Raw genomic sequence first — 61,430 nt, 5'->3', positions numbered from 1 at the left:
AATGGGTGAAAAAGTTGAAGGAAGAAATTTCCTCTCTCTAGTACCGCTTGCTAGAGAGTAGGAGGACCTATCTATAAATATGCATTTTCTATTTTTTCCCTAAGATTTAGTGTACTAAAAAGGGGTAATATCATAAAAATTCACGAACTTTACATGTTTTCTCATTTTAATCATGCACTTTAAATTTTTTCATTTTCATGCACGAACTACCACTTTTTCTCAAATTCATGCACGGTGGTGAGATGTCACGGCTCCATTGGTGTAATTCGCTGAGGTGGATGTCATTTTACATCAATGAATGAGTTTGGAAAAAAGTGGTAGTTCGTGTATGAAAATGAGAAAATTTAAAATTCGTGATTAAAATGAGAAAACGTGTAAAGTTCGTGATATTTTTTGACATTAATCCTATTAAAAATAATATACGGTCGTATTAGCTTTTTCTCCCATAATAAAAATTATTAATATGTATGTAAATGTTATTCTAAAGTACATATCTGTTGTTAATTTGTATTATTATTTTTATTTTAATCAAAATTTTCAACTTGATTCTGAGAATTCTTTATAAATTCAAGTAAAAAATGATTTTTTTTCATTTATGTATCTTGAAGGGTTATTGTTACTATATGTTTTTATTTTTATGTATTTTTCAATTTAAATATAATCTAAAAATTTCATTATATATCTCAATCTTTTAGTTTATAACATATATAGTCTAATTGCTCCATAGACATTGTTTTTATCATTCACACGGGAAAATACGATATTATTTAACGGAAATAAGACATAAAATATCAATCGAGTTATAAAGTAAAAAATTTAATTATGTTATAATGCAAGATGAGATGGCGTTTAAATGAAAAAAAATGTTATAGGTGGATATATAAAAAATAATAAGCCTATTTTTAAATTTATTGGCATTTAAATTGTGTATCTTTATTTGGAAACTTAGAAATTTATAATTAAATGTTGAGTAAACAAATTAAAAGGCCCAGATCATGCCACCTCGAACATAAGTTTTACTTCTTCAGATGATTTGAATAATCGCCAATTTCGAACCTTCGGACTTGGTTTGTGATGTGAACTCTCGTCAGCTGAGATTCTGTCAAATGCTGCTCAGGACCGCCTCCCATACTTTATTCATCTATCATCTACCGTACACCTCACCATCCAGATAAAGCCACGTGTCATCTCCGATATTTTAATAAATCAAACGACCCATCTCAACTGCCGTTTCATCCGCCTAACACATGGGTCATTCAAGATTACACATTAAACTGTAGTCCCTACAACAGGGAATCAGAATTTAACCTTTTTCCAAAAATAAAAAACCCTTTTAATATTAATTAAAAAAATTAACAAAATAACGGCAAAGAAAAGTAGGAAAAGACAAAAGAACAAAGGGTCAACGCACCCCCTGAACTTGTGACACGGGGTCATCTAGCCCAATTTATACTTTTTTGAGCAACTAACCCCAAAACTCTTCATTTTTGGGTCAAATAACCCAATAATTTATATTTTTATTTTAAAAAACAGATTTAGGATAATTATATCGCAACAATTAGGGAAGTATTTAATTATTTTTTTGCATCTCTCACCTCCGATTTGTATTTTACGCGTTTTAAAAATATAATTATGGGTTACTTGACCCGAAAATGAAGAGTTTTGGGGTTAGTTGCTCAAAAAACTATAAATTGGGTTAGATGACTCCGTGACACAAGTTTAGGGGGTGCGTTGACCCTTTGTTCAAAGACAAAACCAAAAAGAACTTGTCTACAGTTTAGGAAAATAAACAAAAATAAATGGAAATAGACAGAGAGTTAAGACTTGTCTACTATACGACACACAGATTAAACCCAAACCTTCCGATTCAGCAAATCCAACGGTGGAGAATAACCGGGTTTTTTTTTACCCGTTTATCTGCAAATTTAACTCCATAAAATTTGTCAAGTTATTTGGGGTTTTTGTCTCTGTCTCTGACTCAGTACCTTCTTTTAATTCCCTTAGTTTAACGTTTTCTTCACTTAGATCTCTTCTTGTCTCCGTTTCCTCATTTTTTTGGTTTTTTTTTATTCCGATGATTATCAGATCTTTTCCGTTAAACACCAGCTTAACGGTGTTAAGATTTTTTAAGCTTTGACTGACGTTGGAGGAGGAGTTAGGCGGAGGAGGAGAGTTGATCGGAGACGGCGGAGGATCAGTGTTAAAAAGATGGGGCAGTGTTATGGTAAGACTAGTCCAACTAACGATAATGACGGTACACCGACCACTACTATAGTTACTACAGCAGCCGATCGCAACCAGACTCCGTTACGTCCGTTTACTCCACGTAACGGAGTTAAGAATACGCCTGCTAGGTCCTCTAATCCTAGCCCCTGGCCGAGCCCCTATCCTCACGGTGTTTCTGCTAGTCCGTTACCTGGAGGAGTGTCGCCGTCTCCGGCGAGAGGTTCTACTCCTAGGAGATTCTTTCGGCGGCCTTTTCCTCCGCCGTCGCCTGCTAAGCATATTGCTGCTTCTTTGGCGAAGCGGCTTGGCGGCGGCGGAAAACCGAAGGAGGGGCCGATTCCTGAGCATGGCGGCGCGGAGGCGGAGCAGGTTCAGCAGCAGTCGTTGGATAAGAGCTTTGGTTATGGCAAGAATTTTGGAGCTAAGTATGAGCTGGGGAAGGAGGTTGGGAGAGGGCATTTTGGTCATACTTGCTCTGCTAGGGTTAAGAAAGGAGAGCTGAGAGATCAATCTGTTGCTGTTAAGATTATATCCAAAGCCAAGGTATACAGTGCTGCAATTATATAACATTTCATTTAATTCTTTTGATCTGTGAGGATTTTAAAACTTCATTTGATAGTGTTGACTGATGATAGAGGTCAAGTATATGATTTTTGGTTGATTAATTTGTTTGTTATCTGTTTGTGAATTGATTGTTGATTGAAATCGGACTGACACGTGCCTCTGGAAATTACTCGAATATAATGTGTTAAATCAAAATAACAGAACGACTACAGACAGATTAATGATCGAAATTACTACATTAGGTATCTTGGAGTTATTTCTTTTTAATTTAGTGATTTATGTGCAAGTTAATTCTCCCTAGATAGTGGCATTGTTGCAAAGGTATTGGTTGAATTGTTGCTTGCAAATTTATGTCGTGTAGCGCTGGTGGCTTGATTACCATTGTTTGGTTGATATGGAAAAACATTGATGATAATGATTGTGAAGGTATGGTTTCTACAAATGGCATGCTACTCAGTATGAAAAACGGCTGCCTGCCATGTGTTGCAAGAGGTATATTATAGCTGCCATTTTGTGTGAGTCAAGTTTAACTTGTATCAGTTTAGAAGAAAACATGTTGATGAGAATATTACTAGAAGATCAGAAAGAATATTAGACGCGGTTGTCTTATTTGGAAATGGTAAACGTCTTATTTGGAAATGTTATCAATTCATTGGTTATTGATTCATGCAATAATGAAAATACTAATTACACGACAGTTTTGTAGAATCAAATTATTAGGGGTAGTTAACAAGGTACATGTGCTGGTATTGTGGCGATGTATGATTTGTAGCTACTTTGTTATGTCAGATACATATACGTGACTTTAGCAACGTGTATTCTCTTGCTTTTTTAGTCTTGACTCGATTCTGTTTCTGCGGTAATTGATACTCTAAGCCTCTAACCAATGAGAATAGCTGCTGCTATGTTTTAAAATTTTAATTGGGATGACTGTCCATACGTTTTTTTTCCTAAATATTGTATTACTCCCGTCCTACTACCAGCTGTCTTCGCCACTGCCAGCGTAAAGATAACCCGTTCAATGTGGATTATTAGGAAAAGAAAAAGATTTGGTATAGAATAGTAGCATTTGCATTGCTATGTTTCCTAAGTGTATGTATAGTTCAGAGTATCACTGAATAATCAGGTACCAATTTTTTTAGTAATAGTTCTAAAGCACCATCAGATTCAGGAGGAAGTTGTTCCTGATACAAGTTCTGTATTGTTGGGATTAAGAATAATGAATGCCCAAAACTAATGAGAAAAATTAAACTTTGTAAAAGTCTGTCAAATGCTGTTTTCTGTTTTCGTACCAGTTTCACTGATTGAGGGGATATCCATTTATTTGTTGCATGACGGATTAAAGGTGTAAATTCTGTTAGATTTTGTAGTTATAAATTTATAATACAGGCAAATAAGGTAGTAGTTTAGTTACCGATATGCAATATTTCAAATGCATCCCCCGGGCAGTTTCATCTTATCCTACAGTTTGCAAGAAAACTAGGTGCTGCTGTCTGCTTTATGTGTTGAAAAGGGCCATCACTGATTTTTCTTTATCAAAATAATTAATAATTTATCCATCAATTGTCTGTGCCCTCTGCTGATGCAGTTATAATTTTTTTTCATGCACTGCTCAAATTAATGACCAGCCATTTCTTATGATCAGTTTGCTCTGTTTATTGTGTAAATTTTTCATAGTGATGAGTTCTATGTGGCAGATGACAACAGCAATTTCAATCGAAGATGTCCGTAGGGAGGTAAAAATTTTGAAAGCACTCTCAGGACATAAGCATCTTGTCAAATATATTGATGCATGCGAGGATGCCAATAACATTTACATTGTCATGGAGTATGTCTTCTTTTTTATTTTCCCTTTCTTTTCCAAGTTCACTGCGAATAAAAGTTCAGCATTGTTATTCTGCAATTTGCAATAATTTTCCTCTTCTCAATCCGGCAATGTATTTAGATAGTAATTTTAAGAAGTTTTAACTTTTTATTCTATTTCTATACTATTGCATGAACCTTTAATGAACTTTGACCTTTTTATGATTCAAAATTTTGTTTGCTTAACAGATTGTGCGAGGGTGGCGAGCTTTTAGATAGAATTTTGGCAAGGTAATAATTTACTTCTTGACTTTCCTCATTCCCATCTTTTTATTTCTGATGGACATCATCCATTATCTTTTCCATTTGGCTTATGAAAAACCGATCCATTCTATGGATTATGAAAGATTATACTGATGCACAATATTTTCTCTTGCTGCAGAGGAGGAAGGTACACAGAGGAAGATGCAAAAGCTATAGTTGTTCAAATCCTATCTGTGGTGTCATTTTGTCATCTTCAAGGCGTTGTACACCGTGATTTAAAGCCAGAGGTTTCTTCTTGAACTTGATGCATTTTTTTTCTTTCTAATGGTGGGCCTGTGGGTCTTGGTCATGAGTGCTTTTACATTCTAATACTGTTCATGATTGGTACTCTTGTATTTTTTGTATTACAGAATTTCCTTTTCTCCTCTGCGGGTGACGATGCTGATATGAAGCTTATTGACTTTGGACTTTCAGATTTTATCCGCCCAGGTAATTTTGATGAGTTTTTCATAAAATGTGGTTGGTTTATGACTGAATATTACCCTTGCCTTAGTACTGGCTGCATTGATTTATCTTTTGCATAAATGCTGCAAATAATATCTTGTCCATCACATTGTTCCATACCTTTCAGTTATATTTTGAACATTCTGTAAAGCATGGATTATGGGAGCATCTCCACATTGTTCTTTTAAATTAGTATAAATAGGGACAAAAAAATGACGCTTTCAGTCAGAAGTGGCCATCTAAATTAATGAGTTCCAGTTGATGTAAATCACTGTACAGATAAATTGAAAGCATGAATAAAACCAAAGTTCAGATGCATTGATATACTGAGTTTTCAATTTTTATGTTAGTTGTTACATGAAATCTTTTTGTTTTTCTGTGTGATGTTTGCAGATGAAAGACTTAATGATATAGTTGGAAGTGCATACTATGTTGCACCTGAAGTCCTACATAGATCTTACAGTCTGGAAGCAGATATATGGAGCATTGGAGTAATTTCCTATATTTTATTGTGTGGAAGCCGGCCTTTCTGGGCACGGACAGAATCAGGAATTTTTCGCGCAGTGCTGAGATCTGACCCCAACTTTGAAGATTTACCATGGCCTGTTGTTACTCCAGAGGCCAAGGATTTTGTGAAGAGACTCCTGAACAAGGATTATAGGAAAAGAATGACTGCTGTCCAAGCCTTATGTAAGTTGGTAATCCTTACTTTTGTAATGAGAAAACAGTAACAATGTCGATGATCTATAGCTAATTCAAATCTCCTATAACTTCAAGCCATTTATACCATATTTTTCATTCTTTGATTCCTTTCGTTAATGCATCTTCATGACTGCAGCTCACCCGTGGTTACGAGATGATAGTCGCCCTATACCTTTAGATATTCTGATCTTTAAGCTAGTGAAAGCATACCTGCATGCCACACCTTTCAAACGTGCAGCATTGAAGGTATTCTTATTTCGTATCAGCTATTTTTGAATTGGGAACTTCTAATATTTTGTTTAATATCTTCCATATAGTAAATAACTTTTTCTAATTACTGGCGATACCCAAATTGTTGCATAACTAGAGTTTCTCTTACTATTAATTAACTATGTAGCTGTTAATAAAAGTTTTGATTAGTGTTGTAGTTCAAATGTAGTCACTTCTCAGCTCGTGATTCTTTTTACGTGCTTATGATTGCAGCCTCTCGCAAAGGCATTGACTGAAGATGAGCTTGTATACCTTAGAGCTCAATTCAGGATGTTGGAGCCAAATAATGATGGGAGTGTCTCTCTTGATAATTTCAAAATGGTTATTTCGCTGCTTATTTACACTGGTTTACTATTATCTCACAGCAGAGATTATGACTTAAATTAAACAAGATATACAATCCTTTTCAGGCTCTTGTACGTCATGCAACTGATGCCATGAAGGAGTCAAGGGTTCCTGAAATTCTTAATGCGGTATGTTTGTTATATCCTCTCTTGTAGAATCATGTATTGTTTGGATGTTTGATTTTGCATACCGATTTGCTACAGCTTTGTTGCTTTAATACCGAATGCTTTTAGCCTTTGCAACTTAAAAAATTCTTAAACTTAGAAATCTCTTGCTTTTACGAGATTATTAGCTCTTATGCTTGTAATTTTTTAGAAATACATGTTACCATTCTATACGTTTATACTATTTTCACCAACTGCTATGAAAGCACTAAATTTTTTCTCATTTTGTTTTACTACTTAATGTTATGTTTTTCGGACAGATGGAGGCCCTAGCTTATAGGAAGATGTACTTCGATGAATTCTGTGCAGCTGCAATCAGTACATACCAATTAGAGGCACTTGAAGGGTGGGAACAAATTGCAGCCACCGCGTTTGAGCATTTTGAAAGAGAGGGTAACAGAGCCATCTCAGTTGAAGAATTGGCTAGAGTATGTAATATGTTGCTGAATTATGTTAAGAGTTGCTTATCGTGTGAATTTTATTTTAACTCTACAATTACCGCAGGAATTGAATATTGGCCCTTCCGGATACTCAGTCATCAAAGATTGGATCAGAAACTCAGATGGAAAGCTTAGTTTACTTGGATATACAAAATTTTTACATGGCGTGACTGTTCGTAGCTCAAATACCAGACATCATTAGGTTTCTTAGCTTTTGACACAGTTTTTTCTCTTATGATTTTTTTTAATATTTTTTTCCAAAGTCATGGCATTTCGGGGGAAGGGGTTGTTTTTTCGTTTTTATTTTATTTTTATTTCATGGGTTGGGATACAAAAAGATATGTGCATAAGTGAATATGTTAGTTAAGTCAGGTATGAGATTCTTCAGGCGAAACGGGCCTATTCCCGACTGTTTCAAAGTTTTGATTCCGAGGTTGCTTCATTTTATCTGGCAAGGGAATGATTTATCTACGAAGGGTAATTGTGAAGTTACAATTAGTTAAAATTTGGGTGGTTGCGATTATTTTCGAATTGCAGTTCAACTTTTAGTGACTTGGCTGATTGAGCTTCAAGTATTTGGTGATATCTGTTGCTGGAATAGTTCGAGATAATGCGTCGAGTTGCTGATTTAGGAATTAGGATAATGCATTATGATCTCTGGATTTCAACAAGTTACTGAGATACTGTCCAAATTAGTGACAAGGCTCCCATCGATCATCTATAAGCCTGGTCGACTTCTCTTTCATTTTGATTAAACGTTTTTAATGGAGTTGAGTCTTCCAGGTTGAATGTGTGATTCCACCTAAAACTTGTATTGGCTCGTCTTGCAATATGAAAAATTTCTATTGCAATTTGCATGTTTGTGGCTTCAATTCGACTCGTAGATCTAAGTGCTTACAGGCTACATATTTTATCAAATACAGATGATACAACCGGCGGCCTTCACGTTTATATAGAGCTGCCTAACAGGAAAATGAAGGATTAATTCACCTCCTGAACTTGACATAGAATAGAAGTCATTTTAGTAAAAAACGGACAAAAAAATTCACACCTTTATCATTTTAGGTCAATTTGCCCCGCGTTTCATTTTTAGTCGAGCGTGTTTCTACATTCTTAAGTAAATACTAAATTGTTAACAAAATCTGATTGGTATGTTATCAATTTCCATGGCATTAGTGCATTACAAAAACTTTATAATGGGGGTGGAAACTTCGATTTAGGTAATATTTTGTATTTCTTCTTTGTTTTTACTTTCATGGGTTGATTTTCAAGACATTCAAAGTATAACCCCAAAGATTTGGAGGTTTCGAAACATTATGGCGATTAATGTTAAAAAAACGAGAGTTACTAGTCATCAACAATATATTTACTTCTACTTCGATAAAATGGTAAAGTACAGCAGTTTCTCTCCAAAATATATAATTTATCTTCGAAGGAACCATGGAATCGCTTGACAGCCGGTTTCTTTAACCTCAAGAAATTTTAATTGCCGCTCCTTTGTTCGATGACATATCAAATGTTGGTCCTTATAGCCTGAATCGTACAAATCTAAACCTCTTACAAACAAATGGTTATTTATTTGCTAATTTTCTTATGGATTTGTTGATCCTAAGGAGGATGAATCAAGGGATCAGATGGTGGAAATCGCAAAACTTACAGCGTCTGTATTACATGTAAATTTAAATGAGCCAAATGCCAAATTGAGGGTTTTATTTGTCAAAATTTGAGGGGCAAACTGATCCTTTATACAAGCTTTTTATTTTGCTTTGGTACCCTATCGCAGTGATGTGAAATTGAATCTTGATGATTGTATTTAACAAAAATATGGTGTACAATTTTTGTCTTAGAAGTAAAGAAAAGGAAGATTTAGGATATGTATGCGTGGAGTAAATAGCACGTCACCTATTTTTTGTTTAGTCAAAAGAATTATTGGAGTTGACGACCATTTTTCTAAGGCTTAATTACTCAAAAACCCCCCACCTTTCACTTTGTTTTCGTTTATACCCTGACCTAGGAAAAATGTCATAAATACTACTGACCTTGTCATTGTGTTTCGCCCGTACCCCAAATTTCAAAAAAAAGATGATTTCTTAAAAACAACTAAATTTAAGGGTTATTTTATACCTTTTTCTATTAAAAAATGTACAAACTAATACTTCATCTTTAAAAACGTTCAAATAAGTCCTAAAATTAATTAATTTTTTAATTTAAATAAAATAAATAAATAAAATAACATAGTTTTATTAAGTCCTATTTATTACCGTACTCCTATTTTAAAAAACCGCTAATATTATTTTTTTCATTTTTTTTTTATTTTTACGAAAATAAGCTCCTTCCTCCATGGAGGAAGGAGCTGCTCCTTCCTCCATGTGAGGAAGGAGCTCGCACTGCTCCTTCCTCACATGGAGGAAGGAGCAGATCTGCTTCTTCCTCCATGTGAGGAAGGAGCAGATCTGCTCCTTCCTCACATGGAGGAAGGAGCAGCGTGCTCCTTCCTCATGGAGGAAGGAGCTGCGAGCTCCTTCCTCCATGAGGAAGGAGCTGCGAGCTCCTTCCTCCATGAGGAAGGAGCAGCGTCCTCCTTCCTCATGGAGGAAGGAGCTGCGAGCTCCTTCCTCCATGGAAGGAAGGAGAAGCTCCTCCTCCCATGGAGGAGGAGCTATTTTTTTTAATTTTTTTTTTAAAAAAAATTAAAAATAGATTTTAAAATTAAAGTACGGTATTATGTTGAAATTAATTAGTCTGATGTAAAAAAATTTACGGTTTTTTATTTTTAACAAATTATTGATAATTAATATGAATTAAATTATTATTATTAGTTGAATTTTTTAAAGAAGAAGGTGTTTTTGTATAATTAATAACATTGACGTGTAATTAGAATATATGCTAAAAATGAAGGATTATTTTAAACTCTTTTTCAAATGAAAAGAGATCAATTTAATACCTCGAGGGTACGGGCGAAACATAATGACAAGGTCAGTAGTATTTATGACATTTTTCCTAGGTCAGGGTATAAACGAAAACAAAGTGAAAGGTGGGGGGTTTTTGAGTAATTAGGCCTTTTTCTAAATATGTGGTCGAACCAACTCTCCAACTATAATACTCATAATTTCGAGTTTCTAATAAGTGGATGGACGGTTTCAAGGCTTATTCCTTTTCTTTTGGCTTATTCTCAAAGTCAAACAAATGATCACACTTTTTTGGAATATTTCCAATTCTATAATTGGTTTTCTCTAATTCTATTTTATATAGTTTTCATAATTTAAATTACTTTAAAATAATATATAATTGTTGACTTGATGGTCATGATTGATATATAAATTGTATATAACGATAATTTATTTTATTGAATAATAATGATTGATATATAAATTGTATATAGTGATTAAGTTAGGTACTATACACATATTAATTAAATCAATTTAAACTAGCATAATACATGTACAATGAGATATTGAGAGTTAAAAGATGTTTTTGTCAAAATTTTATTAAATGAACTATGAAAAATACAAAGATGAATGATTTCTCAAATATTACAATAACTTAAATTTATGCAAATTTTGATAATAATTTGTTAATTTATTGGTTATTTGAGAAACTAATATGATGTTTGATGGATGTCTCGTGACCGATTGACTTCTAAACTTCTAATTTGATCGCATTGATCGATGTTGTGCCCCCATAGCTTAATGGGGTGTACGATATTGGAGATGAGGTCGTCGATTGTCAACTAGCTTCTAAGTTCTTCTTTGATGGCTTGTGAGAGTATTGATGTGTTCCCAGTGAAACCATGCTGATCTTGACTACAAATGGTACCTTTTCGGTTGTTTCTGACATAGTGGCCAAACTACGAGTTGCATCCCTTCGGTCGATTTTGTTATACCGACTGAAACGACTGATTTTGAGATTTTACGAGATGATGACCTTCTAGAGAGAAAGTTGCTTAAATATCCACTAGCTTGTCTAACTATCTATGTTGTATACACTGGATCATATGGGACTTAATAGGACCGTTTGCTAATCCATCTGGCCATTTGTATTATTTCGTTTGGTCCGCTGAGATCCTTTTATTTTCCATTCTAATAGTGCGAATTCAACAATTATATAGTGTGACTGGAAAGTGCATAAAAACATTTTTGAATTGCATAATTTATTGATAAATTTTTTCGTCCCATTCTCTCATGGATTATATTTTGAAGATTTATTGTCCTTTGTATCAAATATTAATTTTTTAATTCTACTCACTAGTGCTCCCCCTCCCCAATTATCAAAAAAACAGTTATAATTTATAAAATGTCATGCAAAAATAATTCACTATAATAAATCTGTGGTTAACTCTCTAATTTTAATACCAACAACTTATAGCTAACATGATATAACTGCCGGACAATATTAAGGTCGTGTGCTCCGTTACCATCCCACCACAAAAAAAAGAATATAAAAGAACTATTAATTTTCTTTTTTTAATAATTATATCAACTTATTAACTGGACATTATCTTTCCAAAGGTTAAATTGAAGATTTAAATAGTTGTTTGGGATCATAAAAGAACGTTTATATTTTTATGAGCATATTAATCATGTCAATGTTTGTTTGTTTGTTTGTTTTTTTGTCAAATAGAAAAGATATATATATATTTTTCTGAAAAATTCAATGCCACGCAATAGTAATATATACTAATTTATTGCAGCGTCATCCTTGTGTTGTGATGTTCCTGTCCAATCCCCATCATCAAATGACTCTAAATTACTTAATTGTTTTTATATCAAGTACTAATATATGGCACGGGCAGGCTCTTAAAAATAAATATATATCAACAACCCAGTAACGATATTAATTTAGTATCGAAATAATGCACGTGTACTGCCCTCTTCATTATTCTTCCAATTTCACTCTTTTTTTGGGTTATCGAATATTGTGTGTTATTGAAAAAATTAAAAAAATTAAATCTATAGATAGACAAAGTTGAAATTTATGATATACATATGGTTAAGATTTTAGAAAATTCGATTGTTATCATAGAGTAATTTTTTAATTTTTTTTTATCTTATATATATTTGATGGCTTTTTATGGTTATTTCGTTGTAGTCTATTTTATCTATTGTATTATTCATCCAATAATTTTAAATGGATAAAATATAGAATTTATAAAACGAAGTTACCATAGACTTAACTTGATGGCAGAATTATTTTATTTATCTTGGAAAAATTTGGCTTTTTCAACTATGGCGAAGGCACCGAAAATTAAGGCGTAAATAATAAATATTCATATATAATTTCATTTCATTTGTAAAAGAAAATCACTAATTTAATGCAAGTGCAAATTTCTTTTTGGATGAGATAAAATTTTATTTTAACATAATTTTTGGGTTTATAAATTTTAATTTTATTTTATACACTAGTGTATTTGGGTGGCCCATCTGGTGGCTAAAAAGCCCTATTAGATGACTGCTTGACAGTATCATCATTACTCTTTGAACGGTTGACTCATTGTAATAAGAAATCGTCCATATATATATAGTTACTGACTTACACTTCAGCTAGTGATGTTTGCCTATGAAAAAAAAAATTCATAAATTTTTAAAAGGCCAAAGACGTGTCTTTCTTGTCAAAAAAATGAAATTTCAGTCCCTCCAGATTATATTAATTAATTATTTTACAGATTTGATTGCAGTAATAATATATACACACGAAATGTCCACGTCAAAATCTGAATGAACATTAAAGTTGCCTCATGCGTCTATCAAATTCTTTTGTTCCTTTTTTTTCTTTCTTTTTATATTAAAAATGGAAAATTTAACCTCAATAAATCATTTTTAATCGATAATGAAATTTAAATAATTAAGAAATTAGACATTTATAAAACGTACACGTGAAGAAAATTAAAATCTTTTAAATGGTTAATGGTATAAATATAGGAGCCGAGTGGGTTCATATAAGTAATTACAAAAGATTTACATCATAATGTCAAATATATATAATTACTAATACAGGTTGGAATGACATGATAAACAACTTAATTTAGCCTTTTGTGTAATCTTTGCATGGAAAATCCCCTAAATATTCTCAGCTATTTTCCCATGTTATATATCCTTTTTTTAGTTTCAAAAATAGTATTTAAATTAACGTTCAGGTTGTGTATAATTAACATATAGTCTTTGATCATTAATTTTGATTTAGTTTTGAGTTAGGAGAGAGGTGAAAAGAATGGCCATGAATTCATTTCTAGGGTTTTCTTTCATGTTCATTCTTTTCACTTCTGTCCACGGGTTCTCAAGAAATTACCCGTTCTCAAATTTTAATCAATCTTTCGTTCCGATATTTGGAGACGATCATATTAGTTCTATAGATGATCAAGGCAAATCTGTTCAACTTTCGCTCGATCAAACTACGGGTTGTGGTTTTACGTCTCGTAATTCTTATTATCATGCATATTATAGTGCCTCTATTAAGCTACCATCAAATTATAGTGCTGGAGTTGTGGTAACATTTTACACATCAAATAGTAAATACTATGTGAATAACCATGACGAGTTAGATTTTGAATTCTTGGGGAATATTCGAAGCCAAGATTGGGTTATTCAAACCAATGTTTATGGCAATGGAAGCATGAATAGGGGACGCGAAGAACGATTTAGTCTCGGGTTTGATCCAACTCAAGATTTTCATACTTATAGTATACTTTGGGTAAGCAATTCGATTATTTTTTATATCGATGATATTCCTATTAGAGAAACTCGAAGAGTTGATGCAATGGGCGGGGATTTTCCTTCTAAACCTATGTCTTTGTATGCTACAATTTGGGATGGTTCAGCTTGGGCCACAGGTGGTGGCAAGTACAAGATTGATTACAAATATGCCCCTTACATCGCCAAGTATAAGGATTTCGTTTTACACGGATGCTCCGCCAACCCGACCCAACTACCGCCAAAATGTGACGATAGTAGCTCGGATATGAATGCAACATTTGATGGTTTAACAAATAGAGAGAGGTTGGTAATGAAGAGTTTTAGGTTGAAACATTTAACCTATTCTTATTGCCGGGATCCCGCTAGATACCCGACTCCGTTGCCCGAGTGTGTATTTGATCGGCAGGTAGCAAGAAAAAGAAATTAATTATCTAGCTAATTCATGAATAATTAAACATGGATCCAATCCAGGCAATTTTCCTTAATTAATGATAATTACGCAGACCAATTTTTATCTATTCAAAATTCACAACAATGTAGTTGATTTTGTTGATTTATTCTATGAATTTGTCTTTGTTATTTTTTGTTATAAATAATAGTATATGCTTTTATATTTTAAAGTGCTTCGTTGAAAGCATGGTTGCTATTCTTGCTACATTTGTTGGGTATTAGTTATTTCTGAAAGTCATTCATAATATTTCATTTCAGCCATCATATACTATACACTAAACTGAAACAAATCAAAAGTATAATTGGACGTTAATTTTCTTGCAACGGTAAGCTTTCATCTGATTTATGCTTGGACGTTCAGTGTGATTGTCGAGTGTTTATCTCGTACATTGGTTGTGTTATGTGATATTTACAAAAAAATAATAAATTCGTGATAAGAATTTTTAATTATTATTTACTTTTTAATTATCAAAATTTTACACGACTAACGCACAATTAGTTTATTATACGAATGACATGGCGCAACGGTTATATTATATAATTTTCGGTGATTGTCATGTATGCAACGTAGATAATAATTGACCTGAAATCAAATAATTTTTTTATTGTATGAAACTTAAGGGTTAATCAATGAATTAAAACAAATCAAATAATATAACTAAAAATGAAATATTTTAGAACTTCAGCGACTCTCAAAATTACTTACCCATATTGGTTTAGTTTTGTTAATTGGATTTATTCTGAAGCTGAGTGGGATAAATGAGCTTCACAACTGCAAACTCTTAGTCAAATCAACTTTTTTTTCCCATTTTTTTGAGGGTTTTCATTCGCATTTAGTAAACTAATACCTATTTATTTGCAAGTTATGTTCAACCAATATTTAGGTAAATCAATCCTAATTTCATTTGTTATTGATTGGGATGGAAAATACTTATTACCTAACTCAATACATCAAATGGTTAAACGATTGATTTTTTTGAAGGTAAAAATATAATATATCATATCACTCATTTATAAGTGTTACTCGTTTAGTTTGTCAATACGCTACGAATTTCCTCTCATGTGTAATTTATTGTCGACATTTGCTCACAATCTCTTTTATTATACTCATAAGATCTAATGAATATAAAGTTGGGAAGTTTAGGAGAATACCAAAAAAACTAAAATATTTGTAAATTTACCTTAAAAACTGAAAGTTTATAAGCGTACCTAAAAAAAAAATTTATTTTTTTACTCCGCAATTTATTTTTTTACTCTGCAGTTTCAAACGGTTTCAAATAGAGTTTCAAACGGTTTATAACGGTTTCATAAAAATACAGTTTCAAACGGTTTCAAATACATTTTAAAAAAAACACAATTTGAAACTGTTTTATAAAAACGTTTCAAATAGAGTTTCTAATAGAGTTTCAAACGGTTTCAAATAGAGTTTCTAATAGAGTTTCAAACGGTTTATAACGGTTTCATAAAAATAGAGTTTCAAACGGTTTCAAATACAATTTCTAATAGAGTTTCAAATGGTTTATAACAGAGTATTTTTAAAAAAACTTTGACATCTTTGAAACCGTTTATAATACAGTTTCAAACAGTTTAAAAAAAACGGAGTATTTTTATAAATATTTTGAAAAACGGAGTATTTTCTACAAATTTCTCTATAAAGTTTTAATCACGAATATTTTTCAATAGATCTTACCAAAAACTTTTGTTTCAATAATTTTATTCTAATTTTAAAAATTGACATTAATAAAATCCTTTTTAATAGCGAATTCAAATTTGTTGTTTTTATAAAAGTTGCAAGTCTTTAAGTTATCCTTTTAGAGCCGTTACAATCATTTAAATCTCATGTCAGAAAAAAAAACGTTATGCTATAAATAGTTAAACTGGGTGTCGAGTAGATATTAGCACATATAGCTAGTAGATAATATTATGCTTCTACATAAGAAGAAACTTCTAGGGCGATTTTGTCCCTTTTTAATGACAAATTCAAAATTGTCGTCTTCATAAAAAATTGTAGGTCTTTGAGTTAGCTATCCAATCACTTAAATTTTTTTTATTTTGGTAAATGATATATATTAGCAATGCCACAAGGAGTGATAGGCAAAAACAAGAGCTACAAGAAAACCCGCTGAATCAAGACTAGAAAAAAAAATTAAACTCCTAAAGACATCATTACCACTATACAAAAAAGAAGGGTTGTGGTATTTATAATGAACTATACCCTTAGAAATACAAATGAAAACTAGATCTTGTAATCTGAATTTGTATTCTTGAAGACTTTATTGTTTCTGACTTTTCAAAATTCTCATATACTAAAAAACCAAATAATACCCACAACTTCCTGTATTTAACTTTATCAAGTAAAATCCATTCAAAAAAGAAAAGTTTCAATGTCCGAAGGATCCCACAACCCGAAGACGACAAAGAAAGTAACACCAAAAGACCCAAGCATCCATACAATGTAAAACAATATGGCAATACCTGTTTCTATCTCGCTGCACATAACACAATATTGCTGATGAAGAGAAAGCAAACCTCGCTGAAAAAAAAAACAAGTTCAAAGTAATACGCTCCTTGTGAAAAAGCTAAAAGAAAAATGTCACGACCCAAAATAATGAGCCGCAACCGGCGCTAGAGAACGGAAGTGGTAGCTCCGTAACCCGTAGCAAGCCTCAAACCACTATTAATTTTTCGCAAATAATAAACAAATAACAATAAATAACGGAAGCAAACATACATAACATATAATTACATATTTACACTAACTATTAAAACCTCGCGGGCTCTAGTTACCGTACCCTGTATGAACTGGCCTCGCGGTATTGTATACAAAATTTAGTGTAATAAAACATACCACCGGCATCTGGGGCCGTGGATAAAATATAATACATGTAGCCTATCAAAACATATAAACATGACAGCAAGTAATATGTACATCCAAAATGTAGTGCTGTCTAGGCTACGACTCTGTCACACGGGACCACTACTGTAGCATTCACAGAAGTCAGAACTATACAACACAGCTGACTTCTAAACTTCAAAATTGGCTTCTAGCTAAGTCCACACACTAAGCACCTGAAAACATCAAAGGTGAGGGGTCAATATTTGGAAAAATACTGAGTGAGTTTGCATTTACTAACGGTATTATTATAAAAACATAGCATCGCATTTCAAGGAAACAATAATATAAAATACATAAAAACAGGTATTTAATCCGTACGAAACTAATATCCTAGCATGCGACATAACTTTCGAATAATCAAATCATACTGATTTAAATAGTCCGACCCGGGAGTGCTCACACACTGCCTCGTCGATCGCGACCTATCTCTTAATCCCAAAGTGTGAGTCCAACTCACTAGATACGAGGACTCCAGACTACACCGTAGCCGAGTGCTCACTCGTATCAAATTCATTGTTCAACTTCGAAATTCATATTCATATTCATATTCAAATTGTGCACGTATATATCAAATCATTTCTCATATGCAAACACACTAGACTGACTCGATACTGGTGATCACACAGCTTATTGACACCCAATAGGTAGCTAGTTTCTTCGGATCGCATACTAGTCCTCGTATATATAATTGATAGAAATATCTAACATTTAATCAAACCATATAACATGCGATGCGTATAAACAGTATAAATATCTATATCAAATAACTTTAATATATAATACACGAAAGTAAAGTGCAACTCACAGTGACCGCTATCCACTCTATAATATAGTCAATGTGGTGGTATGCTCGTACTAGTCTCCGTCTAATGCCCTGATTGCTTGCTCGTACGTCTGATACATATAGTTTAGGTTTAATAGTTAGATATTAATCTCGTGTTTTTTATACGTATATTACTTTAAATTCTAGGGTTATATTTCATTCTTAGTGTTATTCGTGATCTCGATATTTCTTTATCTTATTCACGATATATCGAACCCTGGTTCTCGTATTCGAGAAACGTATACTATCTTTAGAGTTTTCCATTATCGTTGCTCACGGAAAACGTCGAGCCAAAACTTCACTTTTTAAATTATCGGGGTCCTTAATCGTTTTTAAAGTCTAATATTCGAAAATACTAAATTCCCGTTCAATTAGGGCAAAAAGCCCATTTTGGTCCCTGTGAACCCACTGTGCGGGCGTACACGAACACTGTGCGTCCGCACAGTGTAGTGTGCGTCCGCACACTTCGGTGTGCGATCGCACACCGAGTGCAGCCCCTAGAAAATCGATTTCCGGGGATTTCCGTCCATTCCGACATGCTAAACACTTTCCTACTTAAAACCCGTCCCTCCGTTTTCATTGAAACGCTATAAAAACTTCAAAAACGTTGAATTCGATCCTAATATCCTATATGACTTAAAAAAGCCCTTTTATATCCATTTTTAACCAAAATTCTCAAAGATTTACCTTGAAACGAAGCTCGGGATCAGTAGAGGATAGAATTCCGGAGAGTTTGGCGCGAAAATCACTCGAAACGGACGTCGGACGGAGAAACGGCGACGTAACGATCGTAATCGGCGATAATTTCTCCACTTCTCTGGATCTTTCTTTTTCCTTCATATTCATATTTTCCCTCCTTATATATTTCGGCTAAAAGTGCCACTTTGATCCTTGTTCTTTTTGTTTATTATCATTTATCCTTTAAACTTTTGTTTTGTACGATTTAGTTCATAACTAAATCAATTAACACTTTAATTATGACTTATACGTATTATTTATCTCCAATATAAATAATACAAAAAATCGATATTAATACTGTCCCGTAAAAATCTAAAATTTCCATTTTCGACACAAAGTGGCTAAATTACCACTTTAGTCCTTGTACTTTATTTTGGGCTTTTCTTGACATTTTCCTTTTTAATTCCAATTCTAGCTTTAGAATTGAAATATAACCGTAATTTCCGCATAATTAATTCCCGAAACCGACCTACTTGAAATTTATTTACTTTACTTTTATCAGAAATCTTTCCGATTTCGCCACTCTGGCGAGTCCAAATTGGACACGTGGTCCAATTAAATAATTAAACATTATGGGGTATTACAAAAAATTAAAGTCTTGGCGGGATTTGTTTTTTCCATAATCCGAGCAAGAACCTATTTTCTGCACCTGAACTGAGATTCTTCAATATGCAGAAGTTCGTCGGAGAGAAGCTGTTAACATTTCTGCTCCAGAAAACACAGCCAGGCATGCTGTGAACAAGCTGAGTTCAACTAAAATTGGCTTTGATGTTATCCCAAATTACAGCCTTTCCAATTTCGAGTCTCCGCTTCCAAAAACTGCGCTGAAAAACACCATTCAGGTCTGCTACATATTGAATTAAAATCTCTTGATCAAGGATAAATTAAAGAGCTGAGATGAGAGGCAGATAAAGGTAAACCCTGGCCTTCCAACCAAATATCCTTCCAAAAGAAACTACTCTGTCCATTACCCACCTTAAACTGAACTTTTCTGCAAAAATAGGTTTCAAATCTCAGCATTATTAAAAAAAATCTTGCGAATACCCCGCCACATCGCCGGGAGACTACCATTTTTTGCATAGGTAAGGTCGTGCCAAGAGCTTAACAAAGAGCTCTCCCTAGTCACTAAAAACCAAAGTGAACTCTTATCGCAAGAGGCCAATTTCCACACCCATTTAAACATTAGACTTTGATTTTTTAGGTGCAGTGACAGAATGTTTAAACCACCGAGCACGTAGAAAGACAATTTGTGTCCCATGAAACTTTACAAATCCCCCTCCTCGAAGTTGAACCCGGCCATAAGAACATGCGCATATAGCTCTCCATTGAGGCAATAATAGACGAAGCATTGAAAATTGCGAAAAGAATAAACTGGTAAACTTGCTAGAACAGACTTATCGAAATCAAGCGACCCGCTGGCAAAAGGAGATTACCTTTCCAATTTACTAAATGATGCAAAAACTTTCGCCTCAGCTGAGCAAAATTAGCTAAATTAAACGTTTTATCTGATAACGGCAAAAGAGACCATCGAGCTGGTGCTCAAGGTTTTTTTCATGTTCTTATATAATAAGAATAGTTAAAGAGGCATCCAATAGTCACTTAAATTCGATGTTAGAAAAAACAGTATTACCATAAATAGTCAGGCTGACTTTCAATGAGATAGATACATAATCTATTGATTAGGGATATTAAGAATTTTCACTAAGTAGATTTAAATATAATAAATTTGAATTGAAAAAAATCACAAAAATTGAAACTGTGTTTATTTAATTAATCAGATAAAATAATTATTTATAAATTAGTAAAAAAAAAATTTTAGATTAACTTCAAAATAATTATATAATTAAATAAATATTTACTAAAATTTAGTATAAATAATTATTGAATAATATCATATTCATATCTTTTTAGAATACCATGCTCCTTTTTTATATGACATTTTATAAAATTATTTTATTTTTACTCTGTTTTATTTATTTCACCATTGGATGAAAGTGATTGTAATTCATCTATTGGAGATAAGTGGACAGAGAAACCATAAAAAAAAACCTTTTTCCTATAGAGTTTGGAAGTCAATCGATGAAGTATTATAATAAAATATGTGATTTGGTGAGAAATCACAATGCCTCTTCATAGGCAATAACTTTAAGGGCGATTTCTTCCATTTTTAAAAACTAATTCGAATTTGTTGTATGCAAAAAAGTTGTAGGTATTTGCGTTATCTTTCTAGAACTGTTTAGAGCACTTAAATTAATGTTAGAAAAAATAATTATGCTATTGTAGACACCTATTTTCCAGACAGGTAAAAAGTAATAAGGGTCTGAAACATCTAATGATGATTTTCAGAGAAATTCGTCCGAGTGACGAGCTTGTGATATGTTTGTTTGTATTCAAACTGGTTAAATCAGTGCGCCGTTTGCAAACTTGAAGGAGTGAAATGTAATTAGCCGCAAGTAGCCTATAAATATCCAAAGAGATTGTGATCTAAGTCTACTAAATTGGACTAATTACAATATCTTAGAAGTTTATTGTCCAATTTGCAAGTTTGATTGATTAAATTGATCAATACCCAAACCCTTACGTTCTCAGAAGCCATTTTTAATACTTCTGGGCACCAGAATAAGCTTTTAACCCTTTTTTAGCATGCATAATTATGTAATACCCCAAATGATTAAATTGTCTAATTGGACCACGTGTCGATATCGGAAGAATTTCTGAGAAATTAAGATAAATATAAAATTTTAGCAGGACGGTTTCGAAAGGATTGTTGCGAGAGATTTAATATTATATTTCAGTTCTAAAGTTGGAATTAGAATTAGAAAGGAAAAATGTCAAGAAAAGTCCAAAACTAGAGTTCAGTAGGCCTGTGCATCGGTCGGTTTCGGTCGGTTCGGTGAACCGAACCGAAAAAACCGAAACCGAAAATAGGCTAAAATCAAAAACCGAATCGGTTCCGAAATAGACCAAAAACCGAAATTGAACCGAACCGAAAAATTCGGTTCGGTTCGGTTCGGTCCGGTTAAAAACCGATTTTTTTAATTAATTTTTTTTTCCAGTTTTTTAATATAAAAAATTAAAAAAACATTGATTAATAATAATTTTATATATGTTGTTTGTATATTTTATCTATTATAATAAATTTATTAACTTATATATTACATATTATTAAAGAATAAATACTAAAAAAGTATAAATAAACATATAAATTTTAAATTTTTCAAAATAAAAATAAAAATAATTTGTTATTCGGTTTTTCGGTCGGTTCGGTTTGTAAAAACCTAAAACCAAATTGAAAACCGAATATCAAATTTTTAGGTTGACAAAAACCAAATTAAACCGTTTTAACCAAAAAACCGAACCAATCTTGAAACTTCGGTTCGGTTTGGTTCGGTTTTTCGGTTCAATTCGGTTTTTGCACACCCCTAGAGTTCAGGGACTATAGTGGTAATTTAACTAGTTAAGTCCCGAAAATGGAAATTATTTCGCCAAGGTCCGCAAAATGTTTTGTAGTATTTGTGGTAAACGTTTCAGATCAATCGGAGATCTTTTATTTGGACGCGGATGCATTTTGGTCTAAAGTGTAATTTTTGAAAAGTTTAAGAACTAAAGTGCAAATTAGCCAATTAAGCCTCGAGAATGGCAATTAGGAGATTTTTGACGGAAAATAATAATTTTAAAATCGTATTATTTATTTGGATACAAATAATACGTACGTAATTGAGTTGAAGTAAATAATTAAACGTTAAGTTAAAATAGAAAGTTTAAAAGAGAAATGGTTTAAAGTTAAAGAAATGAAGGATAAAAGTGGCTAATTAGCCAAATATATATATATATATATATATATATATATATATATGTCTGTCATTTGGATGAAAGGGAATCATCGAGAGAAAGAGCAGAAGAAGCATTAGGAAGGTAAAAGAAAAATTGGAGGATTTGAGCGATTAACTTCGATTCGATGCGGTTTCTTCGTTTCTCGATGGAATCGAGTGATTCTCGCGCCAATTTCTCGGGAATTCAATTCTCTATCGACCCTGAGCATCAAATTGAGGTAATATTGTTGTTTTGATTTCTGAAATTGAGAAATATGGGCTGTTAAGGTATTAACATTGAGATTGAATCGTAATCACGTTTTTATTGTCGTTTTTGATGAAGTTTGAATTGGGATTAGTGTTAAATGATGTAGAGGCATGTTGAAATGAATTAGAGCTATCAGAAAAAGGCGAAGTGCCCGAAAAAAGGTCTTTCCGGGGACTAAAATCGGTTTGCGGACGCACACCTATGTGTGCGAGCACACCAGCTGGTGTGCGAACGCACACAGGACCGCACGAATGCACGAGACCTTTCGTGCGCTTGCACAGCCAGCAATTGTACCTGATCGGGAATTTTGCCCCGCTAAGACCTAGTTTTCTGACTTTATGAATGTCAGACACTAAAATGGGAATACGGACCCCGAAAACGAGAAATTTGGATATCGAACATAACGTGTTCGATTAGGATTTCAAGGTATAAGGAACATATAGTTGGATATCGATAAAAAGGAATCCGATTAAGAGATTATCAAGGTTAAGAGTCGTATTTAGAATATGATCGCGCTAACCTAAGTTTATAACTTAGGATTTTAGTACTAATCTTACGTTTATGGATTAAACGTACAGGTAGTTCGACTAAGTAACCGACGTACCAAAAACCTACCAGGCCGCCGAGCTGGAAAAGCTACGAGATTGAATGACGTGTGGAACCTACGTGAATGATTGACGATAATGCAGTTTTGGGATAGCGAGTTCTATGAGTTGCATTTTACTTCCGCTTATTGTTTATAAAAGTTATTTTCATATATTATGATTTTATACATCGCATTTATATGATTTGATTATTTGAATGATTGTTTTGAGTTGAAACTCTAGTATGAGATCCGAAGAAACTAGCTAACTATTGGGGGTCAATAGGCTGTGTGATCACCAGTATCGAGTCAGTCTAGTGTGTTTGCATATGAGAAATAATTTGATATATACATGTATGATACGAATATGAATATGAATATGAATTTCGAGGTTGGACAATGAATTTGATACGAGTGAGCACTCGGTTACGGTGTAACCTGGAGTCCCCATATCTAGTGAGTTGGACTCACACTTTGGGATTAAGCGATTGGTCGCGATCGACGTGGTAGAGTGTAAACACTCCCGGGTCGGACCATTTGGATCAGTATGATTTGAATATTAGTAAGTCGTGTCACATTTTAGGATATTAGTTTCGAATGGATCAAGTACTTGCTTATATGTATTTTCATATTATTACTTGATTTGTAATGCGATGTTATGTTTTTACAAAACTGTTAGTAACTTGTAAACTCACTCAGTATTTTTCAAAATATTGATTCCCTCACAGTGTTTTCTTTCAGGTGATCAGAGTCAGATCAGACAGACCACCTCCTTTGTGTTGGAAGTCTTCTGACTTACACAAAGTACAAGTCCTTAGAACTGCATTAGTAAATAGATGTCAGTATAAGGTTAATAATCTGATTTCAAACGGTATTTTGTATTGTAAACTCTGAAATAATTTTATATATAAGTTGTTTAAAAAGATGACATGTTATCTGTTTGAATTTTGTACCAATATTGCCTTGAGAGGAATTGGTTATGAGTATGACTAGAAACAAGGCGGTGCTGGATATGACTAGGATTTTTTCGTGAACGTGTTCCGGAAAAGAATACGATATTTTGATATTTGAATTATATTACTTAAAGGAGATTTCTATAAAACGTAGTATATATAATAATATATTTTAATCGCGAAATATTTATAGTGGTTTAGGCTTACTACGGGTTCCGGAGCTACCACTCCCGTTCCCTAGCGCCGGTCTCGATTCAATAATTTGGGTCGTGACAATTTAATACGAATTTAATTAGATAAATACCTAAAATAGATGTCAAACCTAATCCTAACTCTAGACAGGCTTCTAAGCCAATCACCTTACTAATTTATAGACATGTCACTCAACTATAACACTCATTAACATACTCATAACCTAACTTAGACTCTACATAGCACTAACCCTAATCTAACCTCTATAAATAGGACGCTTAATCAGTTTAGCAAAAGGTCGGCAAATTGATCGCCCCAAGAAAGAACATGGCCTTATAAAATTATAGTGTTGGTCGAACCATACATCACACACATACACACCATTTGATCAAACAAGTTAGAGACACTTCGACCAGTCAATAATGCACTGCTGCACATTGATCCTAAACTAGATTCCACATCTTGATCGCTAGAAAATGATCCAAGGACTTAGAACAGTACATGTCTCACATGCCAGTCCAGATCGAGTCATATACGCCTCTTACTTGTTTACCGCTTTCAGACAGGTTTACGTTTCCAGTACGATATCTAGTGAACTGTATGATTGTTGAGATGAGAGAACCGAATATGTCATGCAAATATTTAAAGTGTTTGATAAGTTAAAGTGCAAGAGTTTTGGTAGTGTTCACGAAGTCGGTCTTTTGGTCCGATGTAGGGTGGTCTCACCCATAAGCGAGTGAGATCTACCGATTCAGTAAAAATTACATTTCCTAGCTTATCTAGACACGACTCCATTATTAGAAATCTTTCCAGAATCAAAGTCTGCCATAAGCCTTGGAAAACGGCCCCCAAACCCTGCTCTGTTCACAGCTATAAATAGTCAGAGTGGCTATCGAGTAAATGTTAGTAGACATGACTAGTAGATAGATATTATGTCTCTATATAAGCAGAAACTTTTAGAGAAATTTTGTCTTTTATAAAGGACAAATTTGAATTTGTTGTTTTTATAAAAGTTGTAGGTTTTTAAGTTAACTTCCCATATCCGTTTGAATCACTTAAATCTTATGTTAGAAAAAAATAATAATACCATAAATAGTCAGATTAGCTGTTTAATAAATTTCAGTAAACATAACTAGTGGATAAATAATATGCATATGCACAAACAATAACATTAAGGGCGATTTCATCTCTTTAAAAGGAAGAATTCAAATCCGTTGTCTTCATAAACATTGTAGGTTTTTGAGTTAGATATTTAAAACCGTATGAATCACTTAAATCTGATGTCAAAACAAAAAATTATACGATATATAGCTAGGCTAGTTGTGGAGTAGATATTAGTAGACATCAAAAGTTAGTAGATACTACGCCTCTGAATAAGCGGTGACTTTAAGGGCGATTGCGTCCTTTTTATAGGATGAATTCATATTCATTATCTTCATAAAAATTGTTATGATATAAAAAAATTATAAAATTGTTTTTCAGTTTTTTAAACTAAAAAAAAAACACAATTAAACATCAAATTTCTTTTCTAATTTTTTTTAAATAATTTTTTAAAAAGCAGGCATTATTTCTTAATACAACTAAACATGAATGAAAAAAAGTGAAATTTCAAAAAAATTTGGGTGATTGTGAGCCGATATTTTAAGTATTTGTTTGTTGCACATCTCCTGGGTACCTTGCCACTAATTAGTGAGTTGACTACGCTATCACATCAAAGGCATCAATAGAGAAAATTAGTGGCACAAATTAATATATCAAAGTAATTTCTAACAAGTTTCAAAAAAAGTAATTTCTAACAAAGGCTATCAATTTTAATATAATTTAAAAGATAATTACTATAATTTTTTTAAATAGCATTTAATCTAACACATCTTGCATCTTGATTAAATAATTTGAACTCAAATTAATTAGGTGCTTAGGCAGATCTTGCAGTAAACTAATTGAATGTTATTTTTTTGGTTCCGAATTAATAAAACATTTGACTATTTTATTTTTTTTGTCAAAAATAGATCTATTTTACTTATTAGCGGCGCTAGCGGGAGTTATATTTTTTTTAAATCAGCCCACTGACTGCTGAGATCCCAGTCGAACTCAAAATCTTAGAAGGATGTTTTAGGAATTTTACCAAGCAGGTCAAAGCTTCCAGACATTTTGATGTTCTAAATTATAAGTTGTATAATGTTTTTAATAAACAATCTAAAAGTTAATAATATTAAATATTTTAAAATAATATAAATATCATTTTTCATACTAACACAAAAATAAAAATTAATTATTAATAAAATATTAAAAAAATAAAAATAAAATTAGATAAATAACTAAAATTCATAAGGAATATTTATTTGCTTTTCTATGTCATTATCAAAAAATAATGACTGATGAGAAATCATTGTCATTAACTATAACTTGTAAACAAATATCTTCACAAATCTACCAATTAAGGAACATCTAATACGATACAATCATTTACAGTATCAAGAAGAGTCAAATCCTACTATCAGGCCCACATAAAATGGTGCCAAGTGCCAAACATGGCAGTGAAATTAAACTTACTGAAAGCATCTGAATTTGTTTTTTGTTTTTGTTTTTTTGAAAAAGTAAATTAATTGTACACTGATGCTTATTTTTGGGTCTTCTCTCCAAGAAACAGAACCATGTGCCCTATAAAACCTTGGAAATCAACAGAAAGAAGAAGACTATTTATTTTATAGTTATCTCATCTAACGGTTCTGTTATATTAGTAATATTCAACACATCTCTTCTGTGTTAATAATTTTATTTCTTTTAATTATATAATTAAGATATTAAAAAAAATTACATATTTATAATCATATGAGATACTCCTTCCATCTTACGAAAATAAATACTATTTAGGATGTCTTAAAATATAGGCGAAGTTATATTAATTTTAATAGCCAATATGAAATATTAATATCACCATTCATTAATTCCAACCACTTTTATTATATTTTATAAATCATCATTAATTATCACTTTATACGATATAAAAATTAATAACAAATTTATTTTTTAAAAATTTAATTACAATTCCAAAACAATAATTACCTTCCTCATAAAATAAATTAATAATGTTTAAATATTTAAATAATTAAATTAAGGTTTTTATCGTAAATTAACAAAAAATGACTATTTTTATTTTTATTTTTAATTCTTATACAATCTCAACTTTATCTATCTTTCTGGGACGAGGAAGTATATTTTTTATTTTTTATTGTATTTTTAATGTAACTATGTTGTATTATAATGCACCTATTGTATTTTTTTACTGTAACTATGGTGTTTTTATAGTGTAACAATAGTGTATCTATGATGTTTTTGTAGTGTTTTTATGATGTATACTATAAAAATACTATAAATACACTATAAACACTGCAAATGCACCATAAATATATTCGAAAAACGGCAGAAATACACCAAAAAAACATAGATACTGAAAAACACCAGAAATACACTATAAATACATCAAAAATACACTCTAACGTAAATACAATATAAAAACACTGCAAATACACCATAAGTCAATTTGTTCTTTTCAAAATTAGTAGTAATAAAATAAATAAATAAATTTATGAATAAGAGAAAGACAAAATAATTATATGAATAATAGAAGAATTTTATAAATAAAAAAAATTATATATCTACAATAATTTATTTACAAATTATAAATCATCACAAAAAATTTAAAATTTAAAAATTACAAAAAAGCTAAAAACGGTTTCCAGAAATTCATAACTCGAACGGAAAAGACGAATGAAAAGCGCGAACGTAAGAGACGAACGAAAAAGCAACCGGAAGACGAGAAACTCGCCGGAAATAGACAAACAAAAATGCGAACGGAAAAGCGAACGTAGGAGACGAACGGAAAAACACCCGGAAGAGACAACCGGAAAATCAAACAGAAAAGAAAAAGAAAACAAGAGAGAACTTTAAGAGAAAGAGAAAAAATAAAGTGGTTATTTAAATTTTTAACTTATAATGAGATAAGCCTTCTATGTATAGTAGATATTTTTGTAAATATGTTTGTTATTAGTGTAGAGTGAGAAATTATGGAAGATGGTGTAAAAAATGATAAATACTTTTCAAAAAAGTGTATTTGAAATAATCCCCATATTATACTCCTTCTATTCCTTCTAAAATGGAACATATTTTATTGATCTTCCATTATTATCTTTTAATTATTTTTTTATCGAAATATTTTTAGTTAGTTCAATATGTATTAAATATAATTTAATTTATAATACATTTATTCTATTATCAAATAAAATTATATCAATTAATAAAGATAGACATAATAAAATAAAATATTATTTTATTTTATTAATCTTTATATAAAATTTATTCATTCCTTTTTAACGGGACGGAAAGAGTATATTAACGTGACACTCCCGTTATAATTTCTCATATATTTTCATTCACCTGCCAAATTCAATGCGGGCCAAAACTGCGACAGCAATATATAGCAACCTTGAATTGCTAATTCTATGCACTTCACTAGTGTCATATACACACAAATTTAGAGGTGGCTAGCGATTTTAGGATGGTCCATACTCCATCTATAGACAATTAGTAATTAAGAAGCTAATCAAACAGTATTCTTTTTAAAAAGAGCTTAATTAAATTTCAGAAATTTGATATTGAAATAGAAATTAGGCCATGTTTGGTTCATGGAATAGGTGCGGAATGGAATAGCTATTCCGTATAGAATGAAAATTCTTTGCTTTGGTTCACAGAATAGGTATTCCACGGAATTGCTATTCCATGATTTTGTGGAATAAGTACTCCTCTCAAAAACTAAAGAATGGCTATTCCATTCCTTATGGAATGACTATTCTATTCCATACTATTCCATTCCATGAACCAAACATGGCCTTAATGTAATTAAACTTCCCCGAATTGATCGGATTACCTTTTTAGTTAAAAAAAATAAGCGTTTTGTAAAAAGTATTCAACCCTAATTTTGTTGATTGAGAGTAATCAGAAAACAAACTCTTACCATATCAACTAGGATTTTATTTTATTTTATTTTAAATTCAAATTAAAATAAATATTGCGTGATTATTGTTAGGATTGTTAAACAACACCAAAATTTAAATAGTCAAAAGCAATGGCTATGGCCTACCGTTGCTTTCCGTTCTCTACTCCATATCTAGTGCTGTACTAATGATGCCATTCCCATTAAAATTTTCCGAGAAAAAGAAACAAAATTAAAGAAAACAAATCATTTAATTCTTTTTTTTTCATTAATCAAGATTCCTAATAACAAAGATCAAATACAACATTTTTTTGTCGTCATCATATCATTGATCTTCATCGTCATCGAACTCTTTTCTCGTCGGCCAAACACCACCAAACGTCTAACAAAAAAAGAAAAAAAGAAGAAAAAACAAACCCTAAAAAAAGACTCCGAATTTACATATTTTTAGAACCATACAAGATCCATAAACTGAAAAGGGTTAGGCCTAGTTTGGCACCCAAATGAACAGAATCTTCGATTCATATTCATCATCAAACCCTAAAACAGCCACCGTGATGGTGGTGGTGGTGTATGGCCTTCTCCTTATCAATCATACCTTGAACGTATCTAAACTCCTCCACGTGGCAAGGGATAGTGATGGTACCCTTCTGATCAAATCCATACTCTTCCTCCGCTTCTTTAAGCAATTGCATGAACAGCGGATGATTAAAATATATCACCGGAACTACAAATCTCTGCTGTTCTTCACCTTGCCCTACTTTTATCGCCAAACAACCCTTCGGTACGTCTCTAGCTTGCTTCTTATGGTGGTGGTGATGATGAGGGAGATGCAGGTGAAAATTCTTTAGACTTTTGTCTCCTCCGCTACCCATTATTATGGTCGCCGGAAAATAAATTTATCGAGAACCAAGAAACAAGAAAATCAAGAAAATATGAGATGATTTTTACAGGAAAACGAAGGAGAAAGGCCATGGGTCTTGCTTGAGAAGAGAAACCGAAGGGTTACAGACGATGTTTAGAGGTTTAGCCATTATTATGAATGTGAAATAAAACCCAAAACTAGACATTCTAACCAGAAAACAAGAAACTTATATAGGGCTAGAGTTATCGAGATAGCCTCATAAAGTGAGGTTTTTTAATTTTTTAATTTAAAAATATTTTTTATGGTATACTGTTTAATTATTAAAAAAATCTCATCTTTTGGATTTTTTTCCTTTTTATAAATTGTCAAAATCTTTAATGCCGTTTATTAAAACTATAGTAAAAAATTTAAATTATATTCTCCGTGAAGAGAATAATTATTTTTTTATTTTAATTTAAACATATAACTATAATAAAAATTAAAAATTAAAAAATAAATTAAAATTAACGATTTTAGACGATACAATCTGTTTTTATTTTCCTAAAAAATGGATTTTTTTTATGATTTGACCATTATTGTGTTTGATACAAAGTGTAATTTTACTAGCCGTTTGATTAAAAAGGATAGAGATAACGATATGATATAAAGAAGAGTGTTTGTTGCAAAATTGTTACAGTAACGGACTCCTTTCGGATTAGCTAGCTAAGAATTCTTTGAATGGTGTAATTGTAGATAAATTGAATACAGAAGACGAAAGACACGTGGACACTGAGTGGCGGAGATGATTACACGTGGACGAAGGTGGGGCTGATTATAGTGGAGCATGGCCGACAATGGAGTGTCGTTTACAGTGGGGCAAAAAATTAAACGACAGCCAATAGCAGGTCTTCAACATGTCCATGTAGATATCAAAATCTGTAGGGTCGTTTATGCTGCTTTACCAACTATCCAAGGTTGTATATGTGGTTTAAATTTTTATTTAATTTATTTTTCTTTGTTCATTTATTATGGTATAGAAATAATATATATGAAGAGGGAACTTTTTCTTAAAGGAATCTCAAAACTAATGAACACAATCTGCCACTCAATCCCTGCATTTATTTTTAAGCTTTTTACTGGTAATAAAATATTGTCCATTTGTAATTTGAAAAATTTAGATTTTATGCTTATTATGCATATGACTAAAAAGTCTAAAATAGATAGTATATGGTTCAAATATAATTTTTACATATATTTTAAATCTATCATATCTTATTTTAATAAAATAGAAATAAATATATTCGAATGGAAACTAGGAGAAATTTGGGGATTTCAGTGATAATTTTGAATAATATTTTTCATGTTTTTTTTTCTTTTTTATTTGAGTATATTTAGGAGAAGTTTTTGGTTGTTAATGTGGAATTGGAGAGATTCTTAGGTAGACTCAGTCTACCACATCATCCATGGACTAACCTATCATATTATGACACGTCATTAAAATAATGGCACTATCGTAATTTTGTTTATTACTTACTATCGTAATTTTGTTTATTACTTATTTATATTTTTGAATAGTAAATTACGATAGTGCCATTATTTTAATGACGTGTCATAATATGATAAGTTTAGTCTACGGATGACGTGGTGGACTGATTCTACATAAAAATCTCTCCAATTCCATATTAACAACCAAAAACTTCTCCTAAATATACTCAAATAAAAAAGAAAAAAAACATGAAAAATATTATTCAAAAGTTTCACTGAAATCCCCAAATTTCTCCTAGTTTCCATTCGAATATATTTATTTCTATTTTATTGAAATAAGATATGATAGATTTAAAATATATGTAAAAATTATATTTGAACCATATACTATCTATTTTAGTCATATGCATAATAAGCATAAAATCTAAATTTTTCAAATTACAAATGGACAATATTTTATTACCAGTAAAAAGCTTAAAAATAAATGCAGGGATTGAGTGGCAGATTGTGTTCTTTTGCGCTTCTTAAGCTTGGTTAATTTAATCCCTAAAAGAATCATAACTGAATAGAATCCCAAAAGATTAGTAGTTATCTTAAATTTAGATCATATAGAAAAAGAGATCCACATAGTAATCATATGCATGAATTGTTATTATTAATTTATTCACCTTATTTTTTTAAATTACCGTAGGATTAATTAATTTTATATTATTAAATCAATAAATTTTTTAATATTTATAAATTAAATAAAATTTATTATTTGGTATATGATGAAAAATTATGAAAATTAATGAATCATCAAATTCATCATCTTTAATTTTTTATTATATAAAAAATGAAAATAAATGAAATTCGTAAGTTTTTATACATAATAAATTATTATAATATTTAATCATTTTGAAATTGTCCAATTTAATGAAATAATAATATATTGTTATTTGATTCAAATTTTATATTTATTTTTCAGAAAATTGAAAAATGTCACATTTCTTTTACTAGAGAAATAATTTTTTTCATAAAATTTATGTAAATTGAACTTTCTGAAGGTTTTTAATTTTTTTAATCTACATCTAACTTTTATTTTTTTTTAAGGTTTATATAAAACTCTTTTTTATTTTATCTTATATATAAGATATACTCTCTTTGTTCCATAAAAATAGATTGTTTGGACAAACACAAAAATTACGAATTAAATAGTTGGATTAGTTAAAATTAATTTATTTATGTACTTTTTCATTTTTAGCTTTTAATAATTTTTAAATAAATAAATAATATATTGATGACTAATTTTTGTATTGTGTATTTTCCATTGGTATTAGAAATTAATATTTATTTCATATTAGAATATGGAGCAATTACTTAAGTTGAAGATAACAATGTATATTTGCTACGGGTAATTAAATTTTCAGTTTTAAAATAATTAATCAAAAATAAAAAATGGCCTATAATTTAAAACACCCAAAATAGAAGGTGGCATATCTTTGTGGAATAGATGAAGTATCTATTTTACTTCATTGTTATTATTTGTAGCAAAATTATTATTTTTTATTAGCATCATGCTGATAACTTTTTTATTTACGTATAATTAAACAATCAAAATAATTTTTTTATAATTAGGGGAGGGAGAATGTTTGTGGGGAAAATCGATTCCACGACCTAGCATATTACTGCTCAGCACCTATAACATTTGAGTTATACCTTATTGGTATTAATTTTTTTATTTAAATATATAGACAACAATTAAAAATACTAGACAATAATCGATACACAGTGCTTGCTTCTTTATTTTTCATAGAAGAATGAATCATATTAATTTTTTAATAATATAAAATATAAAATGATATTTACATCTTTAAAAAAAATATAACGTGTTAAAATTAATTAAACATTTTTTGAGAAATAAAAATAAAAAGACATTTTATACTAAACTTTCTTAAAAGTTAATTTTTTTTAAAAAGTTAAATATTTTTTTGAAAATTAAATTTTTAAAAAGTATTTTAAACGAATCAAATGAGTTCCAAGAAAAGTTATATAGTACTGATGAGAGATATTTTAGATTACAAATAAGAAGATATTATGGAATTAATTTATAAAGTCATCTCTATTTTTATTTAATTTTTAAAAGAATATAATCTAATTACAATTATTTACATATTTTAATTTTAACTGTTTTTTATTTCAATTTCATAAGTTATGTTTATTATTAATATATTAAGATAAAACACAAATAAAAATAAATAAACAAACAAACAAAAATGTTCCTCCTAAAATAGAATGGATGAAATATTTATCAAAAAATAATGGTACAACAAAATAAAAGATATTATATCATAGGGTCAAAGATTGTTTTAAATTTAATATTAAAATTTTAATTATTTGACATTTAATATAGTACTAATAATTAAATATTGGGAAAAAGAAAGTGCTATAAAATTAAAGATTTGAGTGGCAATTTATCCCCTCAACTTGTACGAAATGGACAATTAATATATAAATTAATTTTGTGGACAAATTAGATATAACAATTAACTCTATTTGCGCTAATTAGTTTACAAATTAAGTGAGCAAATTGCCAATTTAAAGAGCAATTAACTTACAAATTGTAGGGATAAATTGCTAAAATGAAATTAATTGAATATAATTAATAAATTCGTGAATAATTTATTCATAAATTAATTTATATGCGGTCTACTAGTAGAAGAAAAAGAAGACGACTTGCCCTAATTCACTAGGGAAGAGAATGACAAAAATGTCCCTTTCCTTTTGTGTCAATTGCGATGGGACCCAAGAAGATCAAGTTGGCTAGATTTTGTGGCATTCCTTTCCTTTTCAAGGTTGAGCCCAGGCAGGCAAAGCTTCCCAAAACTTTTATGGCCTTTCTGTCAGCACTCAATAATATCTCAATTTATCGTCAATATATTTTATTTAATTAAAAAACAATTGAGATAGGTAAAGAAAAATATATAACTATTTAAATATTTCTAAAAAAAAGAACTTTCTTATATTACCAAAAAAAAAAAAAATTATAGAAAACAAAACAAATGAAAGAGCATTGATTTAATTGTCCTATAGGCATTTTATTTTAGTAAATCAATTGACTTAATATTTTTTTCAAATTATTTTGATTAATTTATATTTTATTAAAATTAAAATATCATTTGGACCTTTCAAGTTCCAACGGACATGTTTGAACAATATTATACCTTTAAAGAAAATTTTATGGAGTATCTCTTTTTAAAATATAATTATCTCATTGTTATTTTTAACTTATTTATATGCCATATTGTCTTTTTTATTTGAAATACTTGTTTTAGAGTTTTAATTTTATTTTTATTTTTTTTTATTTTTTTTACGTTTTGTCTTTCTTTTATAGATTTTTTTTGTATTTTATGTGGTGTTTTTATAGTCTTTTATGGTGTTTTTTTTATGTGTTTGTATGAACTTTTTAGTGTAATACACTACAAAAATATAAATCAATTTATTGTGTACGAAATCAGCCACAAAATCACCAAATAACATAAATCAATTCGTTATGTATGAAATTGGTAGCATTAAAACAAAAGAATGAAAAAGAAAACAATTATATGAACAATATAACAATTATATTAATAATAAAACAATTATATTAATAAGATATCAATAGATTTATAATAAGTTGTCTACAAAAAAATCTAAATAATACGTCGAGGAATCTATCAGATGAAACGCGGCAACGAATAAATCAGCGGAAGAAACGCAACGACAAGAAATTCACTGGAAAAAAGGCGACGACAAGAAAACCACGACGAAAAATTCATCGAAAGACACGCGTCGGCGAGACGGAAAAGACGCGACGACCGGAGAAGAAAAATAGAGGAAGAGAAAATTTGAGAGAGGAAGACGTATAAAGAAATAGAAAAATTTGAAAGGCAAAGAAATAGAGAGAAATTGTTAGAGGAGAAAGAAAATAATGTAACAGCTATGATGATAAAATGACGTAAAATAAAGTGAAGCCCTAATATATAGTAGGCTAAAATTAAATTATTAATTTAGATAGAGAGAGAAATTATAAAGAAATGGATAAAAAATGGACTATTATCAAAAAAGAGTTTTTAATATACATAAACTCAGAAGAGTTATTAAAAACGTAGTGTTTGAATTTAATTGCAAAACACGTTTTTGAGTAAATCTTAGATGTGTTATTTTCCTACAAATACACTCTTAAACCTAGGGTTTTAGATACGTGTTTTTGAAATTAACACAAAACATAGTCACGAAATATTAATCATTAAATTCGTAATTGTTTTATGAAGCAATAGTGCTAGCACACAAGCACTTGTATTGGCAAAGGTCAATTCGTGTGGGTACTTGTAGAGAACACATTCTTTTGGAAGCGTTGGTAATCCGAGACAATGTATCATCAAAGTGAACCACCTCCGTCTTTCCTACATTGCTATTTGAATTCGACATTCGAGTAATTTTTATTTATCCAATTGTGTCTATCTCTTCGAATTACATGGATCTAGTTTTTGGTTTTTGATAAAACTTTTAAAATTCTGATATGTTATGAATCTAGAAAACCCAACAGGTGCTCCTATACCCCTATCATATAGGCTTAGGACTCCCAGATCCAGTTCATTGTTGAGTTCAAGACTTTTGCCTACAGTTGCTTGATCTACGCTATTGTTTCCCCTGTCGTCGCACCCTTTTCACCATCTCCATTCCTCGTCTCAATAGCACCATCCGCAGTAATGTTTTCATTTCCAGCTTTACAACCTTTCTTAAGTCCTGTCTCATTCTCTTCCTTGTTGGTTTCATCGTCAAAGTTAAGTTTTCTGCTCAACTCTCTTATAAGTTTATCCTTCTTTTCTTGTTCTAGTTTTAGAATTTTGCGGACAAGTTTAAGAGATGAGACTTTGAGTTCTTTCCCATATTGATAATCAGCTTTTTTTGTTTACACTTCCACACCTTCGCAGTCGATATCTTGGTGCCCAATTTTTCACATACGTAGCAAGAACTCCCTCGCCTTTCACATTGAATGGCTATTCATCGTTTTTGGTTCCTTCCATCACAAACTATTACCCCTCGTTTCAAAGGCTTAGATATTCCAATTTCGATACGCACGCTTAAATATCTACTCCAGCTTCCAAGCCATTCCTCATCGACACTGATTATTCATCCTACTCTCTCCCCTAGAACCTGAGCCATGTTCTTGGTCATTCTACCTATAAGAACATTTAGAAACCGAACCCAATACGGTTTCGAGTCAAAAACCATCTCTGCAGGGAAGCATTTACGTCTACGTCCATCAGCGCCAGCAATTAGTTATCAAAGGTCCACAGACTACCTTGAATCACCCTTTCTTTGTCTCTTAGCGAATAGAATTGGAAGACAAAAACATTATAATGCCAATGTTTTAACCCAAATCCCTTATTCAGTCTCCATGTGGAAAAAACAATTCTCATAGCTTCAATGCAAAAGCTTGACTTGATTGTTATCACTTGGCCGTTCACATCATCAAGCAGGACCTCTTCCTCTTCATGTTAAGACAATCACTTTCTCTTTCGAGTTATGTTGCTTCCCTCTTTCCATTGTAGGCAACGGAGACGAGAGAATGATACTAAAAGAACCCTCAGGTGAGAGATGAAACTCTTGAAGAACAAGATTACACAATGTCTACATGATCGGGTTCTAGGAAGCCCTAATGAGAGATGACTATCGTGTTATGTCTCCGGTACTGGTTTGGCAATGTGTTTGAGTTTCCATTAAAATATTAAAATCAAATGTACTTCTTTTTTCTCGATATGTTATTGGTACATTATGAGAAGTTCATAATTCATATGAACAAAGGGTCAACGCGCCCCCTGAACTTGTAATACGGGGTCATTTAACACAATTTTAACTTGTTTGAGCAACTACCCAAAACTTTTCATTTCTGGGTCAAATTGCCCCAAAATTATATTTTTAAAACGCATAAAATACAAATTAAAAGTGAGGGATGCGAAAAAAGAATAGAAAGTTAACTATTTATTACGATAAAATTATCGTAAACTTATTTTTTATAATAAAAATATAAATTATGGAGTAATTTGACCCAAAAATGAAGAGTTTTAACGTTAGTTGTTCAAACAAGTTTAAATTGGATTAAATGATCCCGAGTTAAAAATTTAGGGGCGCGTTGACCCTTTGTTCTAATTCATATCATATCATGGCATCAAATATATTAAGGATATGTTATTTTAGTGAAACTTTTTAAATGGTAAATTAAAGAGAGAATCAGATTACATGAGATTCTATCAAATTAGTACAACTTTATAGTAGTGCCAATTATACGTGGTAATGTGCCACTGTTTGTACCGCACTGGTACTGATAGTACTACTATCAATTTTATTAATTAAAAAAAAACACAAGAGAAGTTGGGACATAAAAAATTGAAAAGAGAAAAGCATTACCAAAATGGAGGAACATTTTGGCCCCGGAATTTTACAGAATGATTCTGTTTTATGAAAAGTAAAACTGCGATTATAATAATATAAAAAGTTAATTACATATAAAATCACGATTTTTATACCAAATTTGAAAAATAATATGATTTTTAAAACGTGTCAATCACAGACATCATCTTACATTTCTTTTCAATTTCATCATGCACACATTTTTCGGTGAAATTTTGCTAATTTGGACATCCGATAGATCTGTCACGTCAGCAAAAATGCCACTAAAAATCGCCGATGTTATTTTTGAAAAGAAATGAAAGGCGGTGTCTGTAATCGACACGTTTTAAAGGACATGTTATTTTTAAAATTTAGTGCAAAAGTCATGATTTTATGCGTAATTAATTTCTAACATAAATGACTTAATTATTTTAAAATAGCTCTTTTTTTACTTTTTCTTTTGCTCATGACTCAAATATAAAAATCTTCAATTTTAGCCCATTTTCAATTTTAATTATAGCTAGTTTTTTTGAATTAAAATGAATAAAATTCACTTTTATTATTTCATATTATTCAAATTAGTCTTACCATTAATAATTTTAAATATAAAGAACATATATGATTTTTTTCACTCTTATTTAAACAAATAGCTACAATTAAATCAGAAAATAAAAAATGTACTAAAATTGATGATTTTAAAAGTTAAAATAAAAAAAAAATTAAAATATGAGATATTTTTTAATGATTAAATTAATATAAAGTGCATGAATTAATACTACCGATTGGGATTCATTTGAGGAAAAATAGAAGAAAATGGAATTTATTTACGTATATTAGTAATTAACTTGAGAATAAAAGATCAATTCACCACTTCAACTTGACACAAAATTTCCAAAATGCCAATACCAATAAAAAAGATTAAAATATACACGCATCTTTAAATCTTCAAATTATTTTCACCCTCCATTGAAAAAGAATTTGTGACCAATGCATTAAAAAAAATTATTGCATGCAACCGTTGCGAAATGTTATCCGTGCAACAAAATGGTGCGTTAGTCATGTGAAAAAGTTAATGATAAAAAAATGAAATTAAAATTAATTTTTTTTATCGTAAATGCTCATTGACTTGTTGTTAATATGACATAGCGCAAACAATGCATGGAATAAACACTCATGCATTTAACTTTTGATCCTTATATTTAAAAATTAAACGATATGATTTTTCATTTATTTTTATCAACAATGTTGTTTTTTATCCTTTTATGGAGTTAATCAACTGAGTTAAAAGACTAAAAAAATTCAAGTCAATCATTTAATTTGTATTTTTAGCATGTATAGATAACAATTATATTATTATAAAATTTAGTGAACTAAGGTTTCGATTTAATCTTTTAGTAATTATTAATGTTTTTAATTCTTTTGAAAAGATAAATTTTAAAGTTTTCAAATATTTTTAGTTTTAGAAACTAAACAAAGTAAGAAAAATAGAAAACAAAATTCAGAAAAAATTAAAATAAGAGAAGTAAAAACTAAATAGATTTTTGAATTTATTAAGCCATTGTATTTCATATAGATTTATAATTAATATTCATATTTATGTCAAACATAAGTTTAAGAATTAAATTAAAATTGAATTTTTTTATTAAACCCTTTGACTCATTAGACTAACACAAAAAATTGACGAAACAATTAAATTGTTGAAGGAAATAAAAATGGAGGACTACATCGTTTGTTTTCAAATAAAAGGGACGAAAGTGTGAATTATGACAAATATGTGAAAAGTCTAGTAGTAGTTTTCTCTATTTTTTTAACAGAGATAGATATATAAGCTAATTACATATATGACATTACAAATATGTACAAATTATACGCTAATCACGCCATCCACGCCGTGTTACGTTGAGTACATCGCCTTATGGGAGTCGCCATCTTAACGGGACGATACCGCATCCGTCGCTTCTAACGCTTGTAGCCTTTTCCATAATCTTCAATAATCTTCATCTTCTTTTTGTCCACGAGTGGGTTCTAACCCACGCCTCTTGGGACTTGATACCTCACTCCTAAGCCAACTGAGCTAAAGGTTATTGGCAGTAGTTTTCTCTATTAATAAAGAGTAATTTTTATAAGGGTTAAATGCAAATTCATACACCAACTTTGACCTAATTTGCAATTACAACATAAACTTTTAAACTTGACAATGTCGGTAGTGAACTTTGCACTTTTGGCAAATTGATACACCGATTATATTTCGGGACAAGTTTGCTGAGTAGGAAGTCGAGATTGTCACGTAAGTTGAGAAGTTGGAAAATAAACGGTGTTTCGATTTGCCAAAAGTAAAAGTTGATGCCTGATTTGGTCAAAATTTTAAAGTTAGTGTTGTAATTGCAAATTACGCTAAAGTTCGTGATTTCATTTGCAAACGTGCCAAATTACGTGGAAAATGCTGAAATTTATTGTGTCAGTATACGTGTTCTTACCGGCTTCCAACTCGGCAAAATTGCCCCGAAAAATAATCGTGTATCGATTTGCCAAAAGTGCAAAGTTCATTACCGACATTGCCAAGTTTAAATGTTTATATTGTTACAAATTAGGTTAAAGATGGTGTATGAATTTGCATTTAACCCTTTTTATAAAATATAGAGTATATTAAAACAAAAAATAAATCTTTTAATTCGACAAAATAAATTTCTATATTCACAACTTTCGTCATTTTGTCAAATATGTTCCTATAAAATTTCATGCTTAATTATTGAACTCTTTTAAATTAATTTTATATATGTAAATTTATAATGCATCCAATATAAATGTCTAAATAATAAATTTTTAGTTTGATGGTGTTAAAATCCAATTTTTTTTTAAATCTATTAGAATCTTTAAAAGTTATAAATTTATCACAATTTGAGCAGGTAATTGATTTCTAAAGGTTATTATACTTTTTGGAAATTACAAAATTGTGATTGAATTTTATGATGAATCATTATTTTATGTGAAGAATAAGAATCTTTAGTCACAGAAAAAACAAATTGAGTCAATTTTTAGTTCATTATATGTATATAATATAAAGTATTATTTATTACAAAAATTAAAAATTGATTAACACATATTCATAATTTGGCAAAATCATTAAAAACCCTTCAAGAACTGTAAATTTAAAAGTTTATTAATCAAAATATTTCGCTTTGAAATTCAGACCATTTTGCTATTTCAGGAAATCATAGTAACCCCCATAATTAATTATTTTAATTTGACCAATTCACTAAAATTATATCTAACTTTTTAAAATCAATTTAATATCTTTTAATATTAATTTATCTAAATCTTATGGCATTCTAAGTAACAGCTCTTTCTCATTTTAAATTTTGTAAAAAATTACAAATTTAATTTTGAAAAAGGCGATATATTTTCAAAAAACTTATCAAATTGGAATAGTTTTATAACTTTTAAAAGGTTTGAATAATTATTGAAAATTTAAAAATATTTGGCTTTTTGACATGATATATTGTGAGCTCCTTGACGGCGTAAAACCTACTAAAGAGGGTAAATATAAGTTGATGATCGAACGATGTTTGTCTGATTGGCTCTCTGATACTTAAGTTTGTTTAGATCTTAAAGGAGAATTGTGTATTTATATGTAGTTATGTGTATGAGCATACCTTAGTCCCTTATATGGTAATAAGGAAAAACCTAGTAGAGTCATATAAGAAAAGTAATTCTTTTAAAAAGTTAAATTTAAATAGGAAAAGAATTCCTATTTAGTCTATTTATTGTTTAGGGATAAGTCCTATTTAAAATTATCTTCTCATTATGAAAATTGTCTCCGTTTAGGAGACTATCTTTGATATATTTAGAAGATCTTGATCTTATAAAAAATTTCCTTTAATATAGCTGCTACAATTGACTTTGGCTTCAATATTTTAATGTAATTCGTGTCCGGATTTCGGTACTCTTCAGTTGCCGAATCCTAAGGGATTCGGTCAACATCATCTCGGGCGAATATATATAAACTTGGATCTCAAGCTAGTGAATCCCATAGGATTTGGCTTTGCCAATAAGATTTTAAATTGATCTTATCTTTAATTCGTTGTTATTTGGTGATTCCTAGAATGGGATTCGGTAGGCGAATCTCGTAAAACTCCGCTTATCGTTTTGTGCCATGTGGAAATCAAGTTCCACTATTAGCTCCCCACAAGTGAGGTAGTGTCTGAGTATTTACGCATAATTTCAGTGTTTAGTTTTTCCTTACTCTTTTTCAATTTCTGTTTGGGCGAGTCTCCTTAAATTCTGGCGAGTCTCTGGATATTTTTTATTTTTTTATTTCTTTGACATATCAATAAGCGTTTGGTAACTTTTTGACACATGTCGATGTGATTGCCACATTTCCTTTATCACAAAGTTTTGACTTTTTAATTTTGTAACTGCAATCATTACTTTTTTCGAAACTTGTGCACTGATATTTATATTTTTTATTAGTCTTCTTCATTCTTTTTGAAGCTTTCTCTCTCTACTACAAGTTTTGCTCTCTTTTTCTCTTATGTGATTTTGTTGTTTCCTTGCTTCAAGGATTTTGGGTTCTCGTTTTTCTGCATTCCTCATTTGATCCACTATCTTTTTCCTCTAGATATTATTTTGAATTTATTTTGTAGATATGGTTTATTAAATTTTATCTCAAATTTTTTGTGTTCTTGATGTTTTTGAAGATTTCTATTTTTGTCCTTTTAAATTTGTGCTTTTGATCCTTTCATTTTGAAGATTTTCATCTTTTAATATTTATCTCTCTTTTTCCCCCTCAAATTTCTAGAAATGTCGAGAGAGTCGGGCAAGTCCTGAAATACCTTACAAATTTTGAATGACACCTATTTTAGGTTGTCCAACGAGTAAGTCTTTGACATGCGTCTTGGATTTGATTTTCCTTCAATGTATGAGATTAAGAAACTAGAGGGTATATTTATACCTCACTTTTATTTTTTCTCTTTGAACGAGGTTGTTATTTTTTAGGGTTAATTACCTATAAAATCACCACCTTTACACGTAATTGCAAAAATAACACGACCTTTAAAACGTGTCAATTCAGGACATCACTTTTCATTTCTTTTCAAAAACAACATAGACACGTTTTTAGATAAAATTTTGCTGATTTGGACACTCGATGAGAGTGTCACGTGTCATGCCACGTCAGCAAAAATGCCATTAAAAATGTGCCCATGTTGTTTTTGAAAAGAAATGAAAGGTGGTGCCCTGAATTGCCACGTTTTAAAAGTCGTGTTATTTTTGCAATTTCGTGTAAAGGTGGTGATTTTATATGTAATTAAGCCTATTTTTTAAGAGAGTGATTTAGTGTCACGACCCGATTTCCGCTTAGAAACTCGTGTCGAGACCGGCGCTAGGGAATGGGAATGGTTGTTCCGAAACGAGCAAGCCTAGGAAAAACAGTAAAAACTTTTTGCGTTTTGAAAACATAAAAGGTCTCAATCTCTTTTCGCAAGTATTTTAAAACCTTCAGATAAACGTGTAATCAAAACCATGCAATCGCATTTCTGGACTCAGGGTAATACATGTACACTGCACACACCTTGACACAACCCTGTCCAAAGACAATGCCAGCGGTGCAAATCAGTTATCATGTCAAGTAACTGGTTTAAGCATGCCACTTAATTAATCACAACGCTTTTATCAAAACAAGGTTTCTTATAAACAATTGGCAAAAGCCCTTTTTATAAAAACATGCTTTTGTCCCAAAATGATACTGACAGTAGTTTCATATCAGAGTTAAAGTATTTACGATTGAACTACTGTTCGGAGCTAGAACTACTCTGCAGCTCTAGAGCGACCTTTATTTAGTTACAACTTCCAGAAAAAGAATTGAAAGTCTTGTCACGTCAAAATATCATTTACCTGTGAAAAGGGAAATCAACGGGGGTCAAATATGAGTGAATTCACATAGTTACTCAAGCATATTAATAAAAGCAGAAATCGCATGTAAACACACTTTGTGCAGCCAAATAACCGATCCAAATGAAACCCTAAGAGAAACCCCATTTGGTTAACTGTGATTAATGTCACAGCTCGTGCTCTCTTGTTTAACACAGGATGAAATGTGAACTCACGTTATCACAATCATCTTATCTCTATGTAAGGTTTGCTGGTCCGTAAATTAAATTACTGGCTCCCCAGGATAACATGTTAGGTCTTGGCCGCTTTGCAAGCATCTGGCCAAAGAACCCAACTAGTATGCAATGCAATGTTTTATTGATACCGGTGATCACACAGTTCTATTGTTGCCCAACAGATAGCACGTTCCAGTGGATCTATATATTGGTTTCAAATTGACTCTATGCAATGCAATTTCAAACACATTTTTAGTTATAAATGTTTTGGCATCAATATTCAAAAGTAAATATGCGAACTCACAAAACCGTTATCCACAAAACAGTTCTCGGTCACCTTCTACTCTCCTTGTCCGGTAACTTTCTTGCTCGTCGGATCTAGTTAGAAAACAATTATTAAACACAATTGAAATATGAATTCTAACTCTAAAGAATAGACTATACTAACATTACTAGATATATATAACATATCTAGTCTAAATTCAATCTTAATCTCAACTCATAGTCCTCTAACTATTAATCACTTTGATTAATAGAGAATCTAATTAAAACGTCTCTAAGTTTTAATTAATCAAACTTCCTTAAACGTCCAAGTTCTTTTTAGTCCTTATTGAACGTACCGTTCAAAATTGTTCAAAACTCGTTGGTTCGGAACCCGACGTGCGAAAGTACGTCGGAAACGCGCGCTGGCGCGAGGCCCTGTGCGCCCGCACAGGACACTGTGCGCCCGCACAGTGTCCTTGTGCGTCTGCACAGGTGACTGTGCGGTCACACAGTCTCATAGAGACTGTGCGCTCGCACAGTTGGGCTGTGCGTGCGCGCGCACAGTCACTGTGCGACGCACAGTGGCTGTGCCGCACAGCCACGGGAACCCCGTTCCCGGGCCGATTTCCGTCGAGCTAAACCCATTTTTCGATCCAAAACGCATATACAAATACCAATCTATCCATTTTCACTATCGGAACGTAAATTATTACGTATACGTTCGATTCGATACTGTAACCGTTATATATTCGAATATAATCCATTTTCTATATATCCAAATTCAAAATAACGGTTATAACTTCGACTATTAATGGATTACCCAAGAAATTTGAGTTAGAAACGAGAAATTGGATCGAAACCGTCGAACCTACCGTCGATCGTGTCGTCGCCGTTCTCTCTGTAGCTAATAACCTAAGTTTTAGGTTTCTGAAGCTTATGAACATTTCAAATGAAATGTTTATATATATATAGTGTGGTTAAATTTCAAACTAGTCCCTAGGTATTCACGCGTTACTTTAACCCAAATTCTTAAATACTCGTCCGTAACTAAAACGGACAACGAACTCCAAATTTTATGAAATTTTAACCACGAATTCCATAATTCGTAATTAGAATAAAAACATAATTTTTATTCTCACGGGACTTTTATTTTATCATTAATAATTCATTAAAGATTTATTAGGGCTAAATTAGACCTATTTAATAAGATTTCTATCTCCAAATTCTATAAAATTTTAGGGGTAACTTTCTAAAAATATTTCGTGAATATTGACTCCAAAAATATTCACACGGGACTTATAAATTATCCTATTTTAATTTATAAGCATTTCTTAATTCCCGTTAGTTAAAATATAAATATCCAAATTTTATATTTTAACTTCTATAACTTATTTTATATTTCCGGAGATATTATAAATTAAATTTATCCTTAAATTTAATTTACGTTCTCCCGGTCCTATTAATTATTCCTTACGTGGAATAATTTAATCCTTTAATTTTACGGGGTATTACATTCTCCCCACCTTATTAAAATTCGTCCTCGAATTTCAATAAGAACTACGTACCTTGGAAAAACAGGTAAGGATATCGCTGACGCATATCCGCCTCTGTCTCCCACGTACACTCTTTTACAGAATGATTTCTCCACAGCACTTTTACCATAGGAATCTCCTTAGTACAAAGTTTCCGTAGTTGAGTATCTACTATCTCAACAGGCTGCTCCTCGTAAGAAAGTTCCTCATTAACCTCCACAACTTGTGGTTGAATCACATAAGAAGGATCTGCGATATATTTTCGCAGCATCGATATGTGAAACACCGGATGAACTTGTGACATATCTGGCGGTAAATCTAATTTATATGCTACTGCTCCGATGCGCTCTATAATCTCGTAAGGTCCCACATACCTTGGAGATAACTTGCCTCTCTTTCCAAAACGAATAACGCCCTTCATTAGTGATACTTTCAGAAAGACATAGTCACCAACTTGAAACTCTATCTTTTTTCTCTTTGAATCTGCATAGCTTTTCTGGCGACTAAAAGCAGTTTCCAATCGCTGCTTAATTAATGGTACCTTCTCTGAGGTAATTTGGATAATCTCTGCCCCTGTCAATTTTCTTTCTCCAATTTCCTCCCAACAGATAGGAGATCGACACTTACGACCGTATAATGCCTCATATGGAGCCATTTCGATACTGGAATGATAGCTGTTGTTATATGAGAACTCTACTAATGGCAAATACACATCCCAGCTACCTCCAAAATCCAGTACACAAAGTCGAAGCATATCTTCCAAAGTCTGAATAGTTCTTTCAGACTGTCCATCAGTTTGCGGATGAAATGCGGTACTAAAATCTAGCTGCGTTCCCATCGCTTCTTGCAAACTTCCCCAAACTCTAGAGGTAAATACTGAACCTCTATCTGAAACTATTGACACATGAATTCCATGTAAACTGAATATCTTGTCAATATATACTTGTGCCAATTTCGCCGCAGTATATGATATCTTAATAGGTATAAAGTGGGCCGACTTCGTCAGACGATCCACTATTACCCATATAGAATCAAAACCTTTCTGCGTCTTAGGCAATCCAACCACAAAGTCCATTGTAATCCTCTCCCACTTCCACTCTGGTATGGGTAGGGGTTGTAAAAATCCATATGGCCTTTGGTGTTCTAGCTTAACTTGCTGACACACTGGACATCTTGCTACAAATTCCGCGATATCTCGCTTCATTCTGTTCCACCAGTACATCTCCTTAATATCTCTATACATCTTGGTAGAACCCGGATGAATACTATAAGTTGATCCATGGGTCTCCTCCATGATCTTTTGCCTTAAATTTTCAATATCTGGTACACACAATCTGGTACCATACTTCAGTGTTCCGTTAACAACACTGAAGTCTTGACACTTTCCTTTCTCTACCTCCTCCATGACACGCTTTAGTTGAGGATCTTCACCTTGTAGTTCCCTAATCCTGTCGATTAGAGTTGGTCGCACACTTAATTGGGCTATCAAGCTTCCAAGATAAGAAACTTCAAATCTGATGTTCTGACTGAACATCGTATAGATCTCTTTGATCAATGGCCTTCGCCACTCTGTTGTAACGTGTGCTAAACTTCCTGCAGACTTTCTGCTTAGCGCATCAGCTACCACATTGGCTTTACCCGGATGATACTGTATAGTGCAATCATAGTCCTTAAGCAACTCTAACCACCTCCTCTGTCTGAGATTCAATTCACGTTGATCAAATATATACCTCAAACTTTTATGATCCGTGAATATCTCGCACGTTGCACCGTACAAGTAATGTCTCCAGATTTTTAATGCAAAAATCACTGCTGCTAATTCCAGGTCATGAGTAGGATAGTTCACTTCATGCTTTTTCAGTTAGCGTGAAGCGTAAGCTATTACTCGTCCATGTTGCATTAAAACACATCCTAAACCAACCCTTGAAGCATCACAATAAATAGTGAATCCTTCAATACCTTCAGGTAATGCTAGCACTGGAGCTGTCGTTAGACACTCCTTCAGTTTCTGAAAACTGTTATCGCATTTCTCTGTCCATTCGTACTTTGCATTCTTCTGAGTTAACTTCGTCAATGGTGCAGAGATTTTTGAGAAATCTTGCACAAATCTTCTGTAGTATCCTGCTAAACCAAGGAAACTACGAATTTCAGTCACCGAAGTTGGTCGTTTCCATTCCACAACCGCTTCAATCTTCTTTGGATCTACTTTGATTCCATTTTGAGACACAACATGTCCCAAAAATGCCACTTTTTCTAACCAAAATTCACACTTTGAAAACTTGGCGTACAATTGATGCTCCCTCAATGTCTAAAGAACTATGCGCCAATGATGTGCATGCTCCTCCTCCGTACGCGAGTAGATCAAAATATCATCAATGAAAACAATTACAAACTGATCCAAGAAGGGTTTGGATATCCTATTCATCAAATCCATGAAAGCCTCCGGTTCATTCGTCAATCCAAATGACATAACTAGGAACTCGTAGTGACCATACCGAGTCCTAAAAGCAGTTTTCGAAACATCATCCTCTCGGATCTTTAACTGATGGTATCCTGATCGCAAGTCAATCTTAGAAAAGTACCTTGCTCCTTGCAGTTGATCGAACAAATCATCAATCCTTGGCAATGGGTACTTGTTCTTGATTGTAACTTTGTTCAGCTGTCTGTAATCTATACAGAGCCGAAATGATCCGTCCTTCTTTTTAACAAATAAAACAGGTGCTCCCCATGGTGAAACACTTGGTCTGATAAAACCACAACTAAGTAGTTCCTCTAGTTGATCTTTCAGTTACTTTAACTCTGCTGGCGCCATTCGATAAGGAGGTATTGATATCGGTTTGGTACCAGGAGCTAACTCAATACAAAACTCTATCTCCCTATCTGGTGGTAATCCCGGTAATTCGTCTGGAAAAACATCTGGATACTCCATTGCCAACGGTACATTCTGTACAGTTCCTTGAGCTTTCTCTGTATCCAACACAATAGCCAAGAATGCTTGACGTCCCTTTCTCATCATTTGTTGAGCTTTCATAGCTGAGATTATGCTAGCAGTGGATTTTAATTTTTCACTTTGAAGTGAAACTACCTCAATTCCAGGGGTATTGAATGTCACTAACTTCTCGCGACAATCCACACTCGCATAATGTCGAGCTAACCAATCCATACCTAATATAACATCAAATGCTAGTACTTCTAGCAAAATTAGATCGGCAAGCAACTCTCGTCCTTGAACATTCACAGGACAAGACGAATAAACTATGTCCGCATCCATACTTTCACCCATAGGCGTGGCTACTGATAATGGATTTTGCAAGTAAGCGGGTTGCTTTCCCATCTTAATCGCACAACTCGGTGAAACAAATGAATGTGTTGCACCCGGATCAAATAATACTAAAGCATCCATAAAAGCTATAGTAAAAATACCTTGCACAACTGCATTAGAGGCTTGAGCCTCTTGTGGGTTTAGTGCGAATACCCTGGCTTGACTCCCCTCCGCTTGAGAGTTCTGACCAGTACCTCTTCCTCCACCATTTCTTCCTCCCCCTCGATTATTACCAAAACCTCTTCCTCTCTGATTAGTAAATGTACTACCAGTTTGACCTTGCCCAGATGCCGCCGGAAACATAGGTCTCCGCTGCTGCTGAAAAGGTTGAGCAACACTGGCAGCAGACCCTTGTGCTCCTGACATCGGACACTGTCTTGCATAATGGCCTAGTTGGCCACAAACAAAGCACGCTCCTGGAGCAAGATGACACACTCCATAGTGTCTCCTCCGACAATTCTGGCAATATGGAGTTAAAACTCCAGAACTTCCTGAGCTACGTCCACTTGAACTAGCTCCAGGGGTATTGAAACGCTTATTACTCTCCCCTTTAAAATTTTTACGTCGCGGTCCAGTAAAACCACTTGGATTAAACCACATTTGTGTATTGGCTGTCGCACCAACTTGATCACTCCTTGTCGACACTGGTGCAGTAGAATTTACAGTTCTGCCAAACTGTACCAACGAAGTCTCCATTTGACGTGCACTGTCTATCAACTGGATCAAATCTCGGTTCACATCAGAAACAAGGCTAATAAACTCGGGTCCTAAACACTTGATAAAACTCGCATTCGCCCTTGCTGGATCAGCCATCAAATCAGGTGCAAATCTTCCCAACCTAGTGAACTCCGTCACATATTCTTGCACTGACCTATTTCCTCTCCTCAAATTCAGCAATTGATCTCGATAACTCTCGGTCACAGAAAATGGCAGATAAAATTCTCTGTACCGATTAACAAACTCTACCCAGGTCATTTGATTCATCGTAGGTTGAATTATACGTCGAAGCCAATCTTTTGCTGGTCCTTTCATTGACATTTCAACTAACAAGATTGACTGTCTCTCGTCAGCCTGCAAACGTCTAGCATTACGCTCAACTTCCTCAAGAAAATCCAATGCATCGCCTGAACCATCAAATTCTATTGGTTTGAGCCGCATATAAGCCAAAACACTGTCTCTATCGACATTTGCACCAACACGCTGTTGTTGTTGCAATAGTGCTCCCTATGCATAGCCTGATTCTCCACTTGGTTAGCCTGCATAGCTGCAACTCCAGCTAAGAACTGATTAATGTCGAAGTCTGGCGCGTTAGGTTGTTGTGGTATCCCAGGAGCCTGAACTAGTTCCTGTTCCTCCACAGCTTGACCTCTAGGTCTACCACGCCCACGGCCTCTACCTGCTACGTTGGCCGGTTCATGTTGCCCTATATGCACAGATGACTCATCATGAGCCTCTTCAGGTGCATCTCGTATCATCGCAGCTCGACCACGAGTTTGCCTTTGGTCAGCCATCCTAACCAAATCAAACCACACTGCAATCAAACGAAAAACAACAAATACAAATCCAACATGAACGCATATAACCATCTCAATGGTCACACCTCACGTGCTCATGCGTATCACAATATATAACTCATATCCGACACATTCTAAATTCACAACCTAGGGAAAAATTGGATATTTCACAATTAAATGATGACATATCAAGGACATAACTCAAATCCTATTGTTGCAGTAGCTTCTTAGACTCTACTATTCGAGTATCGGCAATGTTACTGTAGACATTCCAGTTCTACAACATTGCTCTGATACCAACATTGTCACGACCCGATTTCCGCTTAGAAACTCGTGTCAAGACCGGCGCTAGGGAATAGGAATGGTTGTTCCGAAACCCGTAGCAAGCCTAGGAAAAACAGTAAAAACTTTTCGCGTTTTGAAAACATAAAAGGTCTCAATCTCTTTTCGCAAGTATTTGAAAACCTTCAGATAAACGTGTAATCAAAACTATGCAATCGCATTTCTGGACTCAGGGTAATACATGTACACTGCACACACCTTGACACAACCCTGTCCAAAGACAATGCCAGCGGTGCAAACCAGTTATCATGTCAAGTAATTGGTTTAAGCATGCCACTTAATTAATCACAAAGCTTTTATCAAAACCAGGTTTCTTATAAACAACTGGCAAAAGCCCTTTTTTTATAAAAACATGCTTTTGTCCCAAAATGATACTGACAGTAGTTTCATATCAGAGTTAAAGTATTTACGATTGAACTACTGTTCGGAGCTAGAACTACTCTGCAGCTCTAGAGCGACCTTTATTTAGTTACAACTTCCAGAAAAAGAATTGGAAGTCTTGTCACGTCAAAATATCATTTACCTGTGAAAAGGGAAATCAACGGGTGTCAAATATGAGTGAATTCACATAGTTACTCAAGCATATTAATAAAAGCAGAAATCGCATGTAAACACACTTTGTGCAGCCAAATAACCGATCCAAATGAAACCCTAAGAGAAACCCCATTTGGTTAACTGTGATTAATGTCACAGTTCGTGCTCTCTTGTTTAACACAGGATGAAATGTGAACTCACATTATCACAATCATCTTATCTCTGTGTAAGGTTTGTTGGTCCGTAAATTAAATTACTGGCTCCCCAGGATAACCTGTTAGGTCTTGGCCGCTTTGCAAGCATCTGGCCAAAGAACCCAACTAGTATGCAATGCAATGTTTTATTAATACCGGTGATCACACAGTTCTATTGTTGCCCAATAGATAGCACGTTCCAGTGGATCTATATATTGGTTTCAAATCGACTCTATGCAATGCAATTTCAAACACATTTTTAGTTATAAATGTTTTGGCATCAATATTCAAAAGTAAATATGCGAACTCACAAAACCGTTATCCACAAAACAGTTCTCGGTCACCCTCTACTCTCCTTGTCCGGTAACTTGCTTGCTCGTCGGATCTAGTTAGAAAACAATTATTAAACACAATTGAAATATGAATTCTAACTCTAAAGAATAGACTATACTAACATTACTAGATATATATAACATATCTAGTCTATATTCAATCTTAATCTCAACTCATAGTCCTCTAACTATTACTCACTTTGATTAATAGAGAATCTAATTAAAACGTCTCTAAGTTTTAATTAATCAAACTTTCTTAAACGTCCAAGTTCTTTTTAGTCCTTATTGAACGTACCGTTCAAAATTGTTCAAAACTCGTTGGTTCAGAACCCGACGTGCGAAAGTACGTCGGAAACGCGCGCTGGCGCGAGGCCCTGTGCGCCCGCACAGGACACTGTGCGCCCGCACAGAGTCCCTGTGCGTCCGCACAGGTGACTGTGCGGTCGCACAGTCTCATAGAGACTGTGCGTGCGCACAGCCTAGACTGTGCGTGCGCACAGCCTAGGCTGTGCGTCCGCACAGTCACTATGCGACGCACAGTGGCTGTGCCGCACAGCCACGGGAACCCCGTTCCCGGGCCGATTTCCGTCGAGCTAAACCCATTTTTCGATCCAAAACGCATATACAAATACCAATCTATCCATTTTCACTATCGGAACGTAAAATCATTACGTATACGTTCGATTCGATACGGCAACCGATATATATTCGAATATAATCCATTTTCTATATATCCAAATTCAAAATAACGGTTATAACTTCGATTATTAATGGATTACCCAAAAAATTTGAGTTAGAAACGAGAAATTGGATCGAAACCGTCGAACCTACCGTCGATCGCGTCGTCGCCGTTCTCTCTGAAGCTAATAACCTAAGTTTTAGGTTTCTAAAGCTTATGAACATTTCAAATGAAATGTTTATATATATAGTTTGCTTAAATTCCAAACTAGTTCCTAGGTATTCACGCGTTATTTTAACCCAAATTCTTAGATACTCGTCCGTAACTAAAACGGACAACGAACTCCACATTTTATGAAATTTTAACCACGAATTTCATAATTCGTAATTAGAATAAAAACATAATTTTTATTCTCACGGGACTTTTATTTTATCTTTAATAATTCATTAAAGATTTATTAGGGCTAAATTAGACCCATTTAATAAGATTTCTATCTCCAAATTCTATAAAATTTTAGGGGTAACTTTATAAAAATATTTCGTGAATATTGACTCCAAAAATATTCACACGGGACTTATAAATTATCCTATTTTAATTTATAAGCATTTCTTAATTCCCGTTAGTTAAAATATAAATATCCAAATTTTATATTTTAACTTTTATAACTTATTTTATATTTCCGGAGATACTATAAATTGAATTTATCCTTAAATTTAATTTACGTTCTCCCGGTCCTATAAATTATTCCTTATGTGGAATAATTTAATCCTTTAATTTTACGGGGTATTACATTTAGTTGGCCTTAGGTTTTCTATATACCCTTTTATTTACAATGTATGTCGCGATTTGAAGACGTCGGTTGGGTAGCTTCATCTCAATGCGATCTGACTCTTAGTTTTGTTGTAGAGGCTTGTAGGCTCCAAGGGCGAACCCCTTCTTTAGGTGTTTTCTATTATATTTGTACCTTTACAAAAAAGGATGACATTTCGTCAATATTAAGTGCAGGACTGGGCGATCTGCTTTTAGATTACCCCCTTTGATGGATTGGCTGACGAAAAATTTCTTGGTCTAACATGACTTTTGCCTTTTCTCATCTTGAGGGAGGTTTTTAATTTTTCGATTTAACGTTCGTTCCTCCTCCTTTGACTCTTTCCGAGTCTGCTTTTGTTGCCAACTTGGCACGGGAGTACGAGGCGGTGAGGCTTTAGTGCCTGTTTTAGTTAGTCATCATTTAATGCATTAGTGGCTTCCTCTAGAGTATCCTCCCAAAATTCTCGGATGTCTTGTGGGAAGTAGTTTATGAATATATTTTCTAACTTCTCTCTCTTTGTTTTTAATTTTTTATACGATGACTATTAATCTTGACGCCATTTTTTTTGTTTTCAAGTATTCCATGGGCGAGGTTGTGGTTTTTTCATAGAATTTAAACGCCAAAAATTTAAGCGTTAATGGGGACAGATGCCTTGGGGTGTCGCAGCAACTCGTAGAAGTACAAGCTTCAGAGCAGATTGTCGAGGTGCAACCTTCAAAGAAGGTTGCAAAAATTGTTATTGCTGATGGGTCAGGCAAGGCTGCCTTTGTTCCTTTGCATTCGGTTCTTCCGACTTTTAAGAAGGGAGATATTTCCAAGAAGAAGTGCAAGAAGCATTCGAAGGATGTCGTTTAGGAGAAAATGTCGAGCGTTTCTGAATGGGTCAAAGGAAAAAATCTTCCTCGACTAGGAAATTCTAATGTTCTCCATGGCTTCGTGGATAATTTGTTTATTGTTGAAGATAACCTAGGGCAAATCCTAAAACATTTCAACCCGCATCTCTTTCGGAAAAATGGCAAACCCATAATCCTAGAGGACAGCGGGGACTACAGTATTCAAAAGAGTTTTTCGGCCAACGGAGGAGACCCCTCATATGATAAAAAAAAATCCGAAAAGAAGGATATAGAGATTACGACAAGAGTCGAGGGCACTGTTCGATTTGCAAGTGAAAGGGGTGATAAACAAATTATCACAGCAGAGGCCAGTCAAAGAGAGACTCGGCCGACAAGGCGCTCAAATCCCACAAAGACTAATACACAAACGCCCAAGGGGCAAATTTGAACGACCATTAGCTCCGAAGAAGTCGATCAAAGAACAAATCGGCTCGACCACCCAACAGTTGTTGGGACACAAGGAGGACAACCCTGTGATTAAATCACTACAGGAGGACGAATCATCAAAATCACTGAAAGAAAGAAAAATTTGGGTCCGTAAGGCTCTTCCGTCTATCTTTATCATGCCAAGAGAGAGCGGCAGTATAAGGTATTGTCCCCGGCCTTCTAGCTCCTTTTTTTGGAAGTTGATTTTCTCGCGAAATACATTCTGTCGTCTTTCTCTTTTTCAAGGAATGGGTGGTCAGGTATCGTGTGATACCAATCGGTCCAACGAGGCCGGCAACGTCTTCTTGAGTGAAAGCATCCGACTCGGCTTCTGCGATAGAAGATTCTCTTTTTTCACCTTTCGAGGAAGTGACAAAGCCTATTGATAGGTAGAATCTACATTCTGCGGATTACCCGACTAGTCTTCACTATCTTGAAATTCCTACATAACTAAGCAGATATGTTTGTAGAGTCCTAAACTCCACACCCGTGAAGGTGAATCAATCAAAATTTTCAGAATAAACTAATGATAATCGTGAATTAGATAGAGAAAAATGGGAGGAAAATAAAATTAAAGGAGATGCAAAGTCAAGGAAATGATGGGTGATTAGAAAATTGAAAAACCATCCAAAGTGGGAGGAGCTAAGCTATTGTATCTTTTTCAATAAAGCAAAAGGCAAAGATGCTTTTGACAATTAAGTCCATTAGGGCTCTCATTTTAATATTTTTTAAATTTTTCTTATTTAATCAATTGACTTTCATTGAGATAATATTAATAGTATAATTAAATAATTGTTGTAATATGGCCAAAGGTCAAGCATATGGAATTTGAGTTCGTGGCTGTCCACTGAAATCATCATTACCCACATTTTAGGTCCAAATCTATTTGACCATCTCATCTGCTGTACCCCATCTCTTTTAGAAAAATGCTTAAATATAAAATCATATCAGTTTAATGTAATTTTATAATTTATATCAAATTACATTTAATGTTAAAACTTAAAAAAATAATATAGTTAACATTTTTTATAATAAAGTATTGTTTTTAAATAAAAACAATAATAACATAAAAATAATTTTTAAAATATTTTACAGGTTTTTTTCAAAAATAAGCTAATTTATTTGAAATAAATCTTAAATCTTAAAATTTATTTTAGTTAATTGATTTATTTTTATTATTACACACATATACATATTTTATACGAATCCATTTTATCTTTAAAATTACATAATTCCATTTTTTTATGTTTTTCATATTAGGATTTTTTTAAGTTGATTAAACAAAATATATTATTAAATTATATATTTTTATAAAATAGAAATATAGATTAATTTAATTTAATTTACTTATCCACATCATTCATTGTGCATGAAAGAATGTAGATTAATCAAACCTGATAAGTCATGTTTAATCCAATTTAAAAGGATTTCAATCCATATTCACTTTTATGTTAAAATTAAAAATTACAAGTCAATAATTGAAAACAATAAAAAATTTAAGAGGTCAAAATGGAAGATTAAAAGACGAAGAGGAACAATAAGGTGTAACAATGGGTTGAACTTTAAAGAAGAGGCAAGATGTCTTAAAACAAACTCACATTTAAGCTTTTTTGTAATTATATTCTAATTTTATAGAGTTATAAATTTAATTCAGATTTTCACCTTTCACTTTAAATTGTATCCTAATTTTTTATTTGAGATGATTTTTTTACTTAATATGATGGAAGCATTAAGATGAACTCAGACCCGGTTTATCTTGAGAAAGACGAACGGAGGATCGGAGGGTGGTGGCGATTGAAAGAGTTCAATTAGCGGAATAAGTATGAAAACATTAGTACCATTAATTTATATTAAATAATAAATTATTATTATTATATAAATTTATGGAGAAAATGAGTTTTTTGTTCTATTTATAAAATTAAAGGCTATTTAGAATATATGCTAAACATGAAAGATTTATTTGAATTTTTTTTAAATGAAAAAAAAGTCAATTTAATTTCTTAAGGTACAATTAAAAGTGAAAGATGTATGCTTGGATAAAATTAAAAAACTTACAAGATTAAGGTATAGTTGAAAAGGAGCTTACAAGTGGATATTTTTTTAATATATTTTGTCTAAGAAAATGCAGTGGTAGGAACTTTTGACCGGTATGAATTATACGATACTGATATTATTGTAAAATTAACACTAAAGATTTTAAAAATAACATAATGATAAAAGTAGAGTAAGTTATTCTGACACCCTTCATAAATGAAGTATTTTTTAGTTTTGTCTCTCTTATGTGAAAGTTAAACGATATAGTTTTTCATTTTTATTTCTTTTAACATTTTAGGCCTTTTCTTGTTTTTGTTGTTAATTAACTAAGTCAAAGAGTTTAATTACAAATATCAAATTTCAATTTAGTTTGTCGATTTATTTTTGATATATATATGAATATAAATTATATTTTTATAAGATATTTTAATACCCCGTAGTCTCCGATTTAATTCCGTTGAATTTTGATGTTTGATGTATGTGTTTCTTAAGAGTTTCAATTAAGTATCCAACATGAATCTGGTAGTATCTATTAGGTTTCTTAACAGTTTTGTTGTCTTTCACTGACGTAACCGAATTTTTTCAGAGTACCGTTTCACATGTATTTATGTTAGGAGGTATGTTTAATGTGGTTGGTTTTCTTTTGGTTGGTACCTCGTCTTTTTGGCATTTTCGGGACTAAAATTTGAGTATTTAGGCTTGTTAATTTTGGTTTCGTTCGAACCAAGTTTCGAACGAAACCCATGCCATTTCACTTGTAGAGGTTTTTTTTCTTGTTTCGATCGAAACATGTTTTGTTCGATCGAAACCTATGGATTCTCTTATGTTTTGGTTGAAAAAAGTCATGTTTTGACCGAAACATAAAAGAATCCATAGGTTTCGATCGAAGCAAGCAATCAAAAAAAAATGTGTGTGCTCATGTCTTTAAATGTTCTTCTCTTTTCTTTCTTTGTCATTTCTCACCTTGTCTTTAACTCAAACCCTAACTTCCTTTTACCTACCATCAAAACACCTCCCCCAAGCCCCCTACTTTCATTCTTAAGCCTAATTAAGTTTGGATTCGAGAAACCCATTGATTTCTCCTCACTTAGGTTAAGTGGTGAGTGTTTGTGTTAGGTTGAGTTTAACTCAAACTCTGTTGTTGGAGATTTGGAGTTTTTTTTCACTCCCTCTTCTTGTTCTTATTTGTTAGTTCAGAGATCTTCAAGAGGTAAGGTTTTAACTCGTGATTGTTGATTTAGGTGGTTGTATAAGTTGGGTTTTGGAAGTTGTGTTGAGATTTGGGTTATGGCTTGCTTATGTTGATTTATTAAGGATTTTATGTATACCCATATTTATATGTTGGGTTAATTCCTAAAAAAATCACAAACTTTATACGAAGTTTCATTTTAATCATGACCTTTAAAAGTTGTCATTTAAAGGCACGACTTTCAGTTTGTTTCAAATCTATCAGCAAAGTAAAATTCGGTGTATTTTGTCCGACTAAAATTCATAATCCTACATAATCTAAATGAAAGATAATAAGATTTAATGTCGATTTATAATTTGCGTCTTTTATTATTGGTTTAAGGAAAAATTTAATCAACAAAAATATACTTAAATGATAGATTTGAAACAAACTGAAAGTTCGTGCTTTTAAATGACAATTGTTAAAGGTCATGATTAAAATAAAATTTCATGTAAAGTTCGTGATTTTTTATGGAATTAACCCTCATATGTTCATATAGTTGTTGTATACTTTGAGCATTAGTGAACTGTTGATATTGGTTGATACTCATGCTTATGGTTTGCATGATTTGGCTTGAATTTGTCTAATTGAGTTAAGATTCATAGTTATCATGTGTTCCACATGTAATGGTTGGTGTGTAGAGTCTTTTGGCATGATTATTAATTTACTCACATATATTGTTAAGTTTATAATTGGTTTGGATATGAGCTTTGGGAAATGTTGTGCTCCTTTGTTTTCAAATGAGATATTGAAATTTGGTTTTTAATGTATCTTCCGAGTTTACAAAATATCATATTTATGTTTAGTTCATGGTTTGTAATACCCGTAATTTTAATTGTTAAATTTTACCACGCGTTATGTTTTTGGTAACCAAAGTTGAAATATTCAAATTTAGATATGAATTAATAATGTTCCTATCCAAGGAATGTTTACTTAAATTGTCGGAGTCAAGGAAATTATATATATATATATATATATATAGGTATTGAGGATATAAATATTTGGAGAAGATTATCTTAATTATTGGATTATAATATTTACGTTTGGAAAATATTATTCGCTAAAGTGGGTTTGAACGGGACTAAGAGTTATCGAGAAAAATTAATATAAAATAAATTAGAAGTCCTGGGATAGTATTTTTAAGTTAATATCTGCGATAGGAAAATTTTATGGAGAAATGGATTAGTTTTAATAATTAAGTATAGTTGATAATTAAGTATCTTAATTAAAGTATCAAATGATCACTTAAGTTTTAAATAAGATAAAAGACTAAATGGTATATTAACCTCTCTCTCTCTCTCTCTATATATATATATATATATATATATATATATATATATATATATATATATATATATATATATATATATATAAGCTTTGTATATACATGTGAATGTCAAGAACATTCATTTCATTCATTTGCTCGTGCGATAAAGAAGAACGACGGTGAGAGTTCGTCAATGCAACGCCGTTCTTGTCAATTTTCACGTTTCGACTTTGATTTCTTCAATAATCATCAAGAATTCAAGGTATTAATTACGGTTTTGAATTCAATTTAGTATTTATTATTTTGTTATTGGTTAAATTAAACTAGTTTGAATCAGTTTGTTGACTTATTGGCATTTTAAGTGTTAAAATACAGAGTTAGTTGGGTTATGTCACGACCCGATTTCACGAGCCGAGGCCGGCGCTAGGGAATAGGAATGGTAGTTCTGAAACCCGTGGCAAGCCTAATAGACATTAATTTGTTTTGTAAATATCATACATTTAAAGACATTACAAACTGAAGCATTTATACCAAAATACATTTATACACACTAGTTGTTTACAGAGATATACACTAGTGTTTACGATCATAACACGGGTACTACCTCCGTATCCATCCTGGATATATCGTAGCCAACAAAACATAAATATAAAGACAGCAACAATAAACAAACATAAAAACATGTTGCTGTGCTAGGCTACGATTCTGGTCAGACCATGATACTACTGCACCGAACGTGGAAGTCAGGACTATACATTGAAAAAGCGACTTCTGGTCAAAAGGCGGACTTATAGTCAAGTCCGGGCCGAGGTACCTGAAAAACACACTATTGTTGGGGGGGGAGGGGGAGGGGGGGGGGGGGGGGTCAGTTATTAAGCTGAGTGAGTTATACGTTACTTATCCTATTATCAAAATAGCATCGCATTTTTAAAATATTTTTTACGTATACAATCACAATGATTTCAATCGCAAAGAATTCAATTAGGCAAACAATTGATCAGATCTAATCTTAATCTTAGCCTAATTCTTGGACATTTATTAACCTGGGCTCATTCTTAGGCTTAACGAGAGTACTGCTTTCTCATGTCCTTTTGTAGGTAAAGTCCCGAGATGGCTCGACCAAGTTTAACTTATACCTAGTGATACAGTCCCGATATAGCTCAACCGAGTTAAACTGGTATCACACTTATATCCATATAATACAAGGTGAGCCCCGAGAGCCTCGCTCTACCGAGTTCCACTCCCTAGACATAGGTCCCGAGATGTCTCTATCGAGTTTAGCCTATGTCTTATGCGTCGTAAGTTTGTCTATTTCCGATTTATTTTTATCATCTAAACCGACTCGACTCTGTAATCACATACTATTTCGGATCGCACATAATTCACGTTTTGCAATTAATCATCAAATAGGCAAAACAAAGCAATCCAACCAATTCAATACAATACAAATAATTCAATCCAAAAAAATTCAATCCAATATTTATGCGATGTATTTGAATACTAATCATATAATATATAACATAAAATTAATT

General features: G+C 32.3%; 4 protein-coding genes across 4 annotated transcripts; 2 read left to right on the top strand and 2 right to left on the bottom strand.

Annotated features, from left to right (window-relative positions):
* The first annotated feature begins 1,849 nt into the window (after positions 1–1,849).
* On the top strand, positions 1,850–8,154 carry LOC126687024 (CDPK-related kinase 3). The gene is made up of 11 exons (XM_050381369.2): positions 1,850–2,769; positions 4,488–4,618; positions 4,843–4,884; positions 5,036–5,144; positions 5,268–5,346; positions 5,755–6,051; positions 6,200–6,309; positions 6,547–6,654; positions 6,744–6,806; positions 7,103–7,270; positions 7,347–8,154. Exons 1-11 carry the CDS (start codon positions 2,209–2,211, stop codon positions 7,482–7,484), a joined length of 1,806 nt encoding a protein of 601 aa, XP_050237326.1. The 5' UTR covers positions 1,850–2,208; the 3' UTR covers positions 7,485–8,154.
* A 5,265-nt stretch (positions 8,155–13,419) lies between these two features.
* On the top strand, positions 13,420–14,591 carry LOC126687025 (probable xyloglucan endotransglucosylase/hydrolase protein 27). Its single transcript, XM_050381370.2, has one exon. The coding sequence runs from the start codon at positions 13,490–13,492 to the stop codon at positions 14,396–14,398; it is 909 nt and encodes a 302-aa protein (XP_050237327.1). The 5' UTR covers positions 13,420–13,489; the 3' UTR covers positions 14,399–14,591.
* A 15,320-nt stretch (positions 14,592–29,911) lies between these two features.
* LOC126685849 (auxin-responsive protein SAUR32-like) lies at positions 29,912–30,753 on the bottom strand. Its single transcript, XM_050379824.2, has one exon. It carries the CDS (start codon positions 30,552–30,554, stop codon positions 30,213–30,215), a length of 342 nt encoding a protein of 113 aa, XP_050235781.1. The 5' UTR covers positions 30,555–30,753; the 3' UTR covers positions 29,912–30,212.
* A 16,391-nt stretch (positions 30,754–47,144) lies between these two features.
* LOC126687806 (uncharacterized) lies at positions 47,145–51,750 on the bottom strand. The gene is made up of 8 exons (XM_050382361.1): positions 51,699–51,750; positions 50,892–51,175; positions 49,115–50,844; positions 48,675–48,940; positions 48,478–48,575; positions 48,208–48,387; positions 47,386–48,015; positions 47,145–47,216 (listed from the first exon to the last, which is right to left on the bottom strand). The coding sequence occupies exons 1-8, from the start codon at positions 51,748–51,750 to the stop codon at positions 47,145–47,147; spliced, it is 3,312 nt and encodes a 1,103-aa protein (XP_050238318.1).
* Positions 51,751–61,430: the final 9,680 nt, after the last annotated feature.

This window comes from Mercurialis annua, linkage group LG6, assembly GCF_937616625.2.
Source record: "Mercurialis annua linkage group LG6, ddMerAnnu1.2, whole genome shotgun sequence".
Classification (NCBI taxonomy): Eukaryota; Viridiplantae; Streptophyta; class Magnoliopsida; order Malpighiales; family Euphorbiaceae; genus Mercurialis; species Mercurialis annua.
Note: the sequence above shows the minus strand (reverse complement) of the source record. Positions and strands in the feature narration are given on the sequence as shown.

Bases quoted from the DNA above. Each gene is read 5' to 3' on its own strand.
- LOC126687024 (XM_050381369.2), top strand. From the start codon at position 2,209: ATGGGGCAGTGTTATGGTAAGACTAGTCCAACTAACGATAATGACGGT. The intron at 2,770-4,487 runs GTATACAGTGCT...TCTATGTGGCAG, and splicing joins AGATTATATCCAAAGCCAAG to ATGACAACAGCAATTTCAAT. The intron at 5,145-5,267 runs GTTTCTTCTTGA...TTTGTATTACAG, and splicing joins ACCGTGATTTAAAGCCAGAG to AATTTCCTTTTCTCCTCTGC.
- LOC126687025 (XM_050381370.2), top strand. From the start codon at position 13,490: ATGGCCATGAATTCATTTCTAGGGTTTTCTTTCATGTTCATTCTTTTC.
- LOC126685849 (XM_050379824.2), bottom strand. From the start codon at position 30,554: ATGGGTAGCGGAGGAGACAAAAGTCTAAAGAATTTTCACCTGCATCTC.
- LOC126687806 (XM_050382361.1), bottom strand. From the start codon at position 51,750: ATGATAACTGGTTTGCACCGCTGGCATTGTCTTTGGACAGGGTTGTGT. The intron at 50,845-50,891 runs GTGGAGAATCAG...CAACAACAACAG, and splicing joins CAGCTATGCAGGCTAACCAA to CGTGTTGGTGCAAATGTCGA. The intron at 48,576-48,674 runs GTACGGAGGAGG...AATTTTGGTTAG, and splicing joins TGATATTTTGATCTACTCGC to AAAAAGTGGCATTTTTGGGA.